Raw genomic sequence first — 71525 nt, 5'->3', positions numbered from 1 at the left:
AGCCAATCTCCCTCAGCTGCTCTCACTCCTTTTATCCCAGGAGCAGGGTAACCACCCCGCTACACTGCCCATTTCCAGGACGTGCTGGTGTGCAGAGACTCGGTGTCTGGGGAAGGCAGACTGAAGGCCAACGGGGTGGAATTATCCCTGGAACTGGGCCCTGGAAAGGGGGCAGCACACAGAAAGGCTGCCCTGGAGGGTCAGTGTTCCAGCAGGGAAAGCAGGAGCTAAGAGGACCCTGGGAGAAGCCAGGGGCTTGGGGAACCCAAGCACAGGCTGCGGGGAAGCAGCACAAGGGACTCGGAGCTAAGAAGCGGCCCAAGGGAACAGCAGCATCTGAGGGAGCAGGCCTTGCTGCTCAATACAAGGTCCCTGGGCTGCAGCCCAGAGCTGAGGGTGGGCCCGGGTCCCCCTCCTAGCCCTGAGGAGGGTCTAGTGAGCCCATGGTGGGGCTGCATACTAGTCCTGGAGGAAGGACCAAGGAATAGCCCAACAGAGGGCAGACGGATCTTGTATGTTGGGATGTTTTTGCACTTTTGTTACCGGAAGGGGAGAGACTTTAAAGTGACCTGGCTGAGTCTGGAGAAGAGGCCACCCGCCACAGGGCCTAGAGCAACCGACAGCATGGGACACTAGAGAGGAAAGCTGGCTATGCCAGTCCCAGGCAGCAGGGGATGCTCCAGGGGTGAGTCATTCTTCCACATCTGATTGTTATTTGAGAGCTTAGGAGAAGAGGCAAAGAAACCCAGAAACATGCCAAGCTCTGGGCAGAGATGGATCAAAGCAGAGGACGTCCTGTTTGCTCACCTGGGTGACCTACCAACTGCAACCCACCCTCAGTGTTCAGACCATCCCTTGACTAATATTCCCTCCCTTCCCATGCCCACGAACAGCCCTGCTCAGGCTTCAGACGCTGGCTGGTTAACTCCCAGCTTTGATCCTGGTAATTCCCACGTCTTCCCCTAACTCATAAGGAAGGACACTGTATCAAAGCTACCCCCTTGCACTTCTCCTGGTCCAACGTCCTCCCTGCTAGCCCCATGGAGCACACAATCTGCCTGACCCATAGGGTTCCGGAGAGTAGAAAGCTGGAATGACGAAGCTGGGGCTTGCAGTGTGCTGTGCCCATGTGGACATTGACATTTTGGCCATTCAGTCTTCAGCTGCCGGGGAATTATTAACTGTCTGGGGTCATTCAGTCAAATGCCAAGTTTGCATCTGTGGTATTACATCTTCCAGTAGGTCAGTTTCAGTTCACACAAGCAGCAAAAGGTCTTGTTAGTGTCTCTGCCGTTAACCAATCCGTATTCTGGTAATTTGCTGTGCTCTCGAAATTCACAGTTAAATGACTCATCATTATCTTATTAATGAAATCGGGGCTGGAAATGAAGTAGAGGAGGTGCTTAGGCATGGAAGCAATTTCAGAGCGCGGGACGAGCTTTGGAGATTGCTGTTTATCATTAACAGTGGTGCATTCTCATGCTCTTCCCCCTCCCTTTCTCCTCTTGTCCGCCTCAGCTACCTCTCCACTCCCCCTCTGCACCCTCCTCTTCCACTCCCCCAGGTACCACCATTCCCTTCTCAGATTCAATTCACACTGAATAGAAAACTCTGAGCATTCTGAGCCATTGCCCCCAGCTCTGCTTTACAGGGAAAATGCAGGCTCTGGATTCTTGCTGACCAGCACATGCCCCTCCGATCAGACTGGATAACACCCTGTCTGGAATCAACTCTGTTGCCCTCTGTAACTGTTGCTGTACATTGGTTCTGCTGATTGCACCTGTACACATCAGCTTCCAGCACCCAGACATCACCACCCTCCACAGCAATGAACAGCAATGCGAATGACTTACTCTCCCAAGGCAGAACACATGCCAAGGGCTCCAAAGGATTTCCAGGTGTGTATCTTCCAACCCCAGTGGCATCCATTTGTGATCAGGACACATACAGCCCTAGAACCTACCAATGGTGTTGTACTAGTACAAATGTTTGTGAGAAACCCAGGCTTGTGAGTGCATAGTCGTGACAAACAAATCTGGATTGGCTGCCCGCGACTATGCCTAACAGAAACCTGTGAACTGAGAGCTAGTGCAAGGTTATAAGAACGGCCACACTGAGTCAGACCAATAGTCCATCTAGCCCAGTATCCTGTCTGCTGACAGTGGCCAATGCCAGGTGCCCCAGAGGGAATGGGCAGAACAGGCAATAATCAAGTGATCCAGCCCCTGTCGTTCAATCCCAGCTTCTGGCAAACAGAGGCTAGGGACACTCAGACCATGGGGTTGCAACCCTGCCTGTTCTAGCTAATAGCCATTGATGGACCTATGCTCCACTAACTTATCTAGCTCTTTTTTGAACCCTGTTATAGTTTTGGCCTTCGCAGGCATCCTCTAGCAAGGAGTTCCACAGGTTGACTGTGTGTTGTGTGAAGAAGAACATCCTTTGGTTTGTTTTAAACCTTCTGCCCATTAATGTCACAGGGTGACCCCTAAGTCAGTTCAAACAGAGCTGGGAGTAGAAGCAGGTCTCTAATATGACAGACCCTCATCCAGTCTGAGGACAGAAAAGGCACCATGTGAGTCAGGTGACCAGCTACAACTATGCAATGCAGCATGCATGGCACACCAGTGAATAGATTACTTCCATCTCAGTAGCACCCAGGGGCTCCAGCCGAGCTCTGGGCCCCATTGTGCAAGGCGCTGCCAGACCCAGTCCCTGCCCTAAAGAGCTGGCAATCCACACCGCCCCTTAAAGGAGAATTGTGAAACATTTCATGTGAGTAAGGCAAATCATATAATACCCTGCCACCCAAAGAAAACAAAACAAAATCCCTCCAGTAAGTGTTTCCATCTCACCTGGAACCTTGTAACTGCATTTTCCAACACAGTCTCTGGTCTTGGCTGTACAACCTGACACCTCCGAGGGACCTTAAAGTGCCGAACACCGGCTCTCTGCAAATCAGGCCCCTTCACAGTGTCTTAGGTTGGACACCCCAGAATCGAGGCACCCAAAATCACTAGTCCCTCTGGAAAATCTTGACAAACCTTTGTGTCATATTCCCTCTGGACTAGTTTATCCAGCACTAATTGGATTGCTGTCCAGTGCCAGTTTCTTGCTTGGCGACCCAGAGCCACTGAATTTGAAGAGTGATTGTGTGCATCAGTTCTGCACATTTCAGAACCAAATCGCTTCAGATGCCAACCCAAGTCCTGGCGCCAGCCGCCGCCAAAGGGAAGCATTCTGAAAGCTTTGCTCTTCATTGTACATGTTGAAATCACGGACGGAACATCTCCTCCTGGTGTTGAGTATCGGAGCTGCCAAATCCAATTCGATCATCTCCTTCTTTCAAACTGATTCCAGATAGCTGCCTTTTGCCACTCAGGGCTGAGATTGTGCTAAGAGCCCATATTTGACTAACTGCATTATTCAACCAACAAACCGAGAGGTGAGATGCTGATTAGAGAAGAATTTAAAATGTGCTTTCATGCCTACGGGTTCTGCCGGTCTCGTTTAGTGCCTGTGAATGCTGTAATTAGCCAGTGGCTTCAATTGAGATATGACATGTTATCCTTTCCAGTTAATTATGGTTCCTTTTATTCATACACCAGCATTTCACGCTAGATGGCTGATAGTGCCGGTAGCCCAAGTGTGACCATATCTGGAATTCTGTGCTAAGGTATGGTCCCTGCAGCATAAAAAGGACACAAAAAACAAAACATAAAAATCCCCTGAAGGGCCTGAGAGCAGGACTGGAGGATGAGACTGACGAATTTATAGGACTGTCCTGGGACTCGCCACTGGACTGGCACCTCCACCTGGTCACTCTGAGGGTTAGCCCAGGGACCCTGTAAATAGCAGCCTCCTGCAGCATCTCTTTAACGTCTCTTGATACGGCTCTACTTCCCTGGAGGTTTAGAGGTTTTTAAGGTTGGGCTTGACAAAGCCCTGGCTGAGATGATGTAGTTGGGGATTGGTCCTGCTTTGAGCAGGGGGTTGGACTAGATACCTCCTGAGGTCCCTTCCTACCCTGATATTCTATGATGATTCTATGAGCCACTTCCCCAGGGCCCCAGCACCTTTTTCACCCTCTCCTCCAGATACTCAGTTGCTCAGTCCCACAGCCAGCCAGGACTTCCCTCTTACTCCCCTAGTCCCTGCCAGCAGCTGCTCTGTCCAAGGTGCATAGTTTTCTCAGCCCTCCAGGGCCGCATTCCTTACTCCTTGAGCTCCCAGCAGCAACTGACCCACTCTGGCTCTGCAGCTCCTTTTATGTGAGCCCCCTGGGCCTTGATTGGCTGCTCCTTATGGCCTCTCCCTGATTGGTTGCTTCCCACGCAGCCTCTCTGGGCCACTTGGAGGACTTGCCTCCCCTGTTCCTTCCGAGACAGGGCATGGCTAACCCTTTCCAAGCCTGTGTAGGGTAGGCACCACTTCTCAGAGAACCTCCTTTACAAATGTGTACGAAAATGTGTGTGTACATCTCTTTGGGTGCCCACGTGCCATGCTCACATGTGCAATTGGGTCTATCAATGTCTTGATGGAAATGGAATGAGTCGTAGCCCCAGGATGTGGGAAGATGAGGAGTCACGGCCAATATAGGAAAATGTCAACTGGAGGTTAAGGAAAAGGTTTTATGATCGGGAGCAATTGTAAGGTGGAATCAAAGGAGGTGGAGGAAGACTTTTTACTGCAGATAGTCGATTTACACTGTGAATTCTTTGGGGGCAGGGATTGTCTCCTACTCGGACAATCAGGGTCATTAGGCACTGCCCTAATGCTGCTAATAAACAATAACAGTCATAAATATTCAAGAACGATGTAGAGAGTCAGGTTGGATGTGTGATGGGTTACCCCTCCACTTCAGGCTGCCACCTGATGTACGGGGTCCCACAGAGCCCACCCGTTCTTCCACTAGCCTGGGCTCCCTCACCCTGTCCTGCAGTGCCTGGCCCTCAAGCCTCCTCTAGCACACACAGGTAGGGCCACACCCATCTGCAGAAGCACCCGGACACTGAGATCAGCTCTGTGTGGGGAGACAGCTCAGGGATTGCCCAGCCCTCAAGTGCACCCCCCTCTGGAGTGCAAACCCCAAATTGTATTGTCTTGTGCTGCACAGAAAACTGTAAAGCGCGAGCTCAGGAAAATCGCCCTCTCCCTCAATGTGGAGGAAGATCTGCACAGCTTCCCTACCCCCAGTTATGAATTGCAAAAACTGGTTTATAGAAAACAAAAACAAGTTTATTAACTACACAGGACAGATTTTAAGTGATTATAAGGGATAGCAAACAGATCAAAGCAGATTACTGAGCAAATAAAGCAAACACACCAGCTAAGCTTAATACACTAAAGAAACTGGCTACAAGTAGTAATTTCTCACCCTAAATGTTGTTTTAAGCAGGTTGCAGAGATTCTTGAAGACAAACTTCTTCTGCTCGCAGTTTAGAATTCCAGCTATTCCCTTCACGGGCCAGACACCTTCTAGCCTAGGTCCAGCTCTTCCCCAGGTCAGCCAGGTGTCTTTAGCAGTCATCCTGGGCAGAGATTCAGTGAAGAACGGACCCTGATTCACTCACTCCCCAGCCTTAAATGGGATTTACAGATGGTGGGAATCCTGTGTTTCCCAGTTTGGTCTCTACCCTTTTTGTGGAAAAATACTAGAAGGCCAAGATGGGGTCCAGTACCAGGTGACACGATCACCTGACCCTGCAGTGTCAAAGCTGCATCCCAGGAAGCTTCTCAGGAAGGTAAGAGATTAGCATCTGCAAAGTCTTATTGTCCTTCCTAATGGCCCATCCAGGCTGATTGCCTGCAGTCTGGTGGGCATTCCCAAGGGGCAAACACTTTTGCAGTTGATACATAGTCCACGTTCCTAGCTTCTGATACAGAAATGACACACACATGCAAATAGGATAATCATATTCAGCAAATCATAACCATTCCAATTATACCTCACATGACCCATCTGGCATAAAACATATCTTAGGTATGCCATTCATATCCTAGCATATCTCTGTGAAGAATATGAGGCATAGTGCCACAAGATGTTTTCCCTTTTCCACTCTTTTAATTTACTGATACCTCTCCTGGCAGCTCCCCTGTAATTACTAATGTCCTCAGTGTGTGGTTTCAACAACCCCTTGGAGTGAGAAGTTTCCAGAGACCCAGGAAGTGGGGGAAACAAATCCACCATGTAATTGCAAGAGCTACTAGACAAATCCAAGGAGGAGAGAAAATCTAAGCCACCCTGCTCCCATGAGAGAAGTGGTTGCAGGCTGTAAGAAAGCATGCACAGGTCATCCTCCATGAAAGATACAACCTCATGGGACTGGAACACATGGGTGAGCTCTTCATAGACTGGATAAACACTGACCTGTTGTGTAAACTTGGGCAAGTCATTCCCACTCCCTGTGCCTCAGTTTCTCCTTTCACCCCTTGTCTGTCTGGTCTATTCAGACTGATCTCTTCAGAGCAGGAACTGTCTCCTTCTATATGTACGTACAGCTCCTAGAACAACAGAGTCCTGATTCCATCTGGGTCTCCAGGCACTACTGTACTGCTACTAGTCTAATATACAGTAGAGAATTCAGTGGTAGGGGGGGAAGGGTGTGGAACAAGGTGACCTAAGAGCTTTTCAGCCACTGGTCTCTATGATACTGTGTGTGCCTCCTTATTGGTCTCTACGCAGTATTTGTTCCCTCTCCAGAGACCTGACCTGCCTGGCTTCTGCTGGCTGTGATAATATTTATCCTGTAACCCAGTGGATCCAAAACCATTCAGGCCAGTTACTGGGCTGGTTTTTACCAGGCTAAGATTTTCGCTAAACCATCCACGTAGCCCTCATCCCCTCCCATTCAGTTGCATGAGCCGGAACTGGCCATACAGCTTGAGCTTCTCCACGCAGAATAGGCTTGGAACGGCACAAACGCCATCCCAGAGCAGGCTGTGCCCAGCCGAGCGAGAGGCAGGCAGCAGCTGTGCACTGGGCACACAGATGTCCATGTCTACTCGTGAGAGGAGATAACAGGGGCCAGTCAGAAAAAGTCCAAAGGACCAGTTTGTGTGCCAGCGGAGGGGGGCCTGGGCTTTGCCCTGCATTCATTAATGGTGAGCTCAGCACAGCTGTTCTGTAAAGAAATCCGTGAATAAAATCCAAGTAGCTTCAACAGCAATAAAAATACAAACCGCGAATCCTGCACTGACCTTCCGCCACCTTGTGCGTGACACGAGCTAGATTTGATTGAAAAACAAAAACGCTTTTGGTGAATTGTGTCATTCGCTCCCCAGACAACGGAAACCAATTGTTGTGCCTGGCGCTCGTTGAGTTATTGCTCACCAGGAAGCCAAAGGGTGAAGAAGCAGATTCCACAACATTCACTACCATCGCTGTCCCCTCCTTTTGTACTGTCATCTCATTCTGTTCGGCTTTTCTATACGAGGCTACTTGATGCATGAATTAGAGTTTGCAAGGATAGTGTACACAATGGCTTCTAATCTCCTGTGAAGGTAAATGGAGGATGAGACCTAGCAAAAGCTGCCAATTACTTAAAGAATATAGTCACGGCAACACCATTAACGTAATGGCAAGGAAGGATTCCAGAACCATTCACTCCAGGCTGTTCAATATTACAATTAATGTCGCAAAGTTGCCTTCAGTACCTAGCTCCTCTTGCTGGGTGGGGGATAGGTTTGGGCTATTAACCTTCGCGGTGTCAAGGTGTTCCAGCTCTCATCTGCAGCTTAATTAGTCTCCAAGGTAATATAACAAAAGCCCACTTCACGAGGAAAGATCTATAGGCATCACTGGCTCCTCCTAAGTGGAGCAGCTTTAAAACACACTGCAAGGAAGACTTTGAAAAGGAGTAAAAGCAGGTTCAGGAGGTAGATGTGTTGCTTTAGAGGCACATGCTCTCAGAGAGAGAGATACCAGGGGGGCACTGGCTTCCTGATCAGAGAGGGTCAGTTTCAAAACGGGTGCAACTTTCTCAGCATCAGAGAGCAGGGTTGGAGGGGGAGGAGGCCCAGAATTGCAGCTGTGACTGCTTTGGGGTGGGCATGCTAGAGAGGGCAAGGTGGGGGATTGGTAGCCCAGCCACAGGCCAGGGTCTGACCTCTCTGTTCCCACAGCTTGGACTCCGGCCCTGCTCAGAAACCATGAAGAGGCAAAGCATTCTCTGAGCAGGGGTGTGCAGACAGGCAACGCGTCAGATCCCAGCTGACGTCAGAAGCTCTGTGTGTGGCAAACACCTTTCTGTTGAGGGCAGGGTCCGACCAGGCTTGGCATGCACCCGGGACCATGTTTAGCCTCCAGAGCTGTCCTGGGTTTGGGTACAAGCAGAAGTGAAGAGCTAAGAGGAGCTGAGCACCACCATCCCCGGCACACTTGGGAGACAGCTCTAGGTATCTGGTGGCACGTACCACCCTGCTGGAAACCAACACAACAGCCAGACAGTCAGTGAGAGCCATTCACCCAATGTGCTCAGCCATTCTTCATTTGTGCCTGTTAGCATATGCCCCCCAGACCCTTTCTAGGATGTCTAGTTATACAGGCACTAGAAACTTCCTGTGCCAGACTAGCATCTTCCCCCCTCCTTGCTACTCCCAGGGAGATACTGGAGTGACAGGGAGGGAGCCCTGTGCCCTCTGCGTGGCAGCCTCAGGCACGTTACGATGAGCTGCTCCTCCGTTGCTGTGTGCCCAGCTCCATGGGTTCTCCACATGAGCCAGCGAAAGCCCTCCATTTGCCTGTGTTGCCGAATTCAGTCACGTAGAACTTGGCGCGGGAGCTGTCTCCCACTTGCATTGTGTGGGGCTGAGCAGAGAAAGGTGCTAATAAGACAGAGTGCTAATTAATTGCAGCACAAGCTCACCGAAGAGCCCTTGTAAGAGTTCCGGCTGTCAGACTGAATGGCAAGCCGAGATGCCGCTGTCTCGAAATGGTGCCATTCCAGATCTCAGATCATTAGGAGAATGAGAGCCTGCAAATGAACAGAGGGCCTCCTGCCTCTGAAGGGGAATCAGCCACACAACTCCCTTCCGGCCCCCATGGCTCATCCTGTCATTGTGCAGCGACTGTCAGCGTGGGTGTTAGGGGAGGGAAGCCAGGCTGAAAGGACTCAGTGAGGTGATCTAGCCCTCTCAACTTCTCTGTGGATCAGGACATGTGACACGCACCAAACGGTGCGTTACTCTCGCCATGCACTGTGCACACCTGGGCCACGCTAGCATCAATGCATGAGACAGAGCCTTAAAATCAGCCCCGCTCCCTCGCCCTCAAACCCAGCCATCTGCGGCACTCAGCTGCCAGCCAGCTCCAGCCCAGTGGTGGCTTTTCCTCTCCATGGTTCTGTGTTTTGTCCCCTTCTGCAAATCACTTTGAACAAGGTCGGAACAAGGCATCCATAGCTGCTGTGACTCTCAAGGAGTCACTTGGTCTTCTCTAGTCATCATTCCTAATTAATTAAAAAGTAATTACGTATGGATTCGACTTTCGTTATTTATGCTCCCCCTCCCCCCCCACGGCTGCCAGGATATTGCTTTCTTGTCTCGTTGGTGCTCCGTCTCTAGGCTGGTTTGCTGCAAAGGGTTTAAGCATCTGGGACTGAACTCAGCACTGGAGTCCATGGCGTTACCGCAGAGGTGACATTCACCCCCGTCGTTCTTACGGCTCAATGGGTAGCAGTCTCGTTGCTGAAGCAGAGGCCAGAGGTTGAAGTCACGTGACGAGAAGGGGTTTCAGACCAGACACTGTAATGCAGCAGGACAAGGGCTGTGAGGTGAGAGCTGTTGTACGTCTTTGATGGGAAGTTAAATTCAGGCTCCTTTCTTGTTCCACCCACGTCCTGAGGCCTGTTTTGAATGGATTCAGAGGTATCTCCGGCTTCCTCTGACACTAGAACAGGCTGTAAAGCTGCTCCAGGTGCCAGGAACCCATTGCCAAGTGTAGGCTGCCTGCTGCTTTTTGCAGAAGTTCTCAAACTTTTTCAAAGCTCAGACCACATTTTAATACAGAGATTGTCTCATGAAGGGTCTTCTCCCCTAGGTGACTCGGGGTTCCCCTTCCTGGCCCTACGCAGTCCCATAACATACCTGTGGCCACAACACAAGAATGGTCTGCGGTCTGGAAAACCTGTCTCATACTGAGAGACTAATAAAGCGCCTTCTATTTAATTTAGTTCAGAGAACATTATGAGGTGACTTGATCACAGTCTACAAGCACCTACATGGGGCAGAGCTTTCTGATAGTCAAAGGTTCTTTAATCTAACCGAAAATGACCTAACGAGATCCAGTGAGTGAAGGCTGAAGTTACGCAAATTCAGACTGGAAATAAAGTGCGAATTTTTAACAGTGAGAGTAATTACCAACTGGCCACGCTTGGGGAGGAGCATGGTGGTCACTGGTTTCTCCATCGTTTGGGGTCTTCAAGGGAAGACTGAACGTCTCTCTCTCAGCTACAGCTCACTCAGAAGTTACGGGCTTGATCCAGGAATCACTGGGTGAGGTTCTCTGCCCTGCATTATGCAGGAAGTCAGACTAGATGGTCATAATGGTCCTTCTGGCCTTGAAATCTATGACTCCATGAATGACACCAGTTGCTTGTACTGATCAGAAGCACTGGGCAAGGGCTCAGTGTCCTTTCAGCCTCTTTTTAGCGGATGAGAATAAAGGAAGAGACAGCATCAGGTGAGCAGCCAGCTCTCTGCAGAGCAGCCAGCCCCAAGTGCTGCGTGAACTTGTCTGGGGACCTCCAGCATCACGCAGTGGCTGTGATACTGGTGTTTGTCTCACCACATGTACCTTGAGCGTGACAGGGGCTACGGAGACCCTCGTCGGTCTTCCCGCTCAGGTTATAGAAGCTGGAGTACGTTTTATACAGGAGGAGGCAAGGATGTGCCATCCCAGAGGTGTTTGTGGAACGAAGCGTTCTTCCATTGACAGGTGGAAGAGGAGGATGAGTGGCAGGGAGGTGTCCATGCAAACAAGCAGCCTGCGTGTAAGGGTATCTACCCCTTAAAGAGCTCTCTCGTCTTCTGCGGCGCCTATCTTCTTGCAGTGTGAGCACTTTTCGCTAGCAAGAAGAGTTGTAGGAGAGGGATCTTTACTGGGGACGCAGAGGGGCTGGTGACACATGTTTGTTAGCAGCTCGGCTACCAGTCTGCCCCTGGTGTCTCACCAAAGTGGGTCCCTCCTGAAAGCTGACCACCTTTCTCCTGTTCCACTTTCCCTCGTACAAGCATCACATGTCATTAAGAGGTGTCAGAGTCCATCCCAAATGCAAGTGTTTCACCGGGACTGGAGTGGAATATGTTTAAGTGTCTATAGCACCAGTCCTGGGAGGAGGGACCATCTGAGCATGGTCCATTTAATCCTTCCCCTAGCTGGGGTCCCGCTGCTGAAAACGGGCTGTCCCCTGCACCCCATAGTCTGATGAGTGGGCTCCCGTGTACTGGCTGATAATCATAGAGCTGGCAATGGTCACACGTTGTTTGAGCGTGTCTGTCAAGGAGGTGTACCCAATCAACCCCATCTGATGGGACATCCTGTCTCCTCATGTACTTCTCTGATCTCCAATAGCGACATTAGCAAATATCTCCTAGTGAGGCAGTGGCCCCTCACAGAGATTATGTGGCTCCCCCAGGGAGGCTTATGGCAGGGTCCAGGAGTGAATCTAGGCCTCCTGAGTCCCATTCACAAGATCATCCTTCCCCTTGTCCTGTAACTGAGACTCAGACCGGAATCCTTGTAACTCACATGCAGTGTGTCTCTCTGATGAGGCTCCCCTGGGATGAGCCGGCACAGGCATCAAAGCTAGGAGCCTCTCTCTGCAGAGCTCACAAGCTTTGCCCATTCCCGCTTTGCCACTGTGCTAATGTGTCCACTCCTCCAGCTGAGGCTCTGTTCTCTTCTGAGCTTCAAAACAAATAACCAGAAAGGAGAAAAAAGGGCAAGTTTAACCGCAGCAGACAGAGAGAAATCCATCATTTCAAGGGTGTTTGTTTTGTGCCGGTACCAACAATAGACATGGAAATAAAAAAAACAAAAAACCTTGCCACGGCTCTAACTCCTCTTCAAGGCTGGAACTAGCTTAATTTTACAGTCTCGGCGTGTCAGGGACACTGCTTATTGCAAGTGCCTTCCTTGTCATCTTTCAAAGGAGACCCTGGGGCCATCTTGGTTTATCTCCATTTCAAAGCAGCACAGGGAATGATCAAAAAGTCAGCCCAACAATAGAAATAAAGTCACGGAGCAGCAGGCAAGATTTGGGTTTGATTATGTTAATTACAAGCAGGCAGAACCGGCCTCTTTTCAGTGACTCTCAAAGACATGGATGTTTCAGTTCTCACACGCCCTCGTTCCACTCAGAATTGAAGCAGGCTAATTCCCTCTAAGTCGGAGGGTGCATGTTTCTAAACATCCTGCAGGGATGGCTCGGCGTGCAGCAGGAATGCGGAGGCACGCTGCAGTGCTTCATATAATTACTGCACGAGGGAGGATTTTTTATTTAGGGGAGTGCCGACAGAACAGAGCGCTGTGTGAGTCCCTATTTGCTCCCACACCCCTTGTATTGCTCTGAAACCTCCATCGGCTGCAGAGCATTCTGGGTAATGACCAGGAATTGGATTGGGTAGAACAAGGAGCCAGTTTGTCTGTGATAGGTCGATGAGTTGGGCATCCTTACTGCTGGCCCTGGAGAATTCAAGTTTAATTAACAACCCCCCTGCCAAACAATAGTTTGTGTCCTTCTTGGACGGGAAGAAAACTCATGAGCATGCCGCCAGGCCCTGCTGTCTTACCAAGCCTGCAGACGTCCAGCCAGAGGCATGGGTATGGGCAGCAGCATAACCCCAGCTAAACCTCTGCAGTGTTGAGGAGGCCCTGGGCTAGGCGGAGACAGCTGGTGATTGAGGGGTATGTTGGATTTGAGGGAGCTGGATGGTGGGACAGGAGGGGAGAAGCTCGCCAGTTACTGGGACCTGCCAGCAATGCATGGCACTTTCTTGAGTGCTATAAACAAGTGTTCTTTCCCTGGCAATTTCTCTGCGATGCTCATAGCGGCCTGCAGCCTCCTGGGTCTCCCGTGGTGCAGGACCAGCTCATGCAGAAGGGCGATGTCTTAGCTGTTTCTGGCTCTTTTAGGGTTGTGTTTTATGGGTCTCCCTGTTTGCCTGCAGCTGTGGGAAGCAGTTTGTTACAGAATCAATGCTGAGTTAATGGGGACAGTTTATTAGGAAGCGTGTGGTGCTATAACCTTTACGCTGCTCAAACCTGCCTCCAACCAAGTGGCATTTAGGACTCCGGGGACTGCACGTTCTGAGATGCTGAGCGACCTTCATCCCATCTCCGGCGATTTTATGCCCAGCGTGCGCCATGCCAAAGCTGCATGCTGCTCGGGGCATGGAGCAGCCTCATGGAGTGCGCACAGCTCAGAGATGGTATCAGGCCATGGGTGGGGAGAGTCCTTGCCACAGGTGGGCCAAGGAATGGAAGCAGAATGTGGTGCAGCCCAAAGTACTGAAGGCCTGATTCAAAGCCCTGGCCGGAATCAATGAAAAGACTCCTGTTTGAGTGACCAGGGGCTGGGGCACCGCACCCCTGTGCTGGGCCATTCCCGGAGCAGGGATTTCCAGCACAGGAGGTGGCAGCGCTAGCAGAAGTTTCCCCTACAAAGCAGCATTACTCCAGTGCAAATTTCCAGCCATTTTAAGTTGACTTTACATCACCCTGCAAGTGGCTGTGTGTGAACTTGGTGGGCTGGAGAATCTGTCCCAGGTGAGATTTACTGAGCTCAGCGGGGCTGCCGGTTTCCTCTGCTAAAGACTGATTATTTTCCCCACCATCAATTTTATTACATTCCAAAGGGGAAAAAAAGCTACCTTCCACTAAGAAAACTGACTCAGGTTGCTAAGTGACAACACTGCAGTAATTCATTGTATCATTTACAAAACTCCAGCACTTAAGAAAGCAAGGAATTGTATAGCTTAAGGACATCATACATTTTGTGCTGCCTACATAACGCACTGGTTTTATCAAAGTACAAAAATGCGTAGTTCATCAGAATCACCTTAACTCTGACCTGTGCACGGTGACTGGGTTTTTTTAATGTATTTGTCTTGATTTCAGTATCTAAATATTTTCTTAGAAGGGATATCACTGAACGGGGAGTATTGTTTTCTGGTGTATTTAATTGACAGATTTTTGGGGGAGGATAAAGTACTTTAAATGTCTCTTTCTTGAGAATAATGAGGCACATGTAATTTAATAGGGAAGTATTACAACATATCAATCACTGGTTCAATTGTATATGTATAGAGCCTTGCATTTGAGGCATTCAAATATTTCTTCCAGTTTCAACCATTTTCTTGACTTGAGAGCTATTTCTTATCCATGTGCCGAGGAACATCTGGCAAACCTGTAAAACTTTCACACCAAAACCTGTTGACTTGTGGCAGTGCGTGTCACTCATTTGAACTGGCACATTTGACACCTTTCTTTTTCCAAAGGGTTTTGCGTTGGGTTTATGTTTTGCGCTTACTGGCGAAATCACTAACTCTCTTTTGGGGCAGGGTTCAGATAGTGCGGCTGAGATGAGCTAGGTGTCTCCTTATCTTCTCTACAAATGTGTTTGGTGATGAGGTGGGCAGTGAAGAATATGGGATGCGCGGTCTAGTCATTTCCTTGTCTTTGAGTGCATGGGTTTGCGCATCTAACTCTGCCCATCTGAGACACTCCCTTGTGCTCTTTAAAGAGAAGTTCTGACTGACCAGAAACTGACAACAAAGATCCCTAGGGAAGGTCCCCAGTGGGGCAGCCCCCCCAAGCAATGAGAGATATTGGGGGCTGAATGTTAAAACACCTGAGCATGGCTTTGCATTTTCATCAGCACAACGCTGACCTCTAGTGGGCAGGAGTGTTCGCAATAGCCCAAGGTCCCTGGGAGGGCAGCAGTGGCAGGCCTGTGTATGGCACCTTGATGACAACCCCAAGGAAGACAGCCAGAGCGCCACAGGGCAGTTATAACTTTATTAAGTGAGGACACTTCGTTCCCACTGGCATGTGATGCACTGCAGGCAGCGCGGGTGGACCCCATTGCTAGAGATGGATTCTGGCACAAAAGCATCTGACAAGTAATTTGTAACTTGCTGATAGAGTTAGAGCAGGCAGCTTGGTGCAGACAGAAAGGACTTTGGGAGCAAACACCAGGCCGAACATGCTGCAATATGCTCCCTATTGTAATTCATCCTCCACTCCCCATAGCAGGTCGCAGGGGGAAGAGGGGGGCTTGCTGGCTGCCTGCACCTGGCAAAGGACAGCAGATCAAACTAACATCTCACCCACATGTGTCAAAAAGGGTCCCCCCATCTTCATACCCACCCTGTACTGACTCCAGATTTGCAGAGAGTGGCTCTTGATCTTAGGTGCAAAGCACAGTTGTGGTTCTATATAAATAAAGGCAATGTGACAACTGGAGCAGGGCTACTTCTGCTGAGATGGATGCAGGACTTTTTAACTGAGCAGCAACCTGCCCAGAGGCCAAAAGGGTTAAACCAGAGACCAGGGTTAGAGAAAGGCCAGGAAGTCATTTTTCTGCAGGTTAATGGGTTTTTCCAATGGGCCTCATTTAATAAATGTGAAAGTGAATCTCTTACAGGTGCAATTACACACAGGGAGGGAGGAGTTATAACACCGTCCCTCCTCACATCATTACTCACTCTCTCTGCTGCTATTTAAAAAAGACGAGAGAGGTAAGCAAGGTGCAGGAGGATGCAAGGAAGCAAAATAAGCCCCAACTTTAAAAATACACAAGAATAGTGGTTCTAGGAACTGTCATAAATAATAGTGGCTCAGAATGGAGTGACTGATGGAGAGACAAGGGAGTAGGAGAAAGGGAGTTCAATTATCAGAGAATATTCCTCAAGAGCAACTCACTTCACTTCCTTGAGAATGAAGCCTACAGCTGTCATGCCTTGAAGACTCAAACAAGCAGAGAAAGCTCATGCTCACATGGTTCCACAAAGGGTTATTTCTGAGCTCCTCACACCCGTGTCACACTTGTCATTCCCCTGACTATTAGAGACACTGCTCTTTTACCCTAGGGTAAGATTAGAGTCAGACCTAAACAGATGGCAATTTGAAATAGTCTCTTAGGCAGGTGGCCCCTAGACTAACTCTAAGAACTCTGAGCAACTCCGGGTCTATAAACAGGAGCTTGGCAAAAGAAGGTCCCTTACATAGGAGTTGCCTAGGCAGCGCTCCTCCCAGGGCACACCTAAACCCCACCTCTTCCTGGAGTGGAGGATAAAAGGCCAGCTGCAGCACACTGGGGGTTTCCCCCTGTTATTGGGGAGGAGCTTCAGAGTAGGGGGACTGAGGGGAAGGCTTGTAGGAAGAAGTGGCTTGGGGTAGCTCTGTTTTACCAGGCCTGTCAGTAAGATTTGAGGGGGTGGGTAGGAGACTGAGAGTTTAGACTTTGTTTCCCTTCAGTCTTTCAGGTTCAGGAGTAACTGATTCTTCTCAATGAAAGGAGCCTTGGGGGTGAGGGAGTTGTTCTGCATCAGGCAGACCCAAGCAATAGGCTTCTGCACTCAGAACAGCATAACATGAGAACCTGGTAACCTTCTGCTTAGATGGAGCTCGATTGAGATGACTCCCACCTGTCTTCCAGCCTTTCCTTAGTGAAGGGGGATGACTGACACAAGCTTTTCATTCTTCGAGAAGGAGGCAGGCAGCTCCCTTATCCTCAGGCTTCACCTTCTCTGGTGAAGTCACTCTGGTGCTAGGAAATAAGTGCATTGGCAGCTGCAGACTCATTCCTTCTTTCCAGCACTAACTACATCACACTTCACCCAGGAGCTGAGAGACTAGAGAGCACAGTGTTAGAACCGTGTTTATCCTTCTTGCTACACAGAAAACTAAAGCCTTGCAGTGTGTGACCTTCTGGGTTAAACAGCTCAGCTGAGCTGCAGCCAGGGGTTTCCCCTCTTTCTCCCAGCTTTCTAGAGCACCTGTGTGTTTTATATACTTATGTGGAACTGCCCCAGCAATCCGTCTAGAAGGACTTGAGAGACCAGAAGTCTCCATATCCTCTTTGGCATCCTTCCTACCCTGTCCTGAAGCATCAGAAAACCCCTTTCTGTACTTTGATGCAATGAAAGGGCCCTGCACTTAAGACAAATAGAAGAATATACTATTATGTAGTGTGACGTTAACTGCTGGAACTCACTGCAGCTGCAGGTGATTGTGTTAACCATTGTGGCTAACAGGTTGGCTTATCTGAGGGCAAGTTTACTTTTCAGTTAAGTGCTGTCTGTGGATTGCACTGTAACAATAAGTAACCTGTGTAGTTATGCAGCCTTAAGATAAAGGTAACCCCATGCTGGGGTGGGCATTGACTGTGGTTAGGCTAAGGTAGGATTGCATGGATCGTGATCATGTTAATAGCTGCATTGCCCCTTGGGAGGCAGCGTGCAGGGCAGAGAAGATATTTCAATGGAAAGACCCCCATAGACCAGCCTTGCCCTGCTTCTGGGCACCTTCTCCTGGCCCCTGCCCCTGTAAACTGAGCTCTGCAGCCTTCAACTGCCCAGTGTTTGCGGAAGTAGACCTTTCTCTTGGGCATCCCTTCCACACCCCGATAATGTCCCTGAGAGCTGCTCTCAGCCTCTGCCTCGCTTGCTGGAGCTCATTATCCCAGCAGGAGAGCCAGCTCCTGCCCAGTTGGCCGGGTGCGGTTTGTGCACGTCCACGAGTTACAATCAATCAAGTCACCAGTCCTTCTCTGCTGCGTCTGGTGCTGCTGGTCACTGCTGGAGACAGGGCGCTGCGTTAGGGCTGCGGGCCCCGAGGACCAAGCCTGGCAGTTCCTATGTTCCAAAGCGGCGCACACATGTTTCTGTCTGAAGGGGACGTGTTTGGAGACTGAACACTTGTGTGCTGCTCGGTGGGCATGTCCAGTCTTCTCTGTGATCAGCCGCAGACAGGGAGTCAGTCCCCCAGGTGTCCCCGGTGGGGTAGTACAGCGGGGCTGGGGATTGACAGTCCCACAGATACTACAGGGATGGGGCCCTAGGAGAGCCAAGCTAGACAGAAGGGCAATGAGGCACTTGAAGACAAGCCAGGGAACATTTCTCAAGAGGCTGAGGGGGCGAGATCTCAGAGACAGCGCAGCACTGTTAGTCAGAGGGCTGGATCGGAGTCTTGGCCAAGTTCTTGCTATTTGCTTTCCTGTTTATATATAAACACTTTGGGTTCCATTTACTGTAAGCTGGACTCTTTGAGACCTCAAAGTAAAACCCACAGGGGAGCCAAACCTGCTGGCTCAAAGATATTTGCTGTTGCTGGATCCATTCCACTGGCCTTTTCTCGTCCTCTATTTATATGTTCCTTCTACACACGCACAATCTGTGTTTCCCTTTGGAGACTAAACAGAATATGCCTCATGGTGACAGTCATTGCGTTTTAGTCCAAGCACTCCTGACTTTCCACCCCACCTCTCTGGCCAGCTGATCTCATTTCCATGCTGTGGATTTACAAAGAAGGGACTTTTAAAGAAGAAAATGCGCAAGTGTTGCCTGGTTGTTGGTTTTTGTTGTAAACCTGGCTCCCTGTCAGTTACACTCCAACTTGTGTCATGTAAAGATGTCTTAATGGTTTGGTAAATATCCCTCCGTTTGATCAGTGTTCAGGGGGCTATTTTCCCATCCTCTCTTATAAATAATTTGGCAACATAAATATTGTCATTGCTAATTATCTGAGTCTTCCATAAACCTTAAAAAAACTAAACCAACCCCCGAGATAGCTGAGTGCTGCTGGGTATTTTGTGTAGAATTCAGGAGATTTGATAAAAGTGCTGACAGCTGGCAAAGCCCCTTCTGCCTTTTAACTGAGAGCTAATAAATATCCCTGAAGATCAAGGGGGAATACGGCTTTTTGTTGTTGTTGTGCCTTGTTCAATCCCTGGCTCAGTTAAATGCAGCCGAGTGGTGCTGAAATGGATCCATAGCCTGGCCATCTGCTCCTGATTGTAAACATGTGGATACAAAGTGAGTGTCACTTATGCTAATTCAGGGGAACGGTGGCAGCAAGTTATATGCCTCTTGAAGTGATTGCCTAAAATCCTTTCACCCATCATGGCGGGCTAGGGTGACCAGAGGGCAAGTATGAAAAATCGGGACGGGGTGGGGGTAATATGCACCCATATAAGAAAAAGCCCCAAGACAGTCCCTATAAAATCGGGACATCTGGTCACCCTAAGTTGGGCTGGAAGCATTGTGACCCCTCACCTCCACAAGAAGGGTCTCTCCCACCACCAACTCCAGTGGACCAGGAAACAGGGAGGGGGGAGACATGGCAGCCTGACACTGCAATCGTGTGTATACAGATGTAGAGAAGGGATGGGAAGCGTGTGTTGGTAAGATGCCACAGAGCCTTTAAACACAAGGTCACCAGTTCAATTTTAGCCCCAAAGGTGTTGCTGTCTAATGGCAGTTTGGAGGCCTGTGTGAAATGAGTTTTGATAGGTCTCAGCCCAGTTCCCAATGGGCAAGTTTCCACATTGCAAAAGCCTCCTGTCAATGGGTTCAATAAGTGCTCATTGCTACCCAGAGAGGGTAAAAGCTGAATGCATCAGAGGGAGATGATCCTTCCTGGAAACGCTGGCACTTGCAGGTCATGGGCACACTGGTGGAGGGGAGAGTCCTTGCCCGGCTGCTGCCCACCGTGTATGAGCTCTGTAGATGGACAAGGATGGTCAGTCCCTGGGGCTGTCCGCCTGGCGCATTTCAGCAGCATGGTGTTTGCTGTAATACAGTGAAAATAGTGATTTAAAAAAAAACGTTAAAAAAAATAGAACAAGGAACTGAATCTAATCTGTATCTAAACTCTTAACAATGGAAGGGTTTTGAACAAAGCATCAAGAATTGATGTTTTCCCTAGGGAGGGAGAGAGACAGAACCACAAAAACACGATTAAATTCCCACTACATGCAAAGAAAGTGCTCCCAGCCCCTGGGACACAAACAATCCATTGTCTGGATTATTCCTTCCCCTGAGGGCTGATATGAAAAGCCGCTGTCACAGGTGGGCGGTGGGGGGGCAGCCTAACCCTCCATCCTTCATGCCCCAGATGTCAGAGCGGCACCCTGTGAGGTGTATTCATCAGGTAGAGATCCTCTCAACCCCTTTGGGATGGGAGGTGATGGGAGAAGAAGGGAGCAGCTGGAGGGGTGGTGGGAGCATGCATGAAAAAATATCTTCATGGCTCAGAGGATCTGCCTCAGGGGACAGAAAGATCCACTGAAGCTGAATTGGTAACTGGCACTGCAAGGAGCAGCTCCCAGGGGCTCAGGCAGCAGGGAGAAAGTCCCTTTGGCTCAGCAGGAGCACCACTACCTCTGACCTGTGGGGTGCCCCGTTCAAATCCTAGTAATGCCTAGGATGAACATGGGTGCTGTGCCTGTCCAGGAGATGGATGCCATTCCCTGGTATAGCAGTGTCATGTTCCCAGACAGGGCTACCTGTCCCCATAGAAGGGAGGTTAGCCATCTGCTGGGTATTTTCTGGCTGCTGGATACAGAGCCCTGGAAAGGGATGTTGTCTGTGTATCCCTAGAGCACTGACAGGGCAACCTTCCCCCATGTGTCCCAGTCCTCTTCTGCAGGTACTGGTCCTCTGGCTCATCTTCCACCTGGCCCAGCCAGCCTTCTCTCTGGCTAGTTATGGAGCGCCCATCGCCATGGATCTGAGCAGCTCTGGAGAAGTACCAGCGGGGGTGTCTCCATTTCCAGGCTGTAGGAGGAATAGTTGGGCTGGGGGTCGGGGGAGGGAGAACTCATCGTAGGGTGTCATGTCAGTCATTCTTCCCTCCTGCAGGAACAAGGTGCTGTAGCCAGCCAGGGCTCTCTTGCATTCATGAGCACACCGCTCTTGGGGGTTCATAGTTTTGTTGATCCAGTGGCACGTAGCTGTTCTGGGAGATCCTAGGGAATCTGTCTGGTGGCTCAGGCCAGTCCCCATGCAGGGTGCTGCATATCAGGCTGAGACCCTAAACCGGACCTCTGCCATGAAGTATTTATCGCAAGCTGTGTTCTGTACCCTCTGGAGCTTTTCCGGGGTGTGCAGCTTAGTCCCAGAAGAGCTGCCATGATCCAGCCAGGTGGTCACTGGTCAGGTCAGTATCTGACAGGATGGGCTCACTTGTCTGCCCAGTCACTTTCTGTCACCATAGCTTTGGGCGCTGACTGGCCCCAAGGAAGTGGAGCAGTTTAACAACGTGAGGGCTGGGAGCTGTCCTGGAAGAGGCAGGATCTCTGAGTTGACTCTTCCTTCTACTCCCTGCTTGCGTCTAGCTCTAGCCAGCTGCTCTTCATCTACACCCTGGGTTCTCTGCGGGGACCACCACCATGCTGCCAGCGGCTGCTATTTATCAGTGGGCCTGTCTGCGGGGGATTGAACCAATAGCAGTTTTCTTCAGCTAGCAGGAAGCACCTTACTGCTGATGGAGGTTGGAATTGAACCGGTGAGGAAAGGGTTGAACCCCCATTGTAGAACTAATAAATGAAACTGTTTTTAATTGTTCATTTTATTAATGTAACTTCTGTTCACTATTCACTACACTTGCCTACACTGTAACTTCTGTTCCATATTGTAATTCAAACTCCATTTTAAAACACTCACTCCATTTTGTAAAAGCTTCCTCCAACCTTCATTTCTGCAAACCCTGTTGTAATCTTATTAGTTTAGTTTACATGTGTGAATGAGGTATGCATGGGTGATAGAATCAACCTCCAGCCCCAGCCTGTCCTGATGAAATAAGTTCAAATACCAACGGCTGAAGACCTAGACAACAGCCCTAAACAAAGTAAGAAGCATCCACCCTAAAAAGAAAAGGACAACAGAACAACAGAGGAAAGATCAAAACCAGGTCCCAGGCTGACAGTCATGCCTGCAATTGACGGGTGATCAAGCAAACCCAGAGGCGGCGTGACACAGCAAGACCTATAGACTTTGAATCCAAACTAAACTCCTATAAAAAAGGAAGGGTGAGATGAGAAACTTTGGGTAACGTTCTGCTATCAACATCAAGGAGCATCGGTGCGCGCCCGACAGAGACCCGGCTCCTCCTCGTGCTCAGCTTTCCTGGCCAGTTAGCTGCCACGAGCTCCGATCCCAAGCTGCAAACTCAAACTGCAATCAGGACTGGTAACTATCCAGCAGCTGCAGAACATTTTGGTGTGTGTGTGTGAGTGTGAGTGTATGTGTATAAGCATTAAGGTATTTGCTAATAGTTACAGATTAATAATAAATGTGGCATCTTTGTCTTAACCCCTAAAACGATCCTGTGTAAGTTTGTGGGACAACACCATCATCAGTCCCCCAAGCTCTCCTGTCCGTTTGCAGGAGCCCTACCCCGGGGTTGGTTCTGATGAAGGAATGTTTTGTGTGTGTGTGGGGAGGGGGGGTTGTTTTTTTTTTGTTTTTAAGTACCATCTCTTGGACCATAAACCCCACCAGGGGAATCCAACTTCTCCCTCCTGCCCCTCCCCAACAGATAAATAATGCATGCCATTAACTGTAATGACTTTAAAGGGAAAGTTGGTGAGGTCACTGGTGGAAGGTGGAGAAAATGAAAAGGCTGAAGGCCGCCGAACAATAACTCCAGCCAAAAGCCCTAATGAATCATGGTGACTCAGATACATGGCATGACACTGATGCTTCATTAAAAGCCGGACTACAACAAGGCAAGAAAATAACTTAATTTGGGCTGTATTGGCCGTGCTGATTTGGGGGTGGTTTCCTTCCCCATGCTGGGCAAGTGTTTATAAAATCTTAATTAGGTTTCACATTTGGAACGGAGACTGATATAAGCCTTTGCCTTAATGGACTCTTGTCCCCTGGGACTTTGAGGCTCCGTGCACAGGATGGCCTAGGGATGGGGCGGGGAGCGAAGTGAGGAGAGAGCTCTCTTTCAGTCACAGATGGATGGCCGATAGCTTTCAGGCTGTCATTTTTTTTAATCTAAACCTCAAATTGGACTCAAAGCAGCTATTTATAACCTGTCAGTAGAAGCTGGCATTTCACTATCAAATTTCTATTGAATGAATTTCTAACATCCTTTTACTGCGGCAGATAAGTAGGAGCAGGGAAAAGAGAGCCGGGGGGGAGGGGTTGTAGCCGGGAGGTTCCCCCAGGGACAAGATGGTGTGTGGCAGTCAGGGAGGGCTCTCCCCACCCAGCAAGTGTTGCCTGTGATGCTGCTGGGTGAAACTTAAGGCTGCGTTCCCCCCAAAAGACTCCTAAGGGAGCTGGGCACCTGAATCCCAAGGAATCTGGTAACTAACTGGGTTCCTTTGGGAATCCGAGCTTAAGATGTGCTCCCAGAGGAAAAACCATGAAGAAGGTTGAGAGTATATCAGTAACTGATGAGTAAAACACAGTACAGCCCACTCCATACATTCAAATGTCAGGACGGCATCTCCCCTTCCCCTGGAAATCATGAGATTTGGTTTAAAAATCGAGAGATTTAAAAAAAAAAAAAATCAGCTTCTTTCCATTTGTCTTCTGGTGTCTGAGCCGTTAGGGGGTAGCTGGGTCACACTTTCGAGGCAGGCCATGATCAGTAAGTCCCGTCCCCCCCTACTGGGCCCTCCAGAGCCCCTGGTCTGCTAACCTTGAAGGCCTGTTGCACAGCCTACTCCTTGTTCCAGCGAAAAGGAGCGGGTGGGTTTCTCTCTCCACCATTTGCAAGAATTTGGCACAACTGTCATCTATGTAAGGGAATCGCCTGGGTTTGTTGCCCCTATAAGTGAATCGGGAGCTCAGGGGGCAGCTTTCTTGTATGAGCCCCTTCATTGTATGGGATGTCCTGCTCCAGGGCTGAGGTAGCTGTCGCGGCGGTAGCTGCAAAGCCCACCTGGGGGCATTAGCATGCATTCTGAAAGTTTGGAAGCAAAACTCCTCAGCATGGCGAGTCTCAGGCCAAAAGCCGGAGTTGTGGCCAATTTGCCCTCACTGTGGCTGAGGAGGGACAGTCAGCCCAGCGCCAACCTTCCCCGGCGTGGGTCCCAGCTCAGAGCAGTCCCCAACTCTTCAGCTCCCTTGCAGCATCGTGCCCTGAGATCCTGCAGTGATCAGCTTGCCACCTCAGACAGTTCATCCCCAGCCCAACGCTGGGGTGACCCCTGTGAGGGGCTAAGGCCCTGGGGGTGGCTTATAGCAGGTTCCCTGAGGACGGGTCTGAGGGCAGGGTCATTAAGAAGTCAAGAGTGAGCCCATGAGCAGAGTGGGAGGAAGAGAGACCCTGGGGGAAGAGCCAGTCATTGCACAGTCTCCATGTGCTTCTCCCATCTGTGTGGTGTCTTTTGTTTTAGACTTTGTTCATAAGCTCTTTGGGTCAGGGAGCATCTTTCCATTATGTGTGTGGACTGCTCCTCACACAAGGGGTCCCTGGTCTATGACATGGGCCCCTGATCCTAACCCTCCTCAGGGTCAGCTCTATAGACCAGTAGCTCCCAGCAGCCTCCAGGTGGGAGCCAGAAGGGGCTGGGATTCTCTTAAGTCTGAAAAAGGAAATCAGCAGCAGATCGATGCCACCCAGTTCCGACTCCACTTCATCAGCCTCGTGTCTCCCCAGCAAAAGCTCCGGGTGTGAGTGAGAGGCAGAGCCAGCAGGACACGTGAGTGCTGAAAGTGGCCTTGGATGGCCATGGAGGAGCATTCCCCTGCATGCATCTCTGCCTGGTAGACCTCATTCCCACCACATTTGGGGCACCGTCATTGAACAAGCTTGCCCCAGCCGCCAACGGGTGAAATGCTCGCTTCTGCAGCGTTTAAGACAAACAAGCTACTGGGTGAGTGGATTTCGAAGAGCAAAATTAAACAGCCACTGGCCTGATAGAGCAAAGCGCGCAGCTGCCACGAGCTGGTACCTCCAGCTCCCCACGGGGGTTGGGCAGCTTGCATGCAGCTTCTGCCTGAATGGCTGACAAGACAAAATACCTGCTCAATAAAATATTTACTGCGCCCTGGGGGAGTCCCAGCCTCCTTACGTTCCTCTTCTGAAAGGCTTGCGGGGGGATTAACTGCGTGCAGGCTGGTTCTCCTCACAATTTTGCTTCCCAGCTTGGCTGGGCAGCTGGAAGAAGTGACGAGTTTTATCTCACGAGCAATGCAAGGGGGAACCCAGCAAGTTTCTTTGTGACTGGAGTAAAGAATGGGGCCTGTCCGCTCCCTATAGCCTCAACTCTAGCTCCCCTCAGCTTTGCACAAACTGTTTGTGTGCTTAAAATGGAACAATGGCAAAGGGTAGGCCCACCTAGGTGTGTAATCCTAACACATGCGCATGCATTGGATAACTGAGAACTCAGCCCTAGGCTGCACAGTGGAAGACACACTATAGGCTGAGCAAAAGACAAGTTCAGCAGGAGTTAAGGCTGAGTGTATGTGTGATGGAGTAGGGGCTGTCTGTGTGGGGAGTGGGAGAGCAGGGGAGGACTTTAGGGGATGGACGATGCCAGGGCCTGTAACCTGAGCTAGGTAAGGGAGGGGAAAGGTCAACACCTTTGCCCGGGAAGGGGACAAAGGAAGGGAGTGGCAGGAGGGAAGCAGTTGGAGTTTGGGCTTGGGGCTGTGTGGGCGGAATTCAGGGTATCCTAGCTAGGATCCAAGCACCCTGAAAGCCCAGAAGGACTCGGTGGAGGGGTCCTGACTGTGCCTGCAAGCTCTGCTGTAACCGGTGTTCCTGTTGTCCAATAAACCTTCTGTTTTACTGGCTGGCTGAGAGTCACTGTGGGTCCCAGGAAGAGGGGTGCAGGGCCGGACTCCCCCACACTCCGTGACAACTGGTGGCAGCGGCGGGAGATACTGCACCCCGTGGACGGCGCTTCCTGCAGTAAGTGACTGGGGAGCAGTAAAACGAAGGGGTGGTTAACCCCTGGGAGTGTGTGCCCAGTGAGAAGGACTTTGCAGTAACAGGGTCCCCCGGGGGATTGCAGCGAGCGGTCCCAGGGGCGAAGGAGTCGGCAGCTCGACCCTGGCAGAGAGGTGGTGACCTCACGAAGGGCTGGTGCACTAGGGGTCCCCCTGGAAACCGTGGGGAGTGGCGAGCACCCCGGCCTGTGAGTGCCCAGCAGGAAGATGTATGCCAAGCGGCGCAAGTGCGACCTGCTGGAGCTATGCAAGCAGAGGGGGTTGCGCCCGGGGAAACGCACCAAGGACCAGCTGATTGCCCAGCTGGAGCAGGGAGACCGCACGAATGAACGGAGCCCTGTCTCTGAGGGAAGCAGCCGAGCAGATGCAGCGCAGGCACCAGTGTCTGTCCCCGCTGGGAGTGGTCAGCCGGCGGACGAGGGCTTCCCGAGACCCCCCCTTCCTAGGCCTAGGGGAAGGGCGGGGAGGAGCCCAGTGTATACCGAGGGCACCGTGACACCCCCGGCCTGCAGGGGAGCCTCACGGCGAAGCTCACCCCCCAGCAGGGGATCCTCCCGGCGACGCTCGGCATCCGTGGAGCGGAGGCGGCTGGAATATGAAAGGGAGCTGAGATGGGAGGAGCTCGAGTTAAAGAGGCAAGAGCTGGAGGAGGAGGCGAAACAGCGTAAACATAAGGAGAACCAGCGTAAACATGAGCGGGAGGAGAAGGAGAAACAGCGTAAACATGACCTGGCCCAGCTGAGGAGCAGTGAGGCCCCAGCTGCGGTGAGTGAGGGGGGACCCCTCAGCAAGACGACCCGGTCAGGGAAGAAATACATCCTGGTGGTGGTGGATTTTGCCACTCGCTACCCCGAGGCGGTGGCCTTGTCCTCTATCGAAGCAGACACAGTGGCAGATGCGCTGCTGACAATTTTCAGCCAGATGGGGTTCCCCAAGGAGGTCTTAACGGACCAGGGGTCCAACTTCATGTCGGCCCTGCTCCGGTCCTTATGGCAGAAATGTGGGGTCCAGCACAACTGGGCCTCAGCGTATCACCCCCAGTCCAACGGGCTGGTGGAAAGGTTCAACGGGACGCTGAAGATGATGCTAAAAACGTTTATGAACCAGCACCCGCAGGATTGGGACAAGTACTTACCTCACCTGCTGTTCGCGTACAGGGAGGTACCCCAGGAATCTACCGGGTTTTCACCTTTCGAACTGTTGTATGGAAGGCGGGTGAGGGGGCCCCTAGACCTGATGAGGGACGAATGGGAGGGGAAGGCCACTCCCGAGGGAGAGTCAGTGGTGGAGTATGTCCTGACCTTCCGGGAAAGACTGGCCGAGCTCAGGGGCCTGGCCAGGGAGAATCTGGCCCGAGCCCAGAGGAGGCAGAAGGTCTGGTATGACCGCACAGCACGAGCCCGTGCCTTCGCCACCGGAGATCAGGTGATGGTTCTTATCCCCATGAGGAGAAACAAACTCCAGGCCGCCTGGGAAGGGCCCTTCAAGGTTATAAAGCAACTGAATGAGGTAAACTATGTGGTGGAGCTGTCAAACCGGGGACATCACCGTCGGGTGTACCATGTGAACATGATGAAACCATACTATGACAGGGGGAATGTGGTGTTGGCCGTGTGTGGACATTGGGAGGGGCAGGGAGATGACTCCTTAGTAGATCTATTCCCTGGGACAAAGGCTGGTTCCCCCCTGGAGGCAATTCCCCTCTCTGATCAACTGACCCAGGGCCAGCACGCTGAGATCGGGGGGGGGGGGGGGTGCTGCATCTGTACCGACAGCTGTTTTCCAACCAGCCTGGACGCACTAATTTGACTGTCCACCGGGTGGAGACCGGGTCACATCCCCCTATAAGATGCTCCCCTTTTTGGGTCACTGGTAAAACTGCCCAGGATCTTGAAAGAGAGGTCAGGGACATGCTAGCTTTGGGGGTGATCCAGCCATCTTCCAGCCCTTGGGCCTCGCCAGTGGTGCTGGTCCCCAAGAAGGATGGGTCAATCCGGTTCTGTGTGGACTATCAAAAGCTCAATGCCATCACCGTATCTGATGCCTACCCTATGCCCAGGCCTGACGAGCTCCTAGACAAGCTGGGAGGTGCTCGGTACCTCACCACTATGGATCTTACCAAAGGCTACTGGCAAGTGCCGCTGGACGCAGATGCCAGGCTGAAATCGGCCTTTATCACCCCTCTGGGGCTCTATGAGTTTCTGACCCTGCCCTTCGGCCTCAAGGGAGTGCCAGCCACCTTCCAGCGCCTGGTGGATCAGCTACTGCGGGGGATGGAGAGTTTTGCTGTGGCGTATATTGACGACATATGCGTCTTCAGCCAGACCTGGGAGGACCACATGTCCCAGGTTAAAGAAGTCCTGGACCGACTCCGAAAGGCTGGGTTAACGGTAAAAGCTGAGAAGTGCAAGGTGGGGATGGCTGAAGTATCTTACCTGGGCCATCGGGTGGGGAGCGGCTGCCTGAAGCCGGAACCAGCCAAGGTGGAGGTAATCAGAGACTGGCCTGCTCCCCAAACCAAAAAGTAGGTCCAGGCCTTTATTGGGATGGCAGGGTACTATCGAAGGTTCGTGCCCCACTTTAGTGCCATAGCTGCCCCCATCACTGAACTGTGCAAAAAGGGGAAGCCAGACAAGGTGATCTGGACTGAGCAGTGCCAGGAGGCTTTCCGGGCGCTGAAGGAGGCTCTGGTTAGTGGCCCAGTTCTGGCAAACCCAGATTTTGACAAACCCTTTATGGTGTTCACCGATGCCTCAGACACGGGACTGGGGGCAGTGTTAATGCAGGAGGATGAAAAGGGGGAGAGACACCCCATCATGTACCTGTGAGTAAGAAGCTGCTACCCCGGGAACAAAGCTACGCGGCCATCAAGAAGGAATGCCTGGCCATGGTGTGGGCCCTTAAGAAGCTAGAGCCATATCTCTTTGGGCGACACTTCACCGTGTACACCGACCAGTCTCCCCTGACCTGGCTGCACCAGATGAAAGGAGCCAACGCCAAGCTCCTGAGGTGGAGCCTGCTCCTGCAGGACTATGACGTGGACGTGGTTCATGTGAAGGGAAGTGCCAACCTGACAGCGGATGCGTTGTCCCGGAGAGGGGGGCCTGAACTTCCCCAGGTCACTGGGCAGAGTGACCCCGCTCAGTTCAGTCTCGAAGGGGGGAGAGATGTGATGCAGTAGGGACTGTCTGTGTGGGGAGTGGGAGAGCAGGGGAGGACTTTAAGGGATGGACGATGCCAGAGCCTGTAACCTGAGCTAGGTAAGGGAGGGGAAAGGTCAACACCTTTGCCCGGGAAGGGGACAAAGGAAGGGAGTGGCAGGAGGGAAGCAGTTTGAGTTTGGGCTTGGGGCTGAGTGGGTGGAATTCAGGGGATCCTAGCTAGGATCCAAGCACCCTGAAAGCCCAGAAGGACTCGGTGGAGGGGTCCTGACTGTGCATGCAAGCTCTGCTGTAACCTGTGTTCCTGTTGACCAATAAACCTTCTGTTTTACTGGCTGGCTAAGAGTCACTGTGGGTCCCAGGAAGAGGGGTGCAGGACCGGACTCCCCCACACTCCGTGACAGTATGTATCAGTAATTTACCACATACCGTTACAGTGATGTTGTAATTGTCCCCAAACCCAGCATTGTAAACCCTGGAGAGTCCAAATTAACTGTAAATTTAAAAGAAATCCAAACATGCTATGGTCCAGAAATGCCAGACAACCATAACTCTTAAGGTTAAATCCCTTCTCAAGCAACCTAAGCTAAATTGGGGGAGGAAGGTCACCCTTACACTGGAACAAGAATGGCCACCTGGGGGTTATACTGGTATAACTAGATGGGTTTAAATTCACACCTTAGGTTATATTGGAAAAACTTCCCCATGTAGCTAAAGCCTTTGATTTTCAGTGTCCCTATCTGTCCTCTTCACAAGTTATGAAAACAGTCAGGGGATGGGTTGATGGCATCACCTCAGGTGTTCACCAAGTATCTCTACAAACGTTCATCCTAAATTCCAGGAGGTCCTCAGACAGTGCCAGTGAAACTTACAGATGGCAGCGGTGGGATGAAGTTATTTTGGGGGTGGGATGGACAAACCAGATCTGATACAATAATGGTCCTGACCCTTCAGGGAAGCCTTTGTGTGGTTTGTCCATCTCTGTGTGGTTGGCCCAGAGCCGTGCCCAAAGCAGGCAGGCTTTGGCTTCTTGGGGCCCACATGAATCTTTTCCTCTTGGTTCTTTGTTTGGGGTTCCCGCTCACTGTGCTGTGGCCTCACACTCAAAACAGCCATGCCCACCAAGTCCCAAGGGGGGTTGGAGCTGAGCCATAAGCCCACCCCAGGAGCCCTGGAGGGGGCGAAGAGTTTGTTGCAGGTTGGCTCAGGTTTGTTGGAAAGGAACCTGGGGTCAGTTCTGCTTTGTAAAGAGACTCAAAACCAGGTGAAATTCTTCATGGGAACAGTTTGCAGAGCTCGTTCTGGCTCCTTTAGCATCCCAGCTTGATAACAGAAGCCACTGGCATTTCTCACCCCATCCCAAGCACTGCCTTCCAGTCCCACAGCATGGATCTTTGATGAATTTTAAACTTGATTTTAATATTACACGAGCTGTTCGTTTCCCTGTTTGCTAATCTCAGCAAGAAAGTCTGAGCTGTTGTTAGTGTGATTAACGTGTTGGTATTATTTGAAGGGATCCTAGTTTCCTGCCCTGAGTTCTCCCACCTGTGACCTCAGCGAATGCTCTGTTGTGGCAAATGTTTTGTTTACAGCTTTGTTCCAGTTTGCATCCCTTATGGGGGCTGGATTTCAAAGAGCTTGGTGGTAGCTTTAACCAAATCATCTCCCCCTCACCTTCCCACAACCCGTCACAAGAATAACAATGCGCCTGATATAATCCTACTTGCCCTCTGAGAGCTCAGTGCCCCCGGACCAGGAATGAACAAAGCCATACAACCCTTCCATGGCTGCATAATCCCAAAGTATCATCCTCAGATTACAGATAAGGAACTTGAGGCGGTAAATGACTTGCTGTGGTCAAATTAGCGGCAGAGGTGGGGATAGAACCCAGATGTCCTGACTTCCATTCTTGGGCTGAGTCACTAGACTGGTCTCCTCCTCTGACCTAAACTGATGATGATGTTTGATGTCATGGTCATAGAATTCTGCCTTAAATGCAGCACCAGAGAGACGGAGGGGAAACCTGGATTGAGAAGAAGCAAACTCATCTTCTGCTGCACATGGTTGTAATAACTGCACAACAATTGAGAGAGGGGAAGAAAGCAGACGGCTGGCGAAATAAATTGCTTTTTTGTGTATAATGTGTGTGTGATTCTTTCACGCTGCCCCAGTGATAAGGGCCCACCTGGATGAGCTTCACGCTTCATACAATTGAAGCTAATGGAAGGTCAACAAGGAGCAGGCATGAACAATGAAATGCCACAAGAGAGAGCCCAGTGAGGAGAGGAGTTGCTGTTACCCACCGTGGGTGCTTAGCTGCATGCCCCATACCATGCACCAGCTGAGAACGAGGGGAGTTCAACTCCTTGCAATGGCAGAGAACAGGCAGTGGCCAGACATCAAGGGGAAGTCAGTTGCTACTAGTTGGGTGAGCAAGTATGATTGAAGCTGTACAGACACCTCCTCGCTGGGGGAATCTCTGGCTACTGGGGCCCTCTGCAACTAAAGAGCAAACACACGGTTATTTCTGCTTCTTTTAAACAGAAACTGGGTCCCAGGGCAATCATTGCCTGACCCATTATGTGTAATCATGTAATATGTGGGATTAGTATGTAGCCGCAGCAGGATTTGGCCTGGGGTATTTCAGTGCTCCCATGTGAGCAGAAAGAACCTGGCTACACTGCATTAAGTAATATTCATGTAGCATTCGTGCCCTAGGGCCAAAGAGAAGTAGGAATAAAACACCCATTAAATGAATTTGTGGCTTTGAAATAGCCCCCAAGGCTCCTTTTCCGCTCCTGTCCACCAGCTGCTCAGCGTTTCATGTGGCTGGCCCCGCGGAGTGGCGAAAGGCCGGCCAAAAGCACAGATGCTGCGTGGCACAGAGCAGCTCCTCAACCTGGGCTCTGAACCCTCGGAAACTCTGAATGCAGAGAGAGCTGCAAAAGTGTCCTGTCCAGCCCTGACGCGGAAAAATGAGTTAGACAGTTGTATTAAAATGCAAATTTCTGCCTTGCTTGCTGGTTTATCATCTGACTCGTTATGCAATTTGCCAGTTATAGAAGAAAAATTACCATAATGGGCCCCCAGGGAATGGTTGTAAAAAGGATACCAAACATAACTTATCCTCCCGTTCCACTACAATTATCTACCACCTTTGTGCTTTATTCCTTCCCCTCCAAAAATTGAAACCATCAATGGGAGCTGTGTACCGAGGTGGAATGAATGTAGCATTAGCAACAATCAAGGCATTTGTGTACATGTGTTTTCCCCCCTCAATGAACTATTTCTCCTCACCCCATTATTTTGCTTGTTACATCACCGCCTGAAATAAAGCATCTTAATTGTTCGGGAAAATGGAGGTTAAGGGCTTCAGAGACCCCTCTGAGAAGTGCATCAGAGAAACGTCTGTAAAGCTGTCATTAGAGACCGGTGGAACAGAGGGAATGGGGGGTGGGGTTTAAGGAGCTGCATTTCTTTAAGCAACAGCAAGAGAACTATTTAACGTATTGTGTAAACTGTAAAGAGAATTAAAGAACTCTCTCTCTCTCTCATTCCAAGGAAGCAATTGAGCTCTGGCCTCCATGAAGCCCTGGAAAATAACTGTTTCCACTTGGTTCTGAGTGTTCTGGGGTCTGCGTGGTACCTTGGAAAGGGAAGCACTATTAACCCAGACAAGAGTCAGGCGTAAGGCAAGCAGGAACTGCGCTCGCTGCCCTCCTCATGAGTTTCGATCAGAACGTCATGCAGAACTAAGGCCTATGCCTCATGGAGTCTAAGGACCCCATGTCAACCCAGTTTGCTTTCTCAGTCAAACTTGTCATCTCATCCAAAATGATCAGCAACCTTTAACCCCCTGCTGACTGCATCTCATTTTGTGTTGAATATGCTGAGTTCTATTTGAACCCTTCCTTTGGCCTCCTCGTTGTATCAGCCACACTCCTCCACCAAGATCGGGCCCCTGTTGCGCTAGGCTCTGCAGTGAGAGACAGCCCCTGTCCCAGAGAGTTTGCAGTCTCAATGGACAAAGGGTGAGGAAAGAAACTGAGTCATAGTGAGGGGAAGAGACTTGCTCAGGGTCACACAGCAGGTCCATGGCAGGTCTCCTGAGTCCAGGTCGGTACCCTATCCATTAGGTCCCACTGTCTTTGCTGCAGCATTCCCTTGCTATGTCTTCAGGACTGACTGCAGCAGCTCCCACTGCTCTGAGACATTCCCTGCTGCACCCTCCCTGGATGAGGCTCTGCACAGCACTTCCCTGACATCCAGCCAAGGAAGGGGCTTGCCAGACAGGAGCCTTTGCCAATAGCCCGCTATCGGCCAGAGGAATGTCTGCTGAAGGACACGCAGGAGGCCGTGCCCCCCTACTCAAGGGCTGCTTGCCCCTGCCGCACTCCCCTGCCTCTGGGAAGTAAACCAAGGTAGTTTGTGTTGCAATGCATCCGTGCAGGCAGGCTTGGGCGGAGTAAGGGAGTGTCTCCTGAGCCCCTCTCAAAGGCAGGGGCTCAGAGCTCCTACAAGAGTCCGTCAGATTCTTTCTGGCTGGGCAGCTGCTGGCCCCTCTTTCCCAGAACCATAAAACAGCGACAGCGAGTGCCAGCCAACAGCACTGAGTGACCTTCAAGGGCAGACAGGAGAGAGAGCCAGTGACTCATAAAGCTCCTGCCAGATCCATAAAGCACAGATCCAGATTCAGCCCCTCCATCCCTCCTTCGCTCAGGCAGTGAAGTCTCCATTCCCTTCCTGCAGCTCCGCCCGTGGCTGAGACGGGCTCCCGTCCTGGGCATCTCGGCACGCAGGACTGGGTGACAGATGCAGCCAGGTAAATGGGTGTGAGGACAATCGTCATGTCCACGAGATTTCTAATGCTGCAGTCCTGGGACACTGGATATTCAGCATAGGGGGCAGGGGCAGGGAGGAGACGAATATGGAACGAGACAATGGAGAAGGGGAGGAGAGAGAGACCAAAGTTGTATTTTAGGCTGTTCCCATGCAGCAGGGTGGTGTGCATGGGGGAAGGAGGGGTCAGTAGCATGGCTGTGGGTGTGGCCAGTGTGCAAGGGGGTGTGGCACATATAATTAAAGGAGCGGTGAGGGGAGGAAGCATGGTAGGGTGACCAGACAGCAAGTGGGAAAAATCGGGGTAGGGAGGGGTAATAGGAGCCTATATAAGAAAAAGCCCCAAATATCGGGACTGTCCCTATAAAATCAGGACATCTGGTCACTCTAAAGCATGGCATCTGGCAGTCGTGCATAGGGCATGATGTTGGAAGAAGGGGCTGCTTCACACCAGGAGGAAGTGGGCTGCCCTCCTCCACCCCCGCAGGTGTTGGGGACCTTCTGTATGCCCAGCGCTGAGCTGGGGATGGATGCTGCACACAGGTGGCTAGATCCATTCAAAAATATACCATGTTTTTGTTAGTGCCTGCCAAAAGCAACGCCACCCTCTCGGAGACGCTGCTGTCTCCAGCAGGGAGCTGACCCGCGGTTCCTTGTCTCTGAAGCATCAGACAGACAGAATGGGGGCAGCGCGTGTTGTACCGTGCGCTATCTGCCATCCCTGTGCTGCTAGATGGGACCTTCAAGAGACGCAGCCATTTAGGGCGAGGAAGAGGAGGGAGGCAGCCCAAACAGGGATGAGAATAAGACCGCAGCAAGCAATGGGGCAGGAGTGTCACAGGCTGCCCTTGGGCAAACCCCTGGGCCAGTAGGAGGTTGGACTTCAGAAGTGGGGGAACTCCTCTGGCTAGCAGATCACTGCCTCCCCCAGAATAGAAAGGGGAGATCGCATTGCAGTGGCATAAAAATAACCACAGCAATAAGTGGCATGGCCCAGAAAGGATCTCAAAGCTCTCAGAGGGGTAAGCCCAGCCCAAGCCACCCATCAGGTGAGTTAGGGAAGGACTGTTAGTGATGTTTTACAGAGGGAAACTGAGGCATGGCAGGTGGGAGAGAGTTTCCCAAAATCTTGCAGTGAATTGGTTGAGGAGATGGGAGTGCAATCCAGAACTGACTCTGGGTGCTGTGCTCTATGCACATTTACACTGCACCGAATCCGCTCTGAGCCTTCTGAATCCAGGCCATCTACAGCACCCCCCTTCCCTGTCTCCTTTGGAACCAAGCACCCAGGCTAGCTCAGGTTGTGAGGGCAACACAGACTCCGAATGAAATTGCTTCAGGGCTCTCTTTCCCCGGCCAGTTTTCTATAGCTTGCATGTATCCACAGTTCTCTGCGAAGTCAGATCCAGGTCTTGCAAGAACCTGACTTTAGCCTGCTTCTCAGTTCTCATACCTGGTCTTCAATTAGTCCATTTGCTGGCTGTTCAGAGATGCTTGTCACTTGGTTTCATTGCGTAAATCTGTCACTTAGTGGTCAATGGGCTCACCTGGCAGCTTGTAAAGAAAATCTGTCTCTCCGAAGTTACATTCTTGCCTGGATCACGCTGGTTTCAACAATTCAGGATGACTGACTAGCAGCGGAGCTTGCAGGCCCCTTCACCCTCCTGCGGGAGTGGGTTGTGGATTCCCAGGCCTCTGCGACACGCAGCTGTGGAGAGGATCTTCGTCCTCGCCGATTTCTCTGCAAAACCACCTGCTTCTGGGAAAATCGAGAAATGTGCAATCCCCTCCTCCGCTTCTGTGCCAGCTTCCTTTCCAGGCATCTTCCTTCGCTTCTGTCTGGCCAAAGAGTCCCTCTTCTTCCAACGCCATGTGGTAAAGAGGCGACACCTAAGAATGCTGGAAAGGGGCCGGCTGTGGATTTCTTGGCCACAGGGTTACAAAGGGTTAATAACAAGGCTGGGGGTCCAGTGACTCCCATTGGGGATATAGCTGGAGGCTGGAGAGTGCAGGGAAGTCCTAGTTCCTCCCCGTATCCCAGAGTCTCCAAAGCAGCAGTGTAACTGGCTACAGAACATTAGCTCCACATTACAAAGTTATGTACCATAAAACAATGCATTCCCTTGAGTCATTTTATAAATGACACGCACGCCAGAGATTGAGGGAGGGGGGAGTTGTGAGCAGCGTAGGCTGGGAAAGAGAAGCCAGGCGGTTCCGGCCCCTGTCCCACAGACAAGTGACAGCTTCCCAGCGGAAAGGTGCCTCCCTAGCAGGACATTTCTCCTCAGCGTGATTAGCGTCTCTCCTCACCAGATGGGGCGTGGGAGGTTTGTTTCTCAGCCACAGGTTTGCCCTTGTCTTAGTTCCTGAAATCCAAGGATCGCAAAGCGCTTTATGGACACTCAGTAAGCCTCACAATCTCCCCCGCAGCAAGGCGAACTAATTCATCTCCATCGCCATGGCACTGTCAAGGGCACATGGCATCTAGCAAACAAATGACGGTGGAGTCCCTGCCTAGATGCGAGTAGTTCCAGCAAAGGTTTGAAGACGGATCTAGTGCCAGCTGGTTCCTGAGGCGAGGAAGGCCGGCCTTCCGGTTAATGTGTGGGCGGCCAGGAGGGGGAACTAGGTTCAGTCTTGGACCAGTCACTGACTCTGTCTCTGTTCCCAGTCTGCACAGCCGAGGTGATAGGAGTGCTTCATTAACGGTTGGGATGGACTCAGAGCCTAGCCATGCAGGAAGCCATATACCCAAGGCTCATTGAGGAATGTGCATGGTTATATACCTTGGGCCCGGTGGCACTTGGGGGGTTTGGCCCCAAAGGCAGAAAGATCAGGAGCAGGTGACAGAGGGGGAATTTGTGGGGTGGTGGTGCTGGGAAGTCTGGTATTACAGTCCTGCTTGGCTGAGAAAGGAGAAAGAAACCCTGTTCCGTGCAGCATCCCCCCACCCCTACAGCTCTGCCGATGCCCCTCAACCCTGACCCACAGCCCCCCTGCTATTCCAGACCTGGGCTCCCCTGACACTGCTCTGCTGGTACCCCTCAAACTGGGCCTCGGCTCCTCTGGCTGAGTACAGATGACCCATTATGCCAAATTGTGGTGTGGGTTTTGTGCCATCCACTGGGAACGGCAACTGGGAGAGAACCAAAGCCATTCTCACTTGGGACCTAGTCCAGGTGTCCAGAGGTGAAAGGCTGGGTGCCAACCCCCTTCCAGCCCTCCCCCTCCCCAAGACCCTGTGCCAGCTCATTCACATTCCACTGCTCTCTCCACAGACGCCTGCGACACATCTCCTTTTCTGTCTTGCCTTGGTTGCCGTGAGCAGGGGAAAAATGAGCTTGATTCCGTGCATGTGTTTCTGACACTCAAAGCCGCTGCTAATGGCTTTCCTGCAAACAGGCAACGACTGGCACGATGTGAAATATGCATGTCGCTGACAGCAGCGAGAGACAAGACGAAAGGCACCTTCCGCGTCATTCGGGCTGACAGGTGACGGCTGTGCTGAACCTGACAGAGGGAAATGTTGGCTGTGCTGCTGGGAAAATGGCAAACAGCCACAGGGTACCGGGAAAGTGGGAAGGGGCATGAAACAGAGGGTAGTGCTGGGCTGGAGGTAGGAGTGATTGAGTGAGGGTCTCTGACCTATGCTAGGCAGGAGGTCCAACTAGGTGATCACAATGGTCCCATCTGGAACTGAACCTATGAATCTATGAAAAATCCCATAAAACCTTATAAAAAGACCTCAAGCTAAAGATGGGCTGTTCTCCACCTGAACACACTGGCCATTTCATTACAGATTGGCCCTGGGATCCCTCTAACCTCACCCAGCTCACAGCCCCGAGCTGGAGTTGTGCAGGAAGAGCAGGGGCAGATCTTGGGCCAAAGGCATCCCTGGTCACTGAAACACCTCCCTGGGGTCTAGCCCATTGGTGCTCACGAAAGCAACAGAGTGTCACGACTGTCAAGCTGTCCTGCAGCAGCTCAAGAGCATGGGACTGGGTACCAAAGTCAGGGCAGACTGTTAGTAACCAGGGCGCACACCCTATATTGGCTGCGAGTTCACCAACCAATGACCAAGTGCAAACTCCTCGGGCACTATAACAGCCATAACATGCAGTCGCAGACAGTCCCCTGGGGTACGCGATCTGTCTCACCACCCAGTTGAGCCTGCCAAAAAGATGGTCCCATCACAGCAGTATTCAGGTTTCTCCTAGTCCCAAAGAACCAGTCACTTACCCCAGGTCAGTTGCGCCTTAGATCTCACACCACAGACATCGCTTGAAGCCAGTCCTGTAATTAAATAGCTAAAGATCTATAAAGCAGGCAAAAGAAACCAGAGAATTATTTACAAGGTGAAAGCAGGTAAATGGGTATCATAGAAAATCAGGGCTGGAAGGGACCTCAGGAGGTCATCTAGTCCCACGCCCTGCTCAAAGCAGGACCAACCCCAACTAAGACAGGATACACACACACAAGTTCCAATCTTAAATTTCAAAAAGTAATAGATGCTTCTAGGATAAGCAAGCGCTTTCTGTCCTTTAGGGCTAACCCAGGCTAAGTACCAGGGGCCTTTGCGACCGCTCCCCCCGAATCCAAGCAGCATAAAGATACAGTTCCTCCTTGCTAGGGGTTTTGATTCCCTTCCCCACTTTTGCTTTGAGCTGCAAAATCATCTGATGAGAGGAATACACTTGCATGACTCATCTTCGGGGGTGGGGGGCTACCAAGTCTTTCTTTTGTCCTCTATATTGTTCCACTCTAGTCATTTGGTGTCCAAGGGCCTGAGAGGGGGCAGAGGAGGGAAACAGAACACCGTTTCTTGAAGACCAGCATTTCACACCAGTTGTTACTGTCTCTCTCCTGCCTGGTGATTTACGGTTACAAAGGCTTAAAGGCAACTGCTCAAATATTACCTTCCAGTGTGGGATACGGACCCTCTAAGTGAGATTAATGCCGGCAGCAGGTCACAAGCATTCAATAAAGTCGAAACACTAAGCACAGTCTTATCATTCCAATACCCATTTCAACACTACCAACACCCAGGTGAGCCGGACTGGTTGCAGCTACGTTTGTCAGGATTCAATAGAAGCACGGGGGACCTTGGCACGAGCTGGCATCTGGTCTGCCAGCGTCACAGATTGTTTGTTTTATGGAGGTACCTGGAGGTCCCAGCTGAGATCCGGACCCCTTTGTTCTAGACAGTCCCTGCCCCAAAGAGCTTCCAGTCTAACGAGATCAGACAGACAAAAGGCAGGAGGGGAAGCTGAGGTAGGGAGAGTGGCGGTGACTTGCCCAAGGCCACACTGCTCTCTCCACGGACACCTGGAGACTTGTGTTCCCAGAGCAGTTCCCAGGCCTCTGATGAACTGGGCTGCGCAGTATGCTTGGTCTCTGACATTCCTACCCCCACTCGTCAGGTGATATCTGGCCACCCTGGAGAACCCTGAAATAAAATATATAATTCCTCCCCCCTTGTTCTTGGTGCAGTGTCCCCCAGCCCTCGCCATGCATGGGAGGACAGCTACATTGAGATCATCTCCTGAACAGGAATGATTTATAACCACTCTCCCCTCTGAGGACCGTCAGCTGCTACAGACTCTCAAAGCTGGCGCTGTTGAGACAGGCACTACTATGGAGGAAGGGTCTGCATGGGAGGAGTATTTTTAGCTTTCTCATTAACCGAATGCTTTCAAATTAGCCTTCTATTAACCTCAAAGTAAAATGAAAGCATTTGAAAGAAAGTGTTTTTCCTTCCTGGGCTTAAGCCTCCTGCAGAATATCAAGGTTTTCGTGATTAACGTCACATCTGCCTTGAGGCGCTAATGAAGTGGAATTTTATAATATTCAACTTCTATGAATAATTGGTCTGTATTAAATGGGTGCCAGGAAGGCTGCACGCTGCCTACAACGTTGCACAGCATGGGTCACTCTCATTATTTTCCCCCTGCATTCCTGCTCAGGGTGAACACTGGCTGTGTTGTTTATAGGGTTGCCCGTGAGCTCTGGGCTGCTCCAGCTGGTTTGTTATTGTAGGGTTGCTCGTATACTCTGGGATCCTGGAATTCTGTTTAAATAAAAACAGCGCTGAGAAATAACGAAAAGCAAGAGCAAACCACATAAGTTTCTCAAGAATCTCAAGGGCTGCCTGACAGAAAAGAATAAAGAAGATAGATGAGATCTGGGGCTTTTGACCTGTGTCTCTGAAAGTTGGTTTCTACTGCCCAAGGCATTTCAGAGCACGCTGGAATGAAACGAGAGAGAGGAGCATCTATTTTTGTTGGTCCTTCCTTCCCATCCGGGGATCATACACCGCTCTGAGCAATGTTACATAATAATCCGTTATATGACACTTTTCACAGAAAAGTGCCCACTGCTGGGAAGCTGTTTATTTAATTAACAGGTTGCTAAAAAGATAAGCGGATGATTCTCTGCCCCTGCTGGATTATAGTATTACAGGGAATTATAGATAGGTGAAACCAGGGCTTCCATTTGCCAAATCCCCAAAGTTTGCAGTGACTCATAGAAATGGTTTGGCCTATTCCTACAATGACTTTCTTCTGCTGACATCACAGGGTCCCTGCCTTTGCCGGTGCAACACGTCCTCACCGTGACAGGTGACATCAGTCGAAAATATGATGCACTGTGGCTGGGCATTGGGTGGGGGGTGTTACTCGCACATTCCCAGAATACCGGACATCCCAATACTCCTGGGACTGCCATGCGTCCCCTCCTGCCAGTGTGATCATGCTGGCATGCGAGGTCATGGAGCAGTGTGCTTTTCCTTACGGCATCCCCTGTCCCATGCCAGACAAAACCAGACGTCTCCATACCGGACAGGGGACAAACATTACAAAAGCAGGTCTGTCCAGTTTACAGCTGGCTGAGTGGCCTGTGGGCCACCGTCCGGTGCATTGCCTTTTGGGATTTTTTGCAGTGCACTGTGGGATATCAGAGCTCTTCTCTGGAGTTTGAGGTCAAGTTCCCACACTTCTCTCTTTTCCATCCCCCAATTTGCCCTTCCTTATGCTGGTTTTCAATCTCTCCATCATCTCGCTGCCAGAAGCATGGAGGCTAAACCGATCAGCAGTGCTGTCTGGTCTGTTTTAGAGACAAGGCGACTGATTCTTCTGTGTTTGCGGAACCACAACTATCCCAGTGGCTGAGTGTGCAGCAATGGGCACGAGAGAACTGAGGAGGCATGAATGATGCAGACCGTGAATGAAAGTCACCAGCTGCTCCAGGCTTTCTCTGACCAGCTGCACATCATGGACTGGCACTTTGGGGCCTCCGTGAAATGAGCACCGAGTGATGGCATCAGATGATAATGCAGAGCTGGAATGCCCCGCAGTAGGGCTACCAGACAGCAAGTGTGAAAAATTGGGATGGGGGTGGGGGGATAATAGGAGCCTATATAAGAAAAAGACCCCAAAATTGGGACTCTCTCTATAAAATCAGGACATCTGGTCACCCTATCCCACAGTGACTGCAGAAATTTCACAAGCAGAAGGTCACATTACTGGATCTGCATGCCAAGTCACCACAGCCCCCCAGCGCAGAGACCCCGGAAGGACAGCTGCTTTGGCTGTGGAGAAATGGGTGGCAATTGCACTCTGGAAATTTGCCACCCCTGATTGCTGTTGGTTAGTGGGGCAACCAGTTTGGTGTTGGAAAATCTACAGTGGGGCCTGTTGTCATCCGAGGCCATTCAATGTGTCCCACTGCACAGGATTGTGACATTGGCCACTGTACAGGAAATAAAAGCTGGATTGGATGCAACAGACTTTCCTAACTGTGTGGGGAGATGGCTGGGGATGGGCAGGGTGGAGGGTGAGATCAGACTCACTTCCAAGTGCCTCCCCCTGCTGCAGCTGGAGGAGATTTGTGGAGGTGGGTCGAATATTGCTCCTGGAAGCACCTAGCCAGGGAGCTCCTAGCTGTGAGTCCCTGCTGGGCTGGGTAGAGACAGGACTTGTCCTTCTCTTGCATGGCAGCTCTGGGGGAGGGAGAGGGGAGGAGATCAGACCCACTTCTGAGTACCTTTTGAGTTGGAAACCCCATGGTTACAACACTTTGAAATTTCAGGTGTAAACAACTGAAAATGTGAAATTGACCAATTTAAAAACCCTCTGGCCATGAAATTGATCAAAATGGACCCTGAATTTGGTAGGGCTTTAAGCATAGGCCTTTGAGGGGGTCTAAATCTGCCTGAGGAGCTGCATGATGTCTTGAGGGACTTCTTGATTCTTCTGCTTGTCCTCCACCAAGCACTCCCTGAGCTCACAGGCTCCAGACTCAGAATTGCTGCGCGGCTCAGAGGACATGTCCTCTCTCGTGTGTTTCTTCCTCCTCCTTCTCCCTGTCAGGCTTTCAGCAGGCATGGAAGGGGGGGCATCCAGGGTACCGCAGCCAAGGTCACTGATAAACAGCCACCCAACCAGCCATTGTTAGATTTAAGAGGATACCAGACAGCAAAAAATAAGTGGCTAAAACATCTCCCATATAGAGCTGCAGAAATATGTGAATGGGACACATTCACACCAGCTGGCTTCAGGGCCATGTGACAGCACATGTGATGGGGGGCATTTCAAACCCTCTAGCCACAAGGAGTGGGACCAGGGGTGGTGCTCTGGGTAAGTGCAGTGAGAGTGTAGTACACTGCTCAGCTTATTCCAGGCAGGGGTGATCCTGGCAGATATAGTTCTCAGGAGGGTGCCAAAGGCCCACAGAAGGAAGCTACTTGAGATGCGTCATATGCTGCTGACCTCTTCCCAGTGATGGAACCTGCCAAGCTCATGGCAGCTTGGCGTGGGGAGAGGTTGTACCACGGTGGAAGAAATGAGGCTGCTCTCACGAGAAATGTGCGGGCAAAGATCAAACAATATTTGCTTAAAAGTGTCAGTGGAATTGTGCCAGAGGACAAAACAGGTGTCTGGACCAAGACAGACCAGAAACTCCATGAGCGGAGACGAGTTTGTGATCACCAGCTAGTTCTGTGAGCCAGTCCAAGCCCAGCCCTTGGAGCCAGCAACAACTTCTACCTCATTCCTGAATCTACGCAGAGCAGGAAAGTAACTCGCTTCAGACTTGGACTCTGGGACTCGAAAACCAAAACGTTGTGCTTTGGACTAGAAATCCTGCAGCCAATTCGTTTACCACAGTATTTCTGCGAAATCATGTCATCTGAATGCCCAGACACTGGATTGCCTGCAAGCATTCTTTGGTATTTCTGATGTATTTAATTTAACTGCTCAGTTATTGCTTTTTGTGTATTTTGTTTTCAGGTTTGAATATATTGGATGATATTAGCATTGGTTTTATTTGAGCAGATTTTTTTTCTGCCTGCAAAAGTTTTTACTTTGAATGCATCAAAGGGTTCTGCTAACGTAGGGATTTGGGAATGCTTTGGGGTTGTTTACAGTATTATTGCTATTGTTTTTTGCCTATTACTGCCAATGCAGGCTCTTAAAATAACCCAAGTACTTTAAAAGAGAATTACTTTCTTTCTTGCTTTCACATGGTCAGCCACCATTGTGGGGAAGGGGACAGAGAGAAGAGGGTAAGTGCTGGGAATCACAAAGAAAGTTTTGGTTTTTTTTTTAAAGTGTGTGTTAGTGAGGGGAGTAAATTACACCTACCTGAGCCCTCTTTCCCTTTCCTCGATGGTGTAGTGTATTGAAAACTGTTAAAATGATAAGCCATTACTTCAAAGTCTCTGGGGTTTTCCTGATCCTGTTTACAGGCTAGGGGTCTCTGTAGGGAAGCATCAAGGGTGTGATCTGAGTCTTCAGCAGTCCATTTGCAAAGAGCCAGCCTAGAGCAAGGTGGGGTGAGTTCTCCACCTTACGGAGCAGCCTGTTTTTGGTTTCTGGTGTGTTAAGGTTCCGGATTTGAAGAAATAAAGTAGTGTTACACTGCAGCCTTCCAGAAAGATAAAACACAAAATACAAACAGAGAACTTAGAATATGCCATGAACATACCTAGTGGGTTCTCTCTGGGTTTGGCTAGGACTTGAAGAGGTCTTGGCTGTCCATGGGCTCTGCATCCCCCATCCTCCCACCTCAATGAGCACTTCCTCACTGCCGTCCTGAGGTCCTTTCCTCTGCATTGTCACTCGTGGGGTGGTGCTGGGGTCCCTGCTCAGTCCAGCATACAGCCCCATCTGGTAGCAGCAGCTCAGTTGGGTGTGGGGGCAGAGGACAACACTGGATGTGGCATCATTAGGCTCCTTTGCCTTCTGCTTCCTCCTCTTCACCTGGCATTGCTGCTCATACCAGTCATATCTCAGCATCTACATCTCCTTTGCAATTTCCAGTTAACATCTTTATTCCTGGGCGAATTCCACAGCTGGGCTTGCACTGCCCCTTCCCACCACAGGAGTAAGAAATCGAGGCCTTGATCCCTGGAGCAGGCTGTAGCTAGAGGTGTCACTGCAGCTTTGGGTGGAGCCATACCTGTGAGATTGCAGGAAGAGGCTGGAGCTGTTAAAGAGGGTGGGGGAAGGCAGGTTTCCGGTCACTGTGACAGCAGAGTTTAAAAATTCAACCAGTGTGGCCCCTGATGTGGAGACAGAGGCATGGTGGGATTGACGCTGGAGGACTCTCTACCGGGACAGGTAATGCAGCATGTATGCAGACACTGTATGGCTGGCAGAGGGCTCATGCCACTTTTGGAGGAGGTTTAACCTGACTGGTTGACTCTCAGGGTTTTCTCAGCAGGACTCAGAATGCAAAAAAGCTGTGCTCACCGAAGGCAAGTTTTATCCGTGCAACTTTGTATTGTAGAGCTGGTGTGATGCAGCAGGGACTGTCTGTGTGGGGAGTGGGAGAGCAGGGGAGGACTTTACGGGATGGACGATGCCAGGGCCTGTAACCTGAGCTAGGTAAGGGAGGGGAAAGGTCAACACCTTTGCCCGGGAAGGGGACAAAGGAAGGGAGTGGCAGGAGGGAAGCAGTTTGAGTTTGGGCTTGGGGCTGGATGGGCGGAATTCAGGGTATCCTAGCTAGGATCCAAGCGCCCTGAAAGCCCAGAAGGACTCGGTGGAGGGGTCCTGACTGTGCCTGCAAGCTCTGCTGTAACCTGTGTTCCTGTTGTCCAATAAACCTTCTGTTTTACTGGCTGGCTGAGAGTCACTGTGGGTCCCAGGAAGAGGGGTGCAGGGCTGGACTCCCCCACACTCCGTGACAGCTGGTCTTTGTCCCAAGGCCCAGGTCTCGGAGCCTCTCTCTAGGCCCCTGATTCGGCACAGCACTTAAATACATGCTTACCATCCCGTTAATGGCAGCAGGTTATGTGTGCTGTGCTGTGTCGAATCAGAATGGTTTGCGGAACTGAGGCCAACTGGAAGAAATAATAGACATGGCACTCACTAAATAATAATAATAATACCTGGGTTTTCGAAAGTGCTTTTCATCCCTGGATCTCAGTCCCCCAAATCTATCTGAAGTTGCAGATAATAAGGATCTTCCTTTCAGGGGGCAATAAACTCTTGGAGCCACGTGTGACTGATCACAGCACATTCTGCAAAGCCTTTAAAAACTCTTCTTTACTGACACGAGCCAGAAGCTGTTTCCTCTCCGCTTGCTCAGTGCCTCGCTGGCTGTGTTGTGTTTTGTGGCTCTCACCTGATGCCAATTAGGGAGCGGAGCAAGAAAAGGGGGTTTGAAAACATTGAAATTCCTGCCTGAATGTTTTGCTGCCTCTCACTGATGTTATAAACCTCTCTAGGTCCTTTGCACAGGAGGAAAGAATCCTGTTGGAAGGGACTTGGAGCAACCTGGGCAACCCACGGGAATCTTCCACGCTGTTGGACGAGGGCCTGGTAACTAGGCCTGGCTGGAAAACAAGAATTCTGTTTCACAAAAAATGTTGAGGACTCAGGTGAAAGTGACAAGCATTCGAGCGAACGGCACAGAGCTCCGGTTCAGATCTGGAGTGTCAGACACTCTGGTTACAGCACCTCCTGGCCTGAGGTAGAGCTCTGTGAAGCTTTAAAGCTTGGTGCTCCTTCTACCAACAGAAGTTGACCCAATAAAAGCTGTTACCTTCCCCACCTTGTCTTCCTCCTATCTTGGGACCGACAGTGACAATGCAAACATAGCGTATAACCACACAGGGTCTCCTAAATCCTGGCCCGGATGTAGCAGTTGTGGAAAGGGGCTGCTGACTGCACCGCAGCCTTGGCATTTTTTTGCAATGGGCATTGCAAACCCAAACCCGGAGTCCCACACCCTCGAACTCGGGGGTCTGCAAAATCTGGAGCTAGCTCTGTGGCAGTGCCAAGGCAGAGCGGCACCGGGGGCAGCAGCATCGGAACTCCTTTGCTGGGACTGCATCCCTGGCGCAGCAATGACCCCTCCAATTGGGATACAATAACATACAGATTTTTATCTGTAAAAAAAGTCACACACATCCCCACTCCCTCGCAGCATGCAGTCCTCACCAGCCTTCTCTTTTGGGAGCTGGGAATTGGAGGCAGGGCTGTTATTCCAGGTGATGGATGGTGGCAGATTTGTCCACAGGTTCTGTGCGTGCAGTAAATCAAACAGGTCTGTTGGAGTTTTTATCAAATGGTCTTTTGAAAAGTCTGGTAACCCCAGTGCAAGGGCACAGGGTTACACCCATCTGACTCTTGTTTTTCTTACTCTCTAGCATCTCTCTCTCTGATCTCTCGCTCTAATCTCTCTAGCTAATCTACCGGTTTTGCAATCCCCCTAGAAAATGAAACCCACATCCATTTCTGCAGCAACCCACCTCTTTAGGAAGCAGTGAGAGCTCAGGAAACGTCTGGAGTGAGTTTTCCGGGCCCTCTGAATGAAAACGAACATTATATATTTATGAACTGGAGAGACAGGGCACAGCACTATCAGAGCTCATAGCTGTATTACCACCAGGGGCAGCATTCTCAGGGCTGTGCCATCCTAGCAGTGTGGTGGTGGGGAGGGGGACCTAAGGCCTCTTTCACAGCAGCATAATCAAGAGGATGGCAGTATGCAAATGACTCAGATCAACATTGCGATCCTTGGTGGAGTTACTTCAGATAGCATTAAGCCACTGGCCAACCAATGCACAGTTTCTAATGAAGTGGCTTGGAATCATAGGTTAGAATAATAACGTACATATTTTCTCTCCTAATCATTATTATTACTGGTCCTGCCGTGCAAAGGGAAAATAAGTCGTCAGGAGGGCTGTGAGCATGGGGATATTCTGGGCATGATTTCCATATATTAATAATTGCTTCTTGTTATTATCATTATTCTTTGCATTCAGTAGCACCTAGAGACTCCTGCTGGGACAATGATATTGCCTGGGACTTTTCATCAGTAGGTCTACAAAGGAGGTTAGTATTCTTTCCCAATTTAACAGGTGGGGAAACAGAGGCATGGAATGGTGAAGTGACTTGACCAGGATCACCCAGCAAATCAGTGACAGAGCCCAGAGTAGAAACCAAGTCTCCTGAGGCTCAATCCAGTGCTCTATCCACTGGACCATACTGGTGGGTCTGTCCACCATTGTGCGAGGCATTGCCCAAACACAGCCAGCCCATTCCAAAGAGTTCGCAATCTAAATAGACAAGACAGAAGGTGTGAGGTCACACAGCCAGTCAGTGGCACAGTCAGGACTAGCTCAGAGATCTCCTGGCTCCCAACCCAGTGCTCTAATCGCTGGGCCACTCCTCTCTCTGCAAACCGCGGCTGTGATGCTTCAGGCGTGTAAATCCCAGCATAGGATAGCTAGGACTTCTGCTATGGGCACACGTGGCTGTATGGCTCAGGGTTCAACAAGCTGCTCTCGGCTTTACTCTCGTGGGAACCACTTGAGGTTCGGGCTTTCACTACCAGTGCGGTTACTTGGCAAGAATTCAGGCTCCCCTCTCACGGTCTTTGTTTCTATGGCCTGGTCCACACTACGCTGTTAAACCGATTTTAACAGCGTTAAATCGATTTAACGCTGCACCTGTCCACACTACACTGCTCTTTATATCGATTTAAAGGGCTCTTTAAATCGATTTCTGTATTCCTACAAAACGAGAGGAGTAATGCTAAAATCGATATTACTATATCGATTTAGGGTTAGTGTGGACGCAAATCGACGTTATTGTCCTCATTATTTTACAGTAGCTACCCACAGTGCACCGCTCCAGAAATCGACGCTAGCCTCGGACCATGGACGCACACCACCGAATTAATGTGCCTAGTGTGGACGTGCACAATCGACTTTATAATATCTGTTTTATAAAATCGGTTTAAGCTAATTCAAATTTATCCTTTAGTGTAGACGTACCCTATGATATAGCCATGGCTCTGAGGGGGAAAGGAGAAGGGAGCCGGGGCTTGCAGGTGAAATGGGGATTCTCTGTCTATAGAACACAGGCCAGATCTGCGAACCCATTACTATTTATTAGTGTCTGGACCCCCCATTCCCTGCCTGCCTGTTCAAGTTCAGCAGCCAGTCTAGTTTGGTGTCCACCTCTCGGCTGCACCAGATCGGACTGTGCGCTTCTTTAGTCCATTCAACAACCTGGCCCCAACAGCCGGGGCAGGGAGGTGGGCAGGGAAGTGGGGACACCACGCCACCGCAGCCATCCTGACCGCATCGCTTCCTCAGACGGCTATGGGTCTCTGAGGCCCCACTGCCAACCCCAACTACAGCCAGAGTCCTGGGGGCAACCTGAGCTCCTGCTGCACCCCGGGCTGCTTGGCGCACACCCCCAAACCAATTCAAAGCAAGCTGCCACCGCCTCTCTCTGACAGTGGTGCTCACTGCTGGAGGTTTCAGAGGAGCGTATAATGCAGCTCCCGCGGTAGGACTATACTGGAGGCTGCAGTTCCTTCCTGACCCCCAACTGGTGATCAGTACATGCTCTGGAGCATGAAGCTGGAGAACCCTCATCGCTATTAACTTTATGTTCCAGTATAAACACCTCCATGCAGAAGTCTCTATTGAAAACGATGCTCTTTCCGGGCCCAGCGCAAGACCAAGGAATTTAAAAGGCTCCTCGATGCCACCATCAATGGGGTTAACAGAACACACAGAAATTAGTCTCAATAGCGGGAGCACATCAATCCAAGGCATTTGCAGCACGTTCCAGCATCCAAACGGCCTCGAATCAAAGGATACCAAAAAAAAAACCCAGGTTGATTTCCATTAAATGCAAAGCGGAAAATAACAAGATCAAAGTGAAGCTGGACAAAAAAGACAGAAAGAAAGAAAGAGAGAAGAACTGGGGTGAGGGGGACAGGAGGAGGGAAGAGATGAATGGAAAGGAAGGGAAAGGAAATGTAGGCCGCAAATGACCTGTCTGCAAATTGGGCCTTCTTCTTGTTGGTGTTCATGGGTGACCTGCCAGATCAATTGATTACATCTGTGGGCAGAGATGCCTTTTTATTTCACATCAATTTTCACGGCTGGCGTTAGACAAAAATGGAAGCGATGCACAGAATGGCACGCGGGGGGAAAACCCCGACTGAAAAGAGGACCGGGAAAGGGAAGGGAAAGACCTGTCAAATGGCCATTGACAGAGAGATGGTTTTGAAGAGGTTTTTCATTTCCCCCCCCTGCTGCCCCTGTGACACCAAGAATGGGGGGTCTGGAACAATTTTTATAGTGGGGGTGCTGAGAGCTGTTCAACCAAACTGTGAACCCCGTATATAATGGAGCCACTTCAAGCCAGGAGGTGCTGGAGCACCCCTAGTTCCAGCACCTATGCCCAAGCACGACTCACCCCCCGGGGAAGCCAAAAGGAACTCCCACTGGCTCTGGGTGAAGGAATCGATGCACCATGTCCCTGGGGGTCCCTACCCCACCCTCCCATGACAGCCAGACAGCAGTAGCACCCTGACAGGCAGTGTGGTCTAGTGGGTCGAGCCCTGGACTGGGCAAAATGAGGTTTGGGTTTTGTTCTTAGCTCTGCTGGGTGAGCTGATCTCAAGCGTCGGGGAGTTCAGGGCTAGAAGTCCCATGGCTTACCACACCAGCCCCTGGGCCCGCAGTACTGCCATCTCAGTGCAGTCTGGCATTTGTGTTGTGATGAATTTGCTCTGACACCATCTCAGGGAATCTCATATGGGACTCAGCCCCATGGGACATATCCATGGAGTCTGCTGCTCAGGGCATGAGATTCAACTGGTCAGGCATGCAAGGGAAGGGCAGGACCCATTGAAGGATAGTTGTGACGAACTGGGAAAGTTCTTAATGTTTTCTCTGAATACTGTATTGGTGCCTCAGTGTCCCCATGGCAGTTCTTAAGTATGTGGCAGAGCAAAGGGCCAGTGCACCTAAATGCCTGACACTCTGTCTCCTAGGAACTGATGGCCTGGGCCCCTCCCCTGCAAAGGTGCCAGCTGAAGGGGTTGGAGACAAAGGGATCAGGTGACCTCCTGGCCCGGAAAAGGGGCTGAGCAGAGAGGAGGGGCTGGGAGGGGTTGTTAGTCTGGAGCTGGCTGGGGTCGAGGGTGGAGGGCAGACCTGAGGGTCTGGCTCACTGCCCCCCAGAATGGACCCAGCCGAGGGGTCCGGTTCTCTGTACCTACAAGCTCTGTTTTAGACCCTGTTCCTGTCATTAAATAAACCTCTGTTTTACTGGCTGGCTGAGAGTCACGTCTGACTGCGAAGTGGGGGTGCAGAACCCGGTGGCTTCCCCAGGACCCCGCTGGGGTGGACTCGCTGTGGGAAGCGCACGGAGGGGCAGAGGATGCTGAATGCTCGAAGGAGAGACCCAGGAGGTGAAGCTGTGTGAGCTTCTTGCCCTGAACAAGTCTGCTCCAAGGGAGAGGAGGCTCCCCAAAGTCCTGACTGGCTTGGTGGGGAGCAGTTCCAGACCATCGCCCGGTGACTCCGTGACAATAGTGCTGTCCCTTTAACTGGCAGGTCAAGGAAACTCAGAAGGGTCCACCTGAATCCTGTCGTTGGAGGAGTTGACAGGTTCAGTATTATCTCCCACAGGGGTGATGCTGTGACCTCCCATGCCATATCTCCCTTCACCCCAGGGGGACGTCCCAATTCCAGGAGGCTTCATGGGCTGGGAGAAAAGAAGGGGCTGATGCCATGTTGGCTGCTTAACGTCGTCCTCTGATAGCAAGAAGGGATTCCTTCCCCCAGCATGAGTAGCAGGGATATGCTACAGTCCTATATGTATGGTGATCAATTCACCACTAAAATGCAGCCACTTCTGGGGTGGGATGTGGCGGCTGCTTAATGGTGCCCAGTACATCAGGATCAGAAGCGAAGAAGAACGTTGAATCTGCAGGGAGTTTTGAGGGAGGAAGAGGGTACAATTTTCAGAAGTGCGTTGGTGACTTAGGAGAGTAAGGCTCTGTCTACTCTTAAACTGCTCCAGCGTAGAGGCTGTTCATGGGGTGGATTTTTCACACCCCGAGCAATGTAGCTAGGTTGACCGAGCTTTTTAAGTGTAGAGCTGGCTCCAGGCAGGGTCTACACAATGGAACCTAGACTGACCTAGTGATGCAGCCTACACCAAACAGAACACATTTTTCTGTCGGGGCAGGAACACTATCTCCACGAGCGACGGAAACACACGGCCGCTTCCCTTGGCAAAGCTGTGTCTACCTTGAGGGATTCATTGGCACTGCTGCACCAGCCTGGGGTCTGGTTTCACATCCCCACCCATGTAGCTATGCTGAGTTAACATTTCAGTGTAGACCAGCAGTTCTCAAACTGTGATTTGGGATCCCAAAGTGGGTCCTGACCCCATTTTAATGGGGTCACCAGGGCTGGCTTAGACTTGCTGGGGCCCAGGGCTGAAGCTGAAACCTGAGCCCCACCACCCGGGGCTGAAGCCCGAGCCCCACCACCTAAGGCCAAAGCCAAAGCCTGAGGACTTCAGCCCTGGGTGGCAGGGCTGAGGTTACAGGACCTCTGCCTGAGGCTGAAGCCCATGGGGCTTTGGTCCCCCCACCCAAGGCGGTGGGGCTCGGGCTTTGACTTTGGCCCCACCACCCAGGGCAACGGGGCTCGGGCAGGCTTCGGTCCCCACTCCTGGGGTCGTGTAGTAATTTTTGTTGTCAGAAGTTCGCGGGGCAATGAAGTTGAGAGCCCTTGGTGCACACTAAGCCCAAGGCCTGTTGGAAGTCAAAGAGGATTTAAGGTCCAAAGTGACTTAGGTGCTTTTGAAAATTCTACCCAGAATCTCATCCTCTGAATTGGAATTTGGCCAGGACTCCCAGGATTAGACTCTCCCTCTCTTTACATCTTGGCTGAGACGCAAGAATGTGGAGAAATCCTGAATTATAGCACCTTTAAAGAAGGTTAAATTTAGTGTTTGTCCAGACAGAAGAGCATCAGCCCTACATGGGGTCCTGCAGAACCTCCAGCTTGCTGCCTGGCGAATTGTAAATGTTGGCATGGAAATAATATATGGTGAATCAAGGTTATGTAGTCCTGTGCTGACAAAATGGATTATCTCCTGCAATCCATCATTTGCCAGGATCCTATTGATGTTTCTTTCATTCAAAGAAAACATTTTAAGAGGCCTTAATAGCCATAGAAGGATGCTGTAAAGCAAGCAGAAATATCTATCATTGTTATTTGGTTGTGCCTGGTAACAAGCAAGTTCAGGCGTTAAATCCAATGACTTCGGGAATTAAAAAAAAAAAAAGGAAAATCCCACATGACTTCACGTTAAAACCAGTCCCTTCTTCTGCCGTTTAATGGCTCGGAAGGGGTCTCGCTCTCTGCTGGTAATTAATGTGGCCTCTTGCTCCTGTGGAAACATCTGCAATCAGGCAGGGCTTGTTTCTAAGAAGTGGGACATCCTCCCTCAAGGGGTGTGGAACCCCTTGCTACAGTTGTTCCTTTGGCCTGAGTGGTTTGCCGCTGCCCATGGCCTTGCAGGGTCATTTCCGTTAGGAGGAGAAATTAATGCTACGAGTCAGGGATGTTTTTGTTCATTTACAAAAATGTGCCCAAAGTCCTGTTCCAATGAGTGCAGTGGAAACACGCAACAGCAGGCAGATTCCTAGCTCAGAAACCCCCACGTTCACTCCTCCAGCGAGCTCTGGGCCCAAGAAGCTCTGTCTCTCGGCTTCCTCCCAGGGTCACACTCAGAACTGCTTCTCCTGGCTTCCTGTTCCAACAGCGCATCAAGCTGCAAAACCAGTCTCCAGTCTAGCCCTTGTGTTTGCAATCTGGGAAACCCCTGAGCCCACACCCAGCTCAGACTTGCCATGTGCCTTGGGCGGTCCCTCCATTGTTTGCAGCTCTCTCTACTACAGAAAGGGGCTTGGTTGCTCCTTCTGATGAATCTGAATGAGCACTTGGTGTTGCCATTGACATTAACAAGGCCCACGATTGTCTTTGGATCAAAGATGCATTGGTTGGCAGCCACTAGCGCCATTCAGCATAACTCTACCCAGGGGCTCATAACACAGAGAAGAGTGGGACATGATGCATAAACAGGGCACAACCATGGGGTGCGGGTGTGGAGACAATGCCATCAAAATGCTTCCTCCAGTCCTGGGGTTGGTCAGGAATTGAGCAAGCAATTTATGGGCATATATTAGAGCAGACACAGGGTTGCTCTAACGTACATTCTCTGGAAGAGTCCCCTTAGGAGCATTCCACAAGCCAAAGATCCCTGGAGTGCAGCATGGACCCCCAAGCCCACCCCAGAAGGTGCCCTGTGTGCAGTGGGGAAAGTGAGTGTTGGAGAACCAACTACTTGGGCTCCAGCTCATTGGGGAGGTTTTTTAGGTCTCCTTTGCACCACACTGCAGTAGTCATGGGTAACGATCATCAATTTAGTCCTGGATGGCCTAGCTTCAGAAATGCACAGCTCTCACAAACCACAGGGCAGTCCTTGGGCGCTGCATGTGCTCAGAACCGTCTGGGAGCCAGACCATGGAGGTTGCCTGGTTTGGCTGCGTGTTGCATGGTTTGTTGCTTTGGGACTGGGTTCTGTGTCTGGTCCTGGTAACAGAATTAGTTCTTCCCTCAAGGTCTGGACATTCTCCCGCTCTCCTCTGCTCTGTGGAGATGACTGGGTGAACAGTGGATCTTTTCTCCAAGGATTCAGCTGGTCTCGTGTGTTCATACAGTGCCCATCAGTTTGAATGGGCAGTTCCCTGGGGCACAATTAGCATCAACTAGGTTAAGTGTGTGACCCCCTTTCTCTAGTGTTCTCACCATTGGAAGATTTTTGTTCTCCCAGGAGTGGAGACGCTGCTGGCTGCCTTCATGTGATCGGTATGTATCCCTGCACAGCATTCCCGCACGTTTGTGTTCACGCTTGGGGAGTTTCTCTATCTGCTTTCCTTCTCAGCTACTTAATGGCTGTAGATTTCAGGGCGGAGGGTGCGGACAGCATGCCCTGATGCCAGCGTCGTCACGGTGCCCAGATCAAATTGTTTTGACAGTTTTGCCAGATAACAAAGTAGAGGCCTCTGTTTTGTGATGGAAAAAGCATTAACAGCGCCAGGAAGTGTGAGCAAGTCATTCGCTGCTACATGTGCTGGTAAGTGAATTTGCATCCACTTAGTAATGAAGCCAGCCAGCTGCTCTGGGCTCCAGCTGATTGAAGTGAGGGGAGTTACAAGCCCACGGATTTTGTTGGTGATGGTTTGCTTTTAAATGTTATTTCTCCTGTTGACAGAACTCAGATTAAATAAGGACACTGGACTGCAAGAAGTACCAGGTTATCTCTAGTTCCTTGTGGGTGCTGGGAAAATGGGGGTGGTGGAGGCCTTCACCAGGGATTAGAGACACATTTCCGTGTGCTCTGAGCAATTATAGAGTGATCCAGCCATATTTAGATCCGGCGGGCCAAAGAAACAGTCCTGAACTCATGAGCAACCCTACAAAAATAAGTGAGCATGTGCACCTCCCTGGTGCACACCATGTTACCCTACAGAAACAAAGCAGGGCCCGTAGCCCAGCATTGCCACATAACCCTGCAATAATAACCCACATGTGCAGCTCAGCTGCAATGAGTGGCACAGTAACAACAAAGGGGTGGAATGTTGGACCATTCCCACCTTCCGACCAAAGACCCAGGAACCAGATTTCAAGCTCCTAAAGGGGGGTACGGCCATGAGTCCGAGTGAGAGCCCAGCCAGTGCTTAGTCAATGGGTGTCTTTCTGCACACTTCTCCGGGCATTGGATCAAACCCCTGGCATCTAATTTCACCTACCACAGGATTTGTCTTTCTTGGTAACTCAAAAACAATACCAGCATGACCAAAGCTTCTAGGGTTTCCTACCAGGTCCTCCTCTATCCTAATTCCCCCTGCCAAAGAGACATTCCCTGCCCCAGCCAGCAGGATGCGCCCTCTTGGGAGTTCATTGCAACCTTTCTGAACAGCAGTTAGGACTATTATCTTAGCATGCTGAGCACATCAGACCTATCTTATATTGCCATCATGCTGTTTGGATTATCGATCCAAGCAACCAAGCACCAGGCCCTCTCCCTATGCCTGGGTGTTTCCTCGCGAACGTACCCGATCGCAGGGGACTTGCAGATTCCTTTTGCAATGCATGTTTGAGCTACACAATGGCCCCGGAGTGCCAGGCGGGGGGGAAGGGTGAGCAGTGGCATCAGTTATCCTATTCTTGTCCAAGCCGCATCCAAAGTGTCCTACAGTGGCACTAGCAACCTCTGTGTTCCAGGGCTCGGTGCAGCTACTGGCCTGATCCGGAGGAATAAAGAATCAGGGCATTAATGACCCATCAGCAGGTACAGCCTAGAAAGTGGCAATGGGAGTTCTGTGCCCAGGCTGAGCAATTCCCCAGAGCCTATGGCATGAGAGAGCATGAGTGATTTCTTCTCAGGGCTGTGGGAGCTGTGGGCAAGAGGCCAGAAGGCGCGAGAGGCAAATGACTGCAAAGCTCTTGGACGAAGGCAAAACCACGGCTGCCCTGGAGGCCAAAGAGACTTGGCCCATTTTAACCAGGAAGGCGGCTGCTGCTAAACAGAGCTTGTTTCCCAGGTCTCTTTTCATCCTGCAGGATAAATGAGCCGGGCTGGGCTGGTTTCATCTTAGATTCCACGCACCCAAGTCCTGGCACGAGGCGGAGGAGGCTGTTCGGCTCAATCAGGCCCAGTCACGTGTAAGCAGGGGATTGGTCCCGCTATTGTGGGGAACTTTCCTGGCTTCTGCACTACCCCGGTGAAGTGGGATAGCGCAAGGATCTGAGTCCTCGCTCCCACCTCCTTTACCCAGAGGCCTCCTTGCCCTTGAGGACTCCCCTTCCACTCTCCTGTCTGGCAGGCTCCTTGTAACCCCAAAAAGGCTGGGCCCAGTGTCATAAACAGATAGCTAAGGTTAATGTCTCTTTCACCTGAAGCACCTGACCAGAGGACCAATCAGGAAACCGGATTTTTTCAACTTTGGGTGGAGGGAATTTTGTGTCTGAGGTCTTTGTCTGTCTGCCTGCTTTCTCTGAGCTTTGGAGAAGTAGGTTCTGCTTTCTAATCTTCTGTTTCTAAGTGTAAGGACAAAGAGATCAGATAGTAAGTTATATGGTTTCTTTTCTTTGGTATTTGCATGAATATAAGTGCTGGAGTGCTTTGATTTGTATTCTTTTTGAATAAGGCTGTTTATTCATATTTCTTTTAAGCAATTAACCCTGTATTTGTCACCTTAATACAGAGAGACCATTTGTATGTATTTTTCTTTCTTTTTTATATAAAGCTTTCTTTTTAAAACCTGTTAAAGTTTTCTTTACTGGGAAATTTCAGGGAAATTGAGTCTGTACTCACCAGGGAATTGGTGGGAGGAAGACATCAGGGGGAGATCTGTGTGTGTTGGATTTGCTAGCCTGATTTTGCATTCCCTCTGGGTGAAGAGGAAAGTGCTTTTGTTTCCAGGACTGGGAATGGAGAGGGGGAGTCACTCTGTTTGGATTCACAGAGCTTGTGTCTGTGTATCTCTCCAGGAGCACCTGGAGGGGGGAAGGGAAAAAGGATTATTTCCCTTTGTTGTGAGACTCAAGGGATTTGGGTCTTGGGGTCCCCAGGGAAGGTTTTTTCAGGGGGACCAGAGTGCCCCAAAACACTCTAATTTTTTGGGTGGTGGCAGCAAGTACCAGGTCCAAGCTGGTAACTAAGCTTGGAGGTTTTCATGCTAACCCCCATATTTTGGATGCTAAGGTCCAAATCTGGGACTAGAGTTATGATACCCAGGATCTCGACCCTCAACCCTGCTGTGGTCATGCAGGGCAGGTGCTAGGGTGTCCCCACTCTGGGGTACCCTCTCTGCACTGGGCACCTCCCTGACCCACTGGTCATTTCATACAATTTAAAGCTAATACAAACAATTAATTTAAAAAAAGAATAAGGAAAAATGGGAAAGGTTACAGGAAAACACATCACCCCGTTCTGTGGCAGGGAACATCACAAACAGTGTCTCTGGACATCAGGGCACCTCACAGGCTGTTCCTTGTAGGTCCCAGGCCTCCTTCTCAGGCCCTGGCTGTGCTGCAGGGACGCTGCAGCTTGGACACTTGCAATGGTGGTGGCCACACACCTCTGGGCTTTGGGTGGTGGGACCCTTCTTCCCAGCGCCAGCCCCCATCGGATTAAGATCCCCCTCCCAGTCTGGCCTGCAAGGACCCTGGGCTGGGAGTGTCTTTCTGTGCTGGGCCCTTTCCCCAAGGTCCCCTCTTGGCTAGCCCCAATTGCTCACCACACCTGGCTCTGTGGCTGCAGCTCTGCTCCCAGCACAAGATCCGCTCCCCCGGGCTGTGCCTCTGGCTCTGCTTCCAACTCTGACCTGCTTCCTAAGCCGTTTCTCTGGCCCTCTGGACCTGGCCCGGCTCTGCTCCCAACACAGGATCTGCTCTCCCTGGGCTGCTCCCCTGGTTCTGCGACTGCAGCTCTGCTCTCAGCCCAGGATCCGCTCTCCCTGGGCTGCTCCCCTGCCTTTGTGGCTGCAGCTCTGCTCTCAGCCCAGGATCTGCTCTCCCTGGGCTGTGTCTCTGGCCCCTGTGGATTTGGCCCAGCTCTGCTCCCAGCCCAGGATCCGCTCCCCGTGGGCTGTGTCTCTGGCTGGCCCAGCTCTGCTCCCAGCCCAGGATCTGCTCTCCCTGGACCATGTCTCTGGCCCCTCTGGACCTGGCCCAGCTCTGCTCCCCAGCCCAGGATCTACTCTCCCTGGACCATGTCTCTGGCCCCTCTGGACCTGGCCCAGCTCTGCTCCCCAGCTCAGCTTGGCCCCTGCTCTCTCCTTAGCTCGGCCCCACTCTGTCTGCCCCAAGCAATTCCAGCTCACATGGCGGCCGGGACCCCTCTGGCCCCCTCACTCCCTGATTAGCTTGCCCGCCCTGTCAATCAGGCTCAAAGACTGAGGCTGACCTGGAGCATTGGCCTCTCCCCAACCATTTAGTGCTGGGAGCTAGCGAACACCCCCCCCCCCGCCCCGAATGTTAGTAAGGGGGTACCAGTCCCCTCACACATGGATGCCAAAATGGCTGCTGGCTTTTCACTCTCCCCTTGACAACTGACTGTTCCTGCCCATCAGAGGGCTCTGGCTGGCTGGGGCTGGGGTGAGGCCGTTTAAACCTTGTTTTCTCCACAAGCTGGACCTCTTATTTCCCCTTCTCGCCCCCTCCCCGCTCTGCCCCCCCCCCCGCAGGCTGGGAGTGACGGATCAGAATCAACCTTTTCTCTCCCTCCTCTCACATCGCTTTCCCACCAAGCGATTTCTTCCAGTCAGCCTCTCTGACTTGCTGTCAGGCGGGAGAAAGGTCACAGGGCCTTGCTCGCTGGCTGTGACTAGCAGCTGGAGAAAACCCACAGTCAGACGGGGAATTCCTGGCAGAAACACGCTCTGGGGATGTCTGGGTTATTGAGAACTGCGCTTCAGAAGGAGCGTCTCTGCAAAGGGCTGGAGTTAGCGGCTGTTTGGCAGCCATAAATATTGGAGGGCTCACAAGGCCGACAACTTTATTACTGTAAACTAAATTCCTATTAGGATAATTGTTTGCTACATGCCCTGGCCCTGGGTACTGCTCCCTTCCCTGCCTGCTTTATTATCCCCACCCATGGCGGTGATGTTAATGTGACCAGGCATCTATTACTCTGCTGGGGTCCTGTGTCTATGCCAGGCCATTTCATTAAGGCGGTTGATGAAACTGCCGTAGAGATGCGTCACTTTGTTTGACCTGGATGTTGTGTCCTCAAGTCACCGGGAATCTTTAATTGAGACGCTGAGACTCAGGCATTGAGATAAGCTTGTGGCTTTATTGGACATAGTCATCCTAGCTGGAGGTCTTGGTGGAACTGGCTTAACCACACCCTGAAAGGGTTAGGTTCTGATCCATCGCACCGGGGCAAATTCAGAGTAACTCCACTGACATTGGTGGGGTGACAGCACTCCAGATTACCTCATAAGTGCCAGGTAGTAGACCTGCATCCCACTGTAACATCTGGCAGTCACAGCCTGCTCCACATGTGTCTCTGCAGGTGGTTCTTGGGGAATCTGCTCCACATTCAGCTTCTCTCCAACTGCTCCCTGCTCGCAGTGCGCTTGCTGCTTCAGCTTCGCTGCTGCTCCTGGTTAGCCATGAGGCCACTGCTTCCACAGCCTGGCCAGTGCCACTTCCTGGCTCAGGACTTTTCCCTTGCCTGCCCAAGGAGGAAGGTGCTGTGCAGTGCAGGGAGAGGATTTGTCATCTACTTAGCAGATCCATCCCACTAGGCAGGACAGCAGACAGCAAGAGAGCAATGTGGGCAAAGTGAGACTTGTTCATACATGGACAGATGGCCACTGAAACCGGTCCCCTTCCTGCTGAACTAGGGGCTGGAGAAAGGAGATCAGTTTGTGTGGTTCCCCTTTCACCCAGCTGCTCCAGGAAGAGTGCCTCAAGTCAAAACCCACATCAGAAGCTCAGCCCATCCTGGGTTGATGATTTTCCCCAAACAGTCATGAACCCTACGTCTTCTCTCCAGCCCCAGGCAATATTAAGGCCCCGTCCCCAGGTTTGTAGTTCTCATTCAGCTCCCCACACTGGAGATTCCTTTGTTTGCCCTGCACTCACTGCTGTCCGGGTGGCCCCACACCTCTGGCCCCACACCACTAGGTTAACAAACTTGGTTACTGCAGACAGGCTCCTGCAAAAGACTATTGGCTGGGACCCTGCGTCATTCTGCAGGCACTGCTGTCCCACACTGCGGAAAACTTCCAGCCCTGTGCTCTGCCATCAACTGGAGAATCTCCAGCAGCTCTGGCTTCACAGTGACCATCTTTATTGGGTGAAGAGAAGGGAAAACCACATGAAAAATAAAGGGCAATGCTTTATTTTAAGGGACATTTCAGGGAAATACCATTACTCTGGGCATACCATGTAATTTTCTCTCTAGTGTACATTTCTACTGCTCTCACGGGTGCCATGCAATTATCATAAGCTTCAATTTAATGTTTAAAATGGTACTTAACAGTTTTAATACATTCCAGCACATCTTAAAATAAGGGATGGGTGGTCACCTTAAGGGACAGATCAATGAACTAAGGGATGATCCCTTGAAATACTGGACAGGTGGTCACCCTCTCTGGCTTGAAGAAGTAATAGTGCTCATATCTTCTCCTCAGACCTCCAGCTGCAGCATGCCAAACTCATTACAAATGCGGACCCATGAGCAGCTCTGATGCATTCCATCTGACAGGGCCACGGTTTGCCTGCCCGCACTTACGCAGGAGCCGGAGAAGGTGAATGAGATTATCTCTTTTATTGGACCAACTTCTGTGGGTGTAAGAGACAGAGACAAGCTTTTGAGCGCTGCAGAGCTGCATGTGCCGATGTGTTAGGATATGACACAAGTGCCTTCCCGCAGCAGGGAAAGGGTTAATGGGGACCAGTAGGAGGCTCCGCTGTTACTGGGCAGCGACGGTGTTGGACAGGGTCCAGGGGAGTGGATTTTTGGTGTGATTTAGGTGCTCAGACATCGCAGCGATGGACACAGTATAACTAGAAGGCTGGATAGAGATGTGGATTGATAGCTGGATTTAGCACTGCATAGTCAGGGCATCTGGAGCCTTCTGCTGAGGAGCTGCATGCTCTGGGCTCACTGCCCTCTCCACAAACCCACCAGGAGAATATGTCTGTATAAATCAATGGGCTGTAATATGACGCACACACGCTTGTAGGGGAGATGGAGTGAGTCCACCTTGGACCTGTTGCCCCAAGAGCCGTATGATGTTCCCCATCTCAGGAACTCAGGTGCCCACAAGTGGTTCTAGGTGACACAGGAGAATTTATTCCACAGCTACACCTGTCCCCTTGACTCCTCTCCCAGGTAAAGACCCTGTACAGGGGTGAGGCTCTGCTGCTTCAGGATGCAGGACCAGTGTCGCCCCTCCCCTCCCCCAGCATGGGAACCAAACCCACCCATGTCTTTGCAACCCCCTATCACTTGGAAGCATTTCCAGGACACCCAGCCCTGCCAACTTCCCACGAGCTGCAAGTATCCTGGGCCCAGCCCCCTGCTGGTGGCTGGGATCCTGGGAGAGGGGTCTAAGTAGCACATTTCCCTGAGTCAACTCTCAGTGGAGGCCCAGTGCAGCTGGGATTGCTGCACTGTGAATGGGACAAAAAGCTGTGGTCACTGAAGATCCCTCCATGTGTGCGGCGTGTGAGCCTCGTTGTCCTGGCTGAATTCTGACACCAGTATCCCCTGCTGGACACAGTGTCCTCCTCCACCTCCGTTCCTAACTGGTAGGACTGCCATAGGCCCTGGCGCATCGGAAGCAGAGTTTCCCATTAGACTTGGAGGAAGTGGCCCCTTGGTTGCAGACAGACAGGACCAAGCCCTGCTGTCAGTTGCACCGAAGTCAGTCTAGAGTAACCTTGCTGGTTTCAGTGGGCGAGGTCGCTGTATTAAACCCCCGTGCATGCATTCTGCTGCCCATCAGTTCCTGGCAGCACAGCCTCTGTAGCCAGGCACTGCAACCCAATGGCCCAGCCAACGGGCTTGATGCCAGTCCCCGGCGAGGCGTTCCACCAGCTTGGCTCCCCTTCCCGCTGGCTGCAAAGAGGCTCAGCGGAGCAAGCATCGCATGCTCGGGATAGCCCTGAAGAATTAAGCGGCTTGCAATCAATTTTCTGTTTGACAGACACGCTGGTGGAAGGGCCGGCTCTGGAGCAGATGCCCTTTGTTGAAAGAAATGGACAGGTTCACTTTGAAAACCTGTCTTTCTTCCTTGCCTCTGATTCACCTTTGCTCACTCTTCCCTCGCCCCCATCACTCCCCAAGCTTCCCTTCATCCTCTCTATTTTTCCCTGCCAGGTTCAGATAAATTTTTTAAGGCAGGCTTCAGTCAAGCTGCAAACTGTAGGTCGATACACATGCCGCGGCTTACCTGGGGGCGAGCCTCAAAGAACTTAACTTTCTCTAAGAACTCAGTGAGCGCCAGGCAGGCTGGTACTGAAGATGAGATGTGAAACTCCAGCAAACCCAGGGCCGTGCAGGAAATCTCGCCTTACCCAGCCAAACCTCCCCTGGCCCTCCGCGGAAGGAGGAAAGAGACAAAGGTCCAAAGACAAGTGGGGCATCCATGGTCTAGGGCCACTTCTGAGATTGTGCCAGGTGCTTCCCTGCTGAGCTGACGGTCTGAACAGACCAGACAAGCACGCCGTGGGAGAAAGGAAGGTTGTTATCTCCATTTTACAGATGCAAGCTATGTGGCCTGTCTCTCTCTACCCCACTGCCTGCTCTGCCTTCTTAACATGCCCCCTTCTCCTCTGCCCTCTATGCTAGGTCAGCTGCAGCATAAACACCTTCCTGCTCCTCCGGACAGAGCAGTCGTGTTCGGAAATGCTACCAGCTGGAGGTGTAAGAGGTAGCGTCGTGTTGCTTTGGGAGGCAGGGGACGAGGGGGCCCGAGTGGTGGGGCAGTGGGGTTCCTGTCCAAGTACCTAGGAACAAGGAGTTGCCAAGCCAGGAAGCTCCCATGTGGATGGGGAAGGGCCGTGCCTCCGCACACCAGATGACTGGCTTAGTTCATAGAATCATAGAACTGTAGGGCTGGAAGGGCCCTCAAGAAGTCATCAAGTCCAACCCCTGCACTGAGGCAAGACCAAGCCAACCGAGATCACCCCTGACCAGTGTTTGTCCAACCTGTTCTTACAAACCTCCAGTGATGGGGATTCCACAGCCTCCCTCAGGAGCCTGTGAGCTTAACAAACCTTATAGTTAGAAACCTTCTCCATATAGCTCATCCTGGGTGCAAATGAAGCCCATTACTATTTGTCCTACCTTCAGTAGACATGGAGAACAATTGATTGTCATCCTTTTTATAGCAGCCTTTCACATATCTGAAGATCATAGATCCCTCCTCAGTCTCCTTTTCTCAAGACTAAACATGCCCCGTGCTTTTAACTTCTCCTCATAGGTCTGGTTTTCTAAACCTTTGATCTTTTTTGTTGCTCTCCCCTGAGCTCTCTCCAGTTTGTCCAAGCATGGTGTCCAGCATGGGGTGCAGTGCTCTAGCTGAGGGACAGTTACCCCTCATGTCTTACCGCAGATGCTCCCAGAATGGTATTATCCCTTTTCACAACCGCCTCTGCTGGCTTCTATTCAGTCTGTGAGCCACTCTTACCTCAAGCTCCTTTCCCGCAAATATTCCTCATTCGGGGAGGCCGCCAGCGAGTGAGGCGAGGACATTGGCTTTGCTTCAGCTGGCTGTTTTCGGAGCCTGCAGGGGCATTCTCAGCAGCAGTCATGTGTGCACGACAGCCACCAAATGCTGTTTGGACAGGGCCAGTTTGCCGCCTAATTGCACGAGTACGGGAAATAATGAGACCAGTGGCTGGAGCCAAGCCTAGCAGTGAGAATAAATAACAGGGAAACAACCTCTCACTTTAATAAGGAAATAATTCTATTCGCCTGAATCTTTCTGTCAGCAGCTTTTATGAAATGCAGGACCGGCAGCTATTGGGGACATGGAGCGACTCTAATGCCAAAGAGATTGGTCTGCTGCTCCCTGTGTTCCTCCTTCATGCCCACTTTGCTCACTCAAGTTGGTTAAACCAATTAAAAGATGGTAATAAAGGGACAAAAATAACCCCCCGAAATGCAGGAAAGCGAAACAAACCACAGCGTGTCCCTGCATGGATGCTTTCCCTCCTCTGTGCTTAGCACGGCAGAGCGCAGATCGCCTCTTACGGCTGCATGGAATGAAATGCAGCTGCAGAGCGGATAACAGCAGCGCAAGAGGGAGGAGCTAAGGGGGAGGGAGAGACAGCAAGGCTCCCATTGAGCTATGGAATGGGGTAGGGTCTCTGGGGTGGAGAGAGGCCAGAAGATGCTCCTGGCTGCAGAGAAGGAGGCTCTTGCGTCCACAGAGGCAGAAGAGAGATGGAGCTCGTTGGAGCAAGTCTGCAAAAAATGCTCCTTTCTCAGCCAAAAAAAAAAAAAAAAAAAAAATCCTACGCTAAACAAAAATGGCAGTTTTTGATGTTTGGTTTTAGGTTTTTTTCTCTCTTTCCCTTTGCGTTTGGCTTTGCATCTTTCCATCCATAACTCAGAACAGCGGGTGGGTCTTTACACGTGCTGTCCGCAGGTGGTTTGCTGCATACTTTCAGCCTGAGTTACACCTTGGAAGGCCCGATCTCAGCAGGGGCTGCGTGGCAGGCATGGGCATTTCAGCCTGTACCGATTAGACCTATCAGTCAATTCACTCTGCTAATCTCAGCCAGCGAGCCTCTTACAAATATAATACAGGCCTTAAGTGAAATGGGGCCTGTGCTCAGGTTACATGACCTTTCACCCCAGGAAGGAGGGAGAATGCTGCCAAGAAACACCCCCATGAATATTCCTGGGCTGTACTGATTGAAAGGGCCTGTCCGTTTACAGCCAAAGGGGAGACTTGCAAGAATAGGGAGAGAGTGGTAAGGGCTTGGTGCTGGCAATGCACCTTGATCACAGCACTCGATAGGGGCAGAGCCAGGCGTTGGGAGAGCAGCGTGACCTGCGGGCATGATAAGACAGCCAGTCAGCTCTTAGCTCACACTACTGCCTCTGCTGAGGGCCAGGATGCTGGCAAAGACGCCTTCTGCAGGGATAGCCTGGGGCTTTTCAGAGGATGTCTGCGGGCCAGGAGAGCTGGCTTTGCCTCCATGACCATGGGCAGCCACGTCCCCACTGTGTGCCTTGGTTTCCCCACCCGTCCAAGGTGGGTGACTATACCCTGGGCTGGGGAAGCAGAAGCACTTGCTCTTTCAGTCATTGTGTGAAGTAACGTGCTTTGAGATCTTTGGATTTAATGCCCAGTGTCTGGCAGCTGCTGTACACAAGCAGAAGGCCCTTCATTGTACCCTGTTCGACCCACCCGCCAGGGCCACGCTCCCTCCTCTGCACTCAGCACTGTCCAGCAGTGGGTAAAAGCCCTGCTCTTTGGAGGCAGGGGAGTCTGCACCTATGACCTGCCAGGACGGGAGTGTCTCCTTTTTGCAGCACACACCAAGCATCTGATTAGAGTCCAACCTTGTCCCGTGGTGCTGAGCTCCAGCAAGCTCAGATCCGCCCCTTGCAGCTCTGCTGCTGTCAGAGGTACCCGGCTGGGCCACACGTGTTCCCCGTAAATAATTCACAGCTTCTAATGAGTTGTCAGACAGTTTGTGGGTTGCAATTAGAATTGAACCCTCCAGTTAGATGGTTCGCGTGGCTCAGCTTTCCCCGCCCCTAGTGGTCTTCCCATCAGCCGAGGCTCTGCTCCAGCATAACCTAGGTTCACCAAGTGTGGACAGGAGCACGTGAGCTTGTCCTCTGCTGGGACCTCAGCTTAATTAATCTTCTGTCGAGCACAGAAGTGGAATGGTCCCGGCGGAAGCAGGCGGGCTGATTGTGCTGGAGCCAGACAAAAGAGAACAGTTAGACTGCAACAGCTGATGTTAAAATGACTACAACTCACTTCATATCCAGTCAATGCATTATATTCCTTATAAATAATAGGTTACTCCAGGTTAAGTGTCTGTTGCTGCATTCCAATTGTTGATATTTAATTAGCTCTAAAATTAACATCTGCTTTTATTGCCGTGGTGTTAGAACGACTTTATTTCGAACTGATTGAGATTAAAGTGTCTCCTGACAATCTTGGCTTCCCTTTGTCGTGGGTGGGAGGGTGGAGAGAGGATTTAATGGAAGCATTAGAGGTTTTAAAGGGTGACAAATTAAGGCGAGAGGGACTGTTTGATTATATTTTGCCACCAGTGCTCTGATGAGCCTGGAAAAGTTTCTTAACAGCGAAGAAGTCAGTGTGGGTGTGGGGGAATGCTGGTTATTCTGTGTTGTATTTAAAAGTTTTGGCCAGGGGGAGCCATTCTCTGTATATTGACAGGTCTTGGTAATCAGCCTGCTGGGCCTTTAGGGGAAGACATTTTGTTCACCCACACCAGCACCAGAGCATGAGGACTGCCTCTCACCTCACAAGCAATATTAGCACGACCTACCACCAACTAAAATGGGCAACTGAAATGATTAGGGGTTTGGAACGGATCCCATATGGGGAGCGATTAAAGAGGCTAGGACTTTTCAGCTTGGAAATAAGGAGACTAATGGGGGATATGATAGAGGTCTATAAAATCATGAGTGGTGTGGAGAAAGTGAATAAGGAAAAGTTATTTACTTGTTCCCATAATATAAGAACTAGGGGCCACCAAATGAAATTAATGGGCAGTAGGTTTAAAACAAATAAAAGGAAGTTCTTCGTCACACAGCACAGTCAACCTGTGGAACTCCTTGCTTGAGCAGCTTGTGAAGGCTGGGACTATAACAGCATTTAAAAGAGAACTAGATAAATTCATGGAGGTTAAGTCCATCAATGGCTATTAGCCAGGAAGGGTAAGGAATGGTGTCCCTAGCCTCTGTTCGTCAGAGGGTGGAGATGGATGGCAGGAGAGAGATCACTTGATCATTACCTGTTAGGTTCACTCCCTCTGGGACACCTGGTATTGGCCACTGTCGGTAGACAGGATTGGGCTGGATGGACCTTTGATCTGACCCAGTATGGCCATTCTTATGTTCTTAACTGCTGGCCTGCCATTGGCCATTGTCAAAGGGACGCAGGCTGGCAGGGAGCAAGGGTGCTGCTCAGAAAAGGCTCTTTTCTGCTACCCCCATTGTCACAGCCCCCGTCCCAGCAAACACTCCTCACCCACTGCACTAGTTCAGTTGACCCACCGTTGGGGACTTCCCCCTGGACTCAAGTGGACTTTGGAAATACACACAGTCACCCGCTTTGCCCAGCCCAGGCTGGAATGAGATGCAGAAGAGCCAAGAGGCCAGGATGCAGCGCACTAGACCAGGGCCCATGGGACTCCATGGAACAGCCTGAGGTGCGATCCCAGAGGGATTGCCCAGGAAGCAATGTACAAATTAAATGGGGTCAGCTGCAGAGAAAGGTCTGGAAACCTGACCACCTCAAGGAGCAAACTCAGAAGGCAAATAGAAGAATCTGAACGTTTCTTGTTTTGAAGGGAGTCAGGTGATTTTTTTGGGCCCTCATTCCTGATTTTTGAATAGCTAGAGTTGGCGACGCTGCCAGCGGAGCACTTGGGATTGGTTATATGTTATTTGCTTCTGACCATTCATTTCCCAATGGAGCCAGTCCCATCTGCCCTTTTCCTCTCCAATGTTCTTGTCCGAGCTCCTTCCGGTGTCACTGATTCTCCGTTGGTCCTGAGGGGCCCACAGCTGATTGCACTCTCCTGGGGTGTGTGTGTGTGGGGGGGGAGCTGATGGTGCCCCCATGTGAAAGGGTGACCCTCTCTCTGATCCTCGATGGGAAGCGTCTGCATGACGCAGCTCCAGCATGCATTGGCTCTTCCAGTACCACATCACTTTTCAAGCTTGGATCCAATCTGCTGCTGGCTGCTGCTCCAGATACAAATCCCTCCCACCCCCTCCGAATCCTGACCCTGAGCAGGGTCAGGTGACTTTGCAAAGCCCAGCGATCTATGCATTTGCAGAGCCTTCTTAGCAAGTTCCATGGAGAAGAAGGAAACAGATGGGCTCAGGGGCTCACCATCTCTGGTAGGAGGCAGACAACGTTAGCAAATGAACTAGAATCCATCCCCCACAGCCGGTGGCTGTAAAAGTATCATGATCAACAGGTGAACGGCACAGCCAGCCGTTCTCCTCACTGGGGGAGGGAAGGGAGGAAGGACTGAGAATCGCCTCATCCCACATCACGGTTATTGAAAATCTCTGGCTATAAAGCTCATATCCCAGCCAGCAGAGGAGAGGAAATTGAGAGATAGTCTTAGAAAGGCAGCAAATTGGAACATCAGGGAGGTGAGGGCGGGTTCCAACCCTCAGCCTCCAGCAGCTTTGCATATGCTGAATGGTACCTGCCCCGGCAAATCAGCAGCTCGCAACTTTATGAGTGCTGATACGAATGGTCCCTTCTCCGAGCTCGTAAAGCTGAGCGGATTGTCATTCCTGGTGCGAAGTGGGGATGCTAGGGCTGATAGAGCGACATCAGCTGCCACATGCCAAGGAAACAACTCTACACGCTCGTGCTCTACACCCTTCACTTCCTCACCCTCGTGTCCCGCCCCGATACGAAGTGGCGGGACCTCCTGCCACCTCTGGAGGGTGAGGAGCCCCGGTGGGTCAGCCTCTACTCCACCCTGGTCCCAAGGCCCACTGGGGATATCAGTTGGCGACTCCTTCATGGGGCCGTGAGCACGGGTGTGTACTTGGCGCGGTTTACCCCTGTCCCGGACACCTGCCCCTTCTGCGGCATGAGGGAGACCCTGGCGCACGTTTACTTAGAGTGCGCCAGGTTGCAGCCCCTACACCGGCTCCTCATTAACATCCTCTTACGTTTCTGGCTGCACTTTTCCCCTCACCTCCTTCTCTACGCACTCCCTATCCGTGGCCCCACGAAGTCCCGGGACCTCCTGGTCAACCTTCTCCTTGCCCTGGCTAAAAAGGCCATCTACATGACCAAGGAGAGGAGTTTGGCCGATGGAGACCCCGGTGACTGTGGGGCTTGTTTCCGCTCCATGGTCTGTTCACGCATCCGGGCGGAGTTCCTCTGGGCTGCGTCCACTGGCTCCCTTGACGCCTTCGAGGAGCAGTGGGCGCTGTCCGGGGTTCTCTGCTCGGTGTCCCCGTCAGGTTCCCTTCTTATGACCCTTTGACCTCACTCCTGTCCCTGTTCTTTTATTAGTTGTCCCCCGAACTCAGTGGGTTCTGTGGTCCTGTGGGTCCTCCCCTTAGGCTGTGGGGGGGGGATCCTTTAGCACTTCCCAGAAAAAAATAAAAAAATATTCCATGCAAAACTGTCTTCCCCCGCTGAGTTACAAAAGGGCTAGTGTGAGACTGAGAAACCTGACAGCAGGCTGGAATTGCAGGGAATGGTCATAGAATCATAGAATATCAGGGTTGGAAGGAAGCTCAGGAGAGCATCTAGTCCAACCCCCTGCTCAAAGCAGGACCAATCCCAAACTAAATTATCCCAGGTCAGCCCATGGCTCAGCGTGGTTGAAAGCACTAACCCGGGGGTGGCCAGCCTGAGCCTGAGAAGGAGCCAGAATTTACCAATGTGCATTGCCAAAAAGCCACAGTAATACATCAGCAGCCCCCCGGGAGCTCCCCCACCCCCTGCTCCCAGCGCCTCCCACCCACCCACCGATCAGCACCTCCCGGTCACCTGTTTCGTGGTGTGCAGGAGGGTCTGGTGGGGAGGAGGAGAAGTGAGGGCACGGCAGGCTCAGGGGAGGGGGCAGGAAGGGGTGTAGCAGGGGCAGGGCCTGTGGCAGAGCCAGGGGTTGAGCAGTGAACACCTCCCAGCACATTGGAAAGTTGGCGCCTGCAGCTCCAGCCCCGGAGTTGGTGCCTATCCAAGGAGCCGCATATTAACTTCTGAAGAGCCGCGTGTGGCTCCAGAGCCACAGGTTGGCCACCCCAGTGCTAACTGATTCCCTCTGGGTTACATTCCCAGGAGTACCAACCCCAGAGTCAGAAATCAGGGGATTGGCTTAAAATCATGATATTAAAAAAAAAAACATAAATGTTTGCTTTAATTTGCTTCCTAGTCTTCGATTCTTCAGGGTGCACTTGGGTCTGGTTTTCTAGCTTTGCTCTTTGCAGCCATGAAGACCAGAAACGTACTCTTATTTTAAAATAAAAGCAAGGATTTGCAAGTAATCACAGGACTCCAGGATCTGGTGCTTTAAGGAAAAAACCCACAACTAACTAGTGTGAGGTTTGTGATAAAATTGCCAGAGTTGGGAAGGCTGGGTTCTCCCCATCCCCCACTCCAACATCTCAGAACTTTCCAATGGAATATGTTACCATTGATAGAGTCAGCCCAGGACTGGAATAGCAGGATCAGGGGCACTGGCAGAGCTATTGGGCTGCTATAGCTGGGGTTGGGGAGTGGGCTGGGATTGAGATGCACGAGAATATTTGTGGTGGAGTCCAGACCTGGAAGAGTAGGGGGAAGGGGCCCGCCAGCCAGAGCTGTGTGTATGTGGAGAGCCCAGCACTGAGCAGTGGATCAGGAATGAGGAGCACAAGCCAAGCTGTGTGTGTGTGTGTGTGTGTGTGTGTGTGTGTGTGTGTGTGTGTGTGTGTGTGTGTGTGTGTGTGTGAGGAGCCCAGAACTGGCAGCGGACGGGGGGGCTGCGGACAGTGGGATTAAGGGAGCAGCATGGGGGCCTTTTTCTGTGCATTGCTCTGTATCCCTTGCGCCAAGGCAGAGGAGTGAATTTCTGTGTTTCACTAAAGGAGGAAATTATTACCCATCTGATCCACCTGAGATGAAATTTAACAGCCTGAGGTGGGCATGAGGCACTGATAAAAATCCATCTCACTGCAAGCTTAAACTGCCGTTTAAAAAGCTAATGCATAATTTAAGCAGAGCAATTTATAGCTGGTTCATTTGTGGTGCTGGCTGGGAAGAGCAGGAGCTCAGGAGGAACCCCAAGTGGTGTGGTTGGAGGCAGCTGTCTCTCTGCTGCACACTCCTCAGTCCAAACAGGGCTGAGTCAGAGCACTGGGGCCCTTTGCTGTGTAGTGCTACCCCGGCAGGCGGGGCGGATGCGTTTTCCGAGCCGTTAGCTGCCTGGCGATGTGACATGTGGAAGGGCACACGCTAAATGCTACTGGCATGTAAATGTTCTGGATGGTGCCAGGCTGCCAATCATCTAGTGTGCCTGACAGGTGCCAATCACTCAGAGCAGCTAGCCAATCAGCAAGCATATCCCGCAGTGGTCCAGAGGCTGGGCTCTGAGCCGGGATGCTAATTGGGACGTTGAATTTAGCTGTACGGTGCCAGACCAGTGGAGGTGCAGCCCACCTCCTACAGGCAGGCCCCTTTGGCCGACCTCCCCTGGCAGTGCCAGCCTTGATCCCTTCCCCCACCACAGGGCAAGGTGGATTCTAACCCATCCACTGCGCTGGGTGAACCGGGGCTCCCCGTGAGGGTGAGAGGTTCTGTCATTTCGGAGGCTGGGCAGCGGGGGGAGTTTACTGCACTTGTTTTGGGAAGGTGGGTGTTTGTACAGTGAGTTAATGTGCCCAGCACAGTGATCCTCAAGCTGGGCTGCCTGCCTGCCCTCCCTACTACCAGCCCTTTGTCTGCAGGCCCGCACAGGGAAGCCTCAGGCAGCAGCTCAACCTGAGAGCCCTAGATTAGAGCACA

This window comes from Gopherus evgoodei, chromosome 15 (genome assembly GCF_007399415.2).
Source record: "Gopherus evgoodei ecotype Sinaloan lineage chromosome 15, rGopEvg1_v1.p, whole genome shotgun sequence".
Taxonomy (NCBI): Eukaryota; Metazoa; Chordata; order Testudines; family Testudinidae; genus Gopherus; species Gopherus evgoodei.
Note: the sequence above shows the minus strand (reverse complement) of the source record.